Source organism: Miniopterus schreibersii (assembly GCF_964146895.1).
Source record: "Miniopterus schreibersii genome assembly, chromosome: 5".
In the NCBI taxonomy this organism is placed as follows: domain Eukaryota; kingdom Metazoa; phylum Chordata; class Mammalia; order Chiroptera; family Miniopteridae; genus Miniopterus; species Miniopterus schreibersii.
The window spans coordinates 62,865,266-62,937,354 of record NC_138106.1 but is presented as its reverse complement, the minus strand read 5'-3'; the positions used below and the strand labels follow the sequence as shown (position 1 = coordinate 62,937,354).

At 37.2% G+C, this 72,089-nt stretch overlaps 1 protein-coding gene across 1 annotated transcript; it reads left to right on the top strand.

The window, feature by feature from the left end:
- Positions 1–20,153: 20,153 nt before the first annotated feature.
- ZPLD1 (zona pellucida like domain containing 1) lies at positions 20,154–57,607 on the top strand (the record flags this gene model as incomplete). Its single annotated transcript, XM_081138517.1, has 10 exons — positions 20,154–20,289; positions 34,894–35,114; positions 38,015–38,196; positions 39,641–39,713; positions 43,904–44,001; positions 45,369–45,449; positions 49,868–50,039; positions 51,240–51,348; positions 56,856–56,885; positions 57,432–57,607. 10 exons carry the CDS (start codon positions 20,154–20,156, stop codon positions 57,605–57,607), a joined length of 1,278 nt encoding a protein of 425 aa, XP_080994643.1.
- Positions 57,608–72,089: the final 14,482 nt, after the last annotated feature.

Here is a 72,089-nt window from a genome sequence, read left to right as displayed (position 1 = left end):
TTATAACACAAGGCAACCTCCAGTGAAACTCTTCTGGTGGTGTATTTCCAGTGATGGGAAGGGTTGGGCTGGGAAATACCTTAAATATAGCAAAAGAAAGAGAAAAGCATCTTCCCATATTTAGGTGTAGAAAGGTAGAAACAAAATTTTATTTTGTAAACTGCAGTACTATGCCAAATACTTTGATTATATTAGGAGAAAGGACTGGCTCTTCTGGCAGCTTCTTCAATTTTGAGGTTAGAGCTTGAGGTGAAGAGTTGTGCAGGGTTTGTCACACCATTGTATTTCTGAATTAAGTCCCGTCCACAGTCCGCCACCAGTCAGCTCCAGCCCACAGATCTTCCATCAGTGGAAGCAAACAGACAGTTTATATTTGAGATTTCTTATCAGGGTTCCATCATACCAGAAACCCTAGCTGAATGTGTGCGGCATCATCTCTAATTACAAAGATGATGTGATCATTGAAAATAATGGTCTGATTTTCTTTTAAATGCAAATTATTTTAATGATTAACCTAGTATTGTTAGAAGTGACCTGGAATCTCACTTAATCTGGGAGAAGTCATCCCCGACTCAGGAAACATTGTGATTTCCATTTCTTGGGGGATCTCTAAGGCTCCTTCCATTCTAAGATTTCCCTTGATACAATCAGTTGTTTCGGATGTTAAGGAAGCGACCTCACTTCTTGGGCTCATGTATTTGATATAATACTATTTTTGGTTCTCAGGAGTATGACATTATTTATTTTGCTACTCTGAATTGGCCTCTTATAATTCATTTCAGAGGACAAAGAAAAAAATTCTAAACTGTCAGTTTAAATAAAATGGGTAGCAACAAAAAAAGGCTTGACTATCGTTAAAATCTAATATTTCTTTGAATACATGCTAGAAACTATTTATTATTTTATTTTGCAGTCACTAGCTTTATAGTATGAGACACATATCAGAACCATTATTTGAACCACTGCTTCTGGTTATACATTTTGAAAATCCCTAAGTGATTTTTGAGTTTTCTTCACTGACTATAGTAATACCTAGATAAATATAAAAATCTATACTTTCATTTTAGAGATTTTTAGAAACAGCCTGAAAATAAAATATAGTAATCATTATTGTTAGCAGCCACATAATATAGTAGCAAGATCATGCTAGATATCACGGCAAATTCTACATTCCTTTCAAGACATTTAAAGCTTACCCCCAACTGCTTCAAGAAGGCTTATAATAGTGAGGCAGAGGTAATAAACAATTGCATTTTCTCCTAGGAAATCTTATTTTAAAGGTAACTTTTGAAGCATGAGCAGATGCTCACACTATAATCTATTTAGTTATGGCATTATAAAGTGAATTACTGAAGATTTATGTTTTTGTAGCTTTTTCAATAGCTTGGCTGGCAATAGGTTCATTAGTAGAGAATTATAATCTTTTGTGTCATTTAAATACTTATTAGCAATGTTTGCTTGCAAGAAGTTCAATTTTTGGATAATTTACCAATTTTCCCTTTTTTTCTGTATTTTAGCTATAATGTAAACTGGGTCAAGACTATCAATTAAGCTTGCTTGATATTGTTTGCTGTATTTTTGTCTTTATTACAAAATGGTATAGCTTGGAAGCCAGGCCTAACAGCTTTACTAAGACTTGCTAAAGTAAACGTTAGGCTGTTTTACACATTCAGTCATTGCTGATTGTGATTAGATGTCCACGGTGATTTCAAGTGAGGAATTATAGGGATTCCAAACTCTCGAGATTTCAATGATGAGGTGAAGTGTACACCTCAGAAAAGTAAATGATTGATTAGGCCAGCTTACTAATACTTTTCCAATATTGAATGAACATCATGAAAAGTGTTTTATTGCTGCTGGGCAATGGCCTTTACCAAAGCTTACAGAAAAATATATTAATAAAAAAATGATAATGGCTGAAAGAAATCCTCCTAGAAATGTATTGTGTCCTGTCCCCCAGATGTCCGTGTTGTATGTGTATAGTCACACACTAGTTGTTTAAAGCAGGTTGGCAAATTTTCTATAAAGAGCCAGATAGTAAATATTTTAGTGTTTGTGGGTCTCTGTCATGACCACTCAAACTTGTCATTGTAGCTCAAAAGCAGCCATGGAAAATACACCCACAACTGAGCAGAGTTGTGTTCCAATAAGATTTTACTTATAGTCACTGAAATTTGAATTGCATATAATTTTTGCTTTTCACAAAATGTTATTCTTTTTTTGACTTTTTTCAACCATTTAAAAAATGTAAAAACTTCTGCTAATATTCTATATGAAAATAGGTGATGGGTAGAATTCAGTCTGTAGGCCATGGTTTACTGACCCCTGGATTAAAGTATTAATTTCCTAGAACTCACAAGAAGATATGACTAGCACTTCAAGAAACATAAAAAACCAAAATTACATACATGAATCTTTTTTGATTTTTTTTAAAGTGACATAAAGATTTAGAAAATATAGAACTAAACTTCAAAAAGAAAGTTGCTAATCTTCAAGAACAGCAAGTTAAAGTCAGATTAATATGACCATTTTGTTATTTCTATTGCTATATGTGTGAAAAATCCAAATAATAAATAAGAAAATATTTTTAGTTTGGTTAAAAGGTAATTGAGGCCAAATGAAAATGTCAGTTGCTTTATTTGTTTGTAAAGTTAAGATTATAAATTGAGATTAACTTGAAATGTTCAATTGCATTATAGTTATATTTTTAATTACTGTGTATGGAGACAAAAGTTGGACAGTGAAGAAGGTTGATAGGAAAAAAATTGGTTTGTATAAAATATGGTGTTGGATGAGGCCCCATGATTGCCTGGACTGCCAGAAAGGTGAACAAATGGGCCCTTGGGCAAATTAAGCCTGAAATATCGCTGGTGGCAAAAATGACAAAATTGAAGCTGTCCTACTTCAGGTACATCATAAGAAGGCAGGGTTCTTTGGAAAAGGCAATAATGTTGGGAAAAAATAGAAGGCAGCAGGAAAAAAAGGAAACCAAATATGAAATGGGTTGACACCATAAAAGAAGCCATAGGTGTGAGTCTATATAAAGGCTGAGCAGAGCTGTCGAGGACAGGACATTGTGGATGTCACTCATTCATAAGGCTGTCAGGAGTCAGAGCTGACTCAATGGCATACAATATGAAATTGCATCATTAGAGTAGGAAAGAATGAAGACAACTTATTGTCACATATTAGAATTTAAAGTATATTTGCTCAAATATGCTTATCTAATAAATAGCCAGAGTTCATATAACTGCACTGTCTCTCAGTTGAACACACCATCATTAAACCACTGAACAAATACTCTGTACATTGCATGAATTGTGCTTTCAAATGAAACCATTTTTCCTTAGATAAGATATATTGTGGTATTGAAATTCATGGCTGTTTTTCCTATCTATTTCAAATGTAATTTATAATTTGGATTTAAGAAGTTGAAATAATTGCATAATTTAAAAATACTAATCTTTTAGAGATTTTAAATCACTGTCTATATAGAATATACACATTTCAAAAGCTTAATCTGTATTTGTGTATTATGCATATTTGTGCTCATGTATTTGAATTCTGGCACAGCAATTATGTTTAGGAACTTATCTTGAATAAGCATTTAAAATTAAAGTAATTATTTTTGGTTTCTAAAATTTCTGGTTTTATCAATTTTATCTCAGAAATGTGTGCCATCAATGTTAGCAGAGTGAAAAGGAGACTTAACAAAGGATTGCATTATTTAAGTGTGATATTTTTTTAGTTTATAAAAATTTTAAAAACTGAAAATATTATTTACAGGGCATAAAAAGTACTCGCTGAACATTTTTTTTTTAAAGTTAAACAATTAATTAAAGCTATTTAGAGAACATAAAAATACTAGCTAAGCATGTTCTAAAAGACTTATGAATAAACTGACTACATTTAAGCAATTTTTAATCCAAGTTTTACATACGTACTTGTAATTTCAAATCAAGTTCTAGACCCCAGGTTCATTTTTTTATTTAAAACCATGTAAAAACCAGTGTAAATTATTTCTAGTGATGGGTGGGTTAATTTGAGGATTTTAATGCAATTGTCTAGATGAAATTGGGAATTTTAACTTCATTAATGATGTAATCTTTAAAAAGTGAAGCATTATCCTGTCCAGGACTAGGTGTTGATACACTTGATTTTCTACATTGGGACAGTATAGTACTATACATTTTGTGTCATGATAACAAATATATCTTGAGAATTTATAGTGGACCATCACTCTACTAGATCCTATATACAAAAGTGAATGTAATATTCTTGCCCTCGTGAAGCTTACAGGTTTATTAGGAGACAGCACAGATAAACATCTTAGTCAACTGTGGTGATTTTGACCCCAGGAGACTTTGACAGGGAGAGGAGGAGATATTTTTGGGAGTCATGACTTGAGGAAGAATGCTCCTGGCTTGCAGTGGGTAGAAACCAAGGATGCTATTTAAAATATTCTACAACAAAGAATTATCCAATCTAAAATATCAATAGTGCTTAATCTAAGTGTAAGGCATGTTTAGGACTGCTATTTTAGAATGAAGCACAAACTCTAATGGGAACACAGGGAGTAAGTGGTCAGTTTGACAATTCAACAAAGCAAGCAGAGTGGTCTTAGTAGAGGATTAGAGGATTAGTTTGCAAGAAAAACTATGTCTGAGTTGATTTTTGAAAGGCTGAATGGAGAGATGTTCCCGTAGAGGGGTGGCATGGGGAAGAGGAGCTTTCCAGAGGAAGCAGCAAAGTGAGCAAAGGCCTGGATATATAAAATAACTCCTGATCTTTGGGAACTATAAGGAATCTAGGGTGGGTAGGCTGCTTATGGGAGTCTAAGGTAGGTGGGTTGGGCAGGTAAGTAGGAATCTTATCTTGGGAGCTTTTTCTCCTGAAGGTGTTAAAAATGATAAAGGATTTTGAGCGGGGATGTATGGTCCATTTTTGGACCTCAAGAAGTAGAAGTAAAAAGTATCATGATTATTTAAGGAAACCAAAATCTTACATCATTTGATCAGAGAAGAGTGACAGGAGGAAAAAGTCTCCAGGGGGAAAGAAGAGTCCCTATTTCTTTTTCCATGAATGTTTTGCTTTTGATTCGATACCTTCACTTTGTCAGAACTATATCAAAGCAGTAAAAACTTCACCTTAATTCATTTTCTGTAGCTGCATAAATGCCTTCTATTGCTGACTGGCTGACTCTTATGGGCTTAAGCTGCTCCGTTGTGGCATCAGGTAGCACTGCTTGGCCTTGTTTTCTTGTTCTAGAATCATTTTTCAGATTCTTATTGTGGAGTCATGATGAAAAAAGGGAAAAAAGAATCTGCTTACCAATAAAAAAAGACACCTAGAAATGGAATCTCTATAGCAAAACTTTGTTCCTTTACATCAGTGGTTCTCAGCCCTGCATGCTCATTAAAATCACTGGGAGAAGAGATTTGGGTATCTATTTTTCAAAAACCCTAGATTAACTCAGGGAACTGTGCTACAGATACAAAATACTAACCTCACATTTTTATTTGGATTTTCAATGGTTTCTATTTTAAAATTTTCACCAGAAAATGCATTGTCTGATTTCTATGAAGAGTTAAACTGCATTTTCATTTTTTGAGCATACACCAACTTTCAAACGGTGGCTTTCTGACAGTGTTACAGACTAAGAGGGGACTAGTGTATGGTTTCTTACTTGTAAGTTTACATGTTAGATGAGTCTCACTCAGGTTGCAGAGAAATAAAGATTTGAACATGGAGTTTTGAACAGTGATGTTTGTACTTTGAGAAGGTCTGGTTTTGTACTGCCCAGCGCTGTGATTGGTAGGTTAATGTGGCTAGTAAGAATGGTGCAGTGGTGGAAAGCCTAGGAGTCTGATCTTCCTAAAGCCAATTCTCTGTTCTTTAGCTGTGGGTCATACGCTCATCCTAGACAGCTGCCTTGAAAATGTGGCCCTTTCTTCTTAATGTGCGACAGGAGATTGTATTGTGCTACTGTGATTGTATCAACACTAATTCATTCTTGTAAAAATTAACTAAAATTGTCAGCCCTAACCCTCTGTTTATTCAACAAATAGTTGTTATCTGTTTTGTGAAAGGGAATGAACTTTTTTTTCATCTATCAGGAAACAGGAAGGAGGTTCAGTCTTCATTCCTATGGGTTGTTTATAACTGTACCTAAAGTGAACAAAAGAGAAAACACTATTGTTATAAATTGTCTTTTCCTCAGCTTCTTGGATATTTTCATTTGCATTTCTCTTCTCTGCCATCAGTGTTCCCTTTGTGAAAAAAATTCCTTCTTAATTTTCTCCCTCAATTCACAAACTTCCTTAAACATGTATCTATTGCTTCTACTTCCTTAATATAAATTTATAACAAACATCCTCCCAAGGCATAAGTAAATAATCAATTCGACTGTAATGCAACTTTGAGTCATTGCTCAGAACATTAGAAATATATTTTCTCTCAACATTATTCTTGTAGGCAGTTCAGCGTGAGAATGCTATGTTCCTTTTACTTGCTTCCTCTGTGAGGCCAATCAAAACATGTTTGTGGGGCGAGCCCATGGATATCATGCTGCTCCCATGTTCTGAACCAAGTAGGTTTCACATTTTTCTACTACAACTCACAGTCTGATACTTCACATTGTGTTCCAGTATAGATATACCCATATATACATACACAGCATTTTTACATTTTACAAAAATATTCCATTCCATTCCAACCTATGATATACCAGCCTATTCTATTTCATGAGAAGTGTGATTCTTGACTTACTAAACTAATATCCTATCACAATAATTATTTAAAAAATTATTTTAAATAATTTTCATGATTTTCAGCAGGGCCTATGGGGTGTAGCATCTTCCTGAGGGGCTCAGTAAAACTCTCAAGGGTTTGCAGATAGTTTAAAAACAAAACTGTTCTTTATTCCATTGCTTTGATTTGTGTTTAGTAAAGAGAGTTCATTTATTTAGATTTTCAAATATCTTATATAGGAGGAAATGAGATTATTTTATGATTTTCAAGTCCCATTTATATTTTTTTCATGGAGTCATCCAAGGAATGAACCAGACTAAACACCCACTGAAATTCACTTAGCAGTTAATTATGTATTGCTGGGTAACACCTTTTGTGTAAGTCTTTGGGTTAGAGACTTTTTTTTTTTTTTTTTTTTGCTCATGATAAGCCTTGGTTTTATACTGTTCTTTCTAGTTTATTATTTTTTTACTTAAAAAATTAATGTTCTAATACTGCAGGTCTCCCCTTCCCCTTTGCCTACCTCCATTTACCCTTACTTCCCCTCCCTTGGTCTTCACCAAACTATTGTCTGTGTCCATAAGGTACGCATATGTGTTCTCTAGCTACTCTCTTCACCTTCTTTAACCAGTCACCCCCACACCCTTACCAAAATAAAATAAAATAAACTCTCCAGAAGAAGTGGGATTCCCCAGTGCCTATAAAGATTAATGTTAAAATTTTCCAAAGGCCCTGGTTGACTAGTTATGATATAGTGTTGTGTGCAATCTCACCCACAATAATATGTTCTACTCACCTCCTTCCCTGCTCACCCCCTTTCCTGTCATTTATCTTTGACTGAGATCCACTGTAAGGCAGCTTACCCTGCCTACTATGGCCCACAGTCATCTCTAGAGCTTGCCTGATGCTTTGGATCCCAGAGACTATTTGGTTTATGAGACAGGAGCTGAAAAGTTGTGTCTAGAGTTACATTTTATATTCTAAACTCTGGCTATTGCAGGGTTATGACTTTGTTAGAATTATGTTCATCTTACCCAAGCCATAAAAGCTCATAAGCTATCTTCTAAAAAGTGGTAACTTTCCTCCCCTTCATAACTCTCATTCTCCAATGTCTTGAACCATTGACTTTGATCCTATGAATAAGTCAGGCTAATTTCTGCCTCTGTTCCCTAACTTTACTAGACAAAGGATGAAATGTCCTTTAAAAAGTTTCTACAAGCAGGTTAATTTGTTACAGTTATTTAGTCACTTAGATCATTTAGGTTCTTACTTTATAGATAACAAGAGCATCTTAGAGAGGCAAAGTGAGTTATTTAAGATACTAGTTAGAATAAGTTACCTATAAGTCACTTGATTTTGAGATTTTATTATAATAAATTTCAATATTTTATACAAGAGATTAAAACAATAACATAATCTTTAATATTTTGCCATAGTTTCTACACACACATACATACACATACACACTTTTTTGATGAGTTATTTTAAAACAGAAATATTGCTGCTGTTTGAAAGTCAAGATTAATATTTAATTATTTTCTTTTAATTACTGATTTTCAGAGTAAGAATTCGATGTAATTGTCATCTCCAGTGATCTACGAATGGTCATTTTAACTCATAAAATAGAAGTAATAATTATAGTGTTTAACTAGAAGTATTTAAATTTTAGATTCCCCCTAATTTGAATATCAGTTTTTAAGTCATGCATTTATATTTATGCTACTTGACCTGACTGGCTAAAACTTTTGTGGAGCTGATTTCATCATGCCCAAAGTATTGTATTTTATGGATGCAATTTTGTTGTTAAACAACAGCTAAGATGGCAATATTAGAAATTATTATTTTAGGACCTGCTTTTAGTTGTCTTCTTAAGTATTATCTATAATAAGTTTGCACTGACTGGGAACATATTTAGTCACTTGGAATCAATTCCCACATCTAAAAGCAAAGATAGCTTTGTTGGTTTCAGTGTATCTCTCAGAGTGATGCCATGAAGGTTAATATAACATCCCCTAAACAGCTCAACAAATAATAAAAAATAATCATGAACATTAATGAAAACAGGGTTGAAAACGTATTTGAGGCAGAACAAAGTGCTGTTTTAAATTACCAGCAGCCTATTTTATTTTGTGATTATTGTTTCCCGAAGGCCTTTGAGACATTTGAGAAATAAACAAAAATGTAGATGCAAGGGGGGAAATGTATAAAACCAACAGCAACTTGCTTATGTTTCTTTCATGTAATTTTAATTTTGCCATTCTCGTATGTGCAAGGACAAAGCCATCCGAAAGTGGAAGGATTACAGCTTTCTTTAACACCACTGAGATTAGGCTGTAGGACCGCTTGCTGATTTTATTTCTTATTAAATGACAAGAGACGGATATGCGGGTGTTCCAGATGCACCATTTGCCAGCTCATCGGTTGTCAAGGATAGGGCAAGAAAACGGTAGAAGATCTCTAAAACCTGCTGATATAGTGAAGCTGAAAATCTGATATGGAGGTGATTTTAGAAAGAAGACCTCGGGGAATTTATCACTATTTTCCCCTGCAGTTATTAAAACGTCATGGTTTCATTGGCTCTTTATAGCTGGAAGTCATCTTAGTCATCTCCTAGTCAAACACTTCATTTCACACATGAGGTAACCGAGAGTAAGGCACATTGTGTGATTTCCCCAAGACCACTCAGGTAATTCATGATGGTAGGAGAACCAGAGCCCAAGCCTATGGTTTTATTTATTCAAGGATATACTAGTTTACATTGCATAAATGTCATGTTCTATGATTAATAGACATCATGAAAACAAAAATATCTCAGTGAGTCTCTAGGAAGGTGTTGGGAGGCCCAGCTTAAAGTTTATGATGATAAAGAAATATTTTTTTCCTGAGAAGCCTTTCGATACCCCAAGGTCATAAAGGTACTCCGATACACTAACTTCAAAAAGTTTTAATTTAGATCTAATGTAGTTATTATGAAGCTGTTAATGTAGTTATTATGAAGCTAAAGTGTTTCCCTTTTGATTAAAAACTCTTTAAAGACAGAAACTCATATTCAGAAATGCATATTCTGTGCACTTAGTGGAGTCACACCAAACTGACATTTATCATCAAAAATTCAACTGTATAATCTTGGGGGGTAAAGAGAAATGCAATTAATTAAATAATATGTCTGGTGTTCCTGCTATTCCAGTGAATGAATTTATTTATGTCTCTGTGTAAGTGTGAAATAGATCACATCAAACCAACATCCTTCAGTTGATCTTAGTTCCCCTATAACTTGCTGAGTGTGAGCATCTCAACCCATGGTAGGTGATTTTAGTGTTTACAGATGTGAATTTTATGACTAACTTCGCCTCTGAAGCATAACAACCATATATTTTGTGATTAATGTGAGCTTTTCTTGATGCTCTATATTGAATCATTGAAAAATACACTGTAAAGTTTTTAAGGATTAATATTCAATCAAAGCTGTAAACAACCAAAGGTAGCTATTCTTAAAGATCTTAAGTTTAAATTCTGACTTTTTGTCTGTAAGTCTAGTAAACTTCAACAATTATTTTTGGTGGGTCTTTGAATAATATTTGATTTTATATGCAAAAGTAGTTAATGTATTGAAAAGGAAATCAAATATAGTAAGTTTTTATTAAAGGAAGTTTAATATGTTCAAATGAATTTAATTTTCTGTTATAACAAGCCATCTCAAGTATTTAATGCTTACAAATGAAAAACAGATTTTAAATTAGTTTAATCTATATTTTTGTAAATGTCTCAATATTATATGTAATCTTGGTGGCATGTCAGTTTCTCAGATTCTGAGAATGTAACCCTGATACTATAGATCTCATCTCTGAAGATAGTAATGTATTCAACTGTGAAAAGAAAAACTAGCTATGAAGAGCTCATGGTTCACTGTGTGTCTCTGTGACACATAAAATTCATTTGTATCATGGATACATCCAAATGAAGTTTTTGCTATTTCTCATTAAGTGAATTCAAATTACACAAGAGACTGCTTTTTGCCCATGGCAGGAAACATCTAATCTTGCCATTTCAATATAATTCTGGTTTAGAATTTAGTTACTGCTTGTTTAAAATTTAATTTCTTTGGGGTTAACTATTTAGCCATAGTCAAAATTCACCTTTTCCCCCTTCTTCTAAGCGCCTCATGTTTCACTTGTGGAAAGGGAGTGTAGGGAGATAGTACAGTGCAGGTTTAAGAGCACAGACTCTGGAGCCAGGTTACCTGGGTTCAGATGTTATCTCTACCACTCAGTCGGTGAGTGGCATAGAGTGAGCTACTTAACCTTTCTGTGTTTCAATCTTCTCACCTGTGAAATAGGGACAATTACAGCACCTATCTCATAAGGTTGCAGTGATAATTAAAGGGTAATATTGTTAAATATTATTTAATGGTTATCAATAATACTTCCATGAATAATAAATTATAAAACGTATGCAAATAAAATAAATGGTACTAATTATAGTATACATTAGCTACTTAAAAAAATTGATTGTCCTGGCTTTGGTGTGGATATTTGGTTCATTTATCATATTGTGGTCCTAACTGGGCTTAATGGACAACTCTTGTCTATTTGGTCTTTAGGTATCACCATTGCCCTTGCGCTGTCTACTATGGCTGGCACAACTTATGATTTCTTTTCTAAAGATGATGAAGGCACAGGGGTTTATTTTCTCTCCTACCAGTGACTATACCTCTTCCTCTATGTAATCTCTCACTGCTGCTGTGGGACTCAGAGCTTCTGACACATTCCCCAGCTGTCCCTGGCTTTGGGCCATCCATCTCGCTGCTCTCCACAACCAACTGGCTTCCCAGCAAAACACAACACATCTTGATTTTTAATTATCTTCTCTATCTATCTGGAAGGGTTCTGAAAGCCTTTTTGGTATCTCCAAGCCAGCCTGGAGACTGTATGGGAAGCTATTTCAAGCCTTCTCTTTGTCTAGATCTGTTCCATCACCATAGCCACTCAATTCTGACTTTCTAATGTTGGCACAGACACTCTGACAGACACTTTCCACCAGATTGCAGACAAAAAGCCAGGCATGTGTTCCTTTTGCTTATAGATTCCATGAATCTGCCTGGATATTTTTATCTAAATTAGGGAGCAGAAAGAACACCCCATATCAGAATCTAAACACTGTTGCTTTCCCACTTCTCTCCAAGTGCCTTCCTGTGGATCCAAACATTTCATTTATTACATATCCTATCTCACATCTCCTCTGAGGGTTTTAGTGCAAACTCAGTGCTCAGATCTCCAAGCCTGGTTCTTCAAGTGAAAGCCCAGATATTGGAGAGCCAAAAATATCCTTTGTCTCTCACAGGCAAAAACCATGATTTTTTATGGCTATTTTCTCGACTTCAACTTTAAAATAAGGAGATTTGGAAGTCAGACTTAGGCAATATTTTCCTTTTCATATAAGTTCTGTTCTTGTCTTCCTCAAAGGGTGGGGGGGAACAGAAATGATCAGGGGGAAACTTACTGAAAACATTTTTCTATTACTCAGGAATCTTACATAAAGATAGGACAGTTAAGAAATTTGGGGGGTAATTTTGACTATATGAGGTAGCTATAGATCCTAATTACTCAATAAGATGCTATTCCTTGGACTGTGTTAGAAACATTCTTCTGTCAGTACATATTATATTTATATTTACCCTCCATGATAAGCAGCAGAGGCTTGCCCTTGCAACTTAAAACAAGATTGCTATACTGACTCTTGCTATGTGTTTCATCTTTTATAATATTTCACTTTCTGTACAGAAAAATTAGACCCCATTCCATTTGGCCCTAGTCCACTGATATCTTGGTTTCTTCTCAATCCTGCCCCATACCAGTAGGTACCTCCCCCCAATTTTTCCACCTCAGTATATGTACTGCTGTTTACCTGGCTGACCAAGACAACCTTGAGAGGCACCCTTGACTCCTTTCTCTTGCTCACTCTGGACTCAGAATTCAACACCAAGTCTCGTTATTTTCTATTAAATTATTAAATTTGTTTCCTTTACCTCACTCAGGACATTATAACCCTAGTCCTCAACTTAAAGTCCTCAATTTACTTCCCATTCCATTTAGGGAACGTGGTGCACATTGGCTTCCTTTCCTCCTTGTTTTGCATCATGGACCTTCTTTCAAACTTCACCAAAAAAATTAACTGTTTTTACATTTTGGGACCCATGGTTATGCAGTGAGCTCTACCTGGAGTGCTAATTTCCAGGTTTCATCTGACTCAAATTGATCCTTTAACTCTTGTCAACTGTGGCACTTCTCAGAAAGTCTTTCTTGACACCTCCCATCTAAATTAGGTTGTACGGTTTACTTTCTTGAAGCACTGTTTACTTTTCTTTCATAGCACTTAGCAACTATGTTTTGTAAGTATATTTTTATGTGTGCAATTACTAGTTTAATGACCATTTCCCTCTCTAGTTTGTAAACTCAGTAAGAGTAAGGATCATGTTTGTTTTGCTCACCACTGGATTCCCAGTGCCCTGAGTCTGACACATAGAAACTGCTCAGTAAAAATTATGGAATGAATAAATAATTGAATGAATTAACAAAAGAATATAAAAGAGTGGAGTATTAATAGATAGGTGCTCTTTTATTCTTAAGCAAGAGTCACCAAGACATGAACTTAAGTTTCCATTATCATTATTGGTACCCATACAAATACCCTTTATGTTTTGGAAAAAGGTTGATATCCAGCCAGAACAGATCAGCATGGTATCCCTTCTGATTGCCAATTCCTGTGCTGCGGTGGCTCATAAATATTTTGTATATCATCTCTATTGAGAAAGAAATATTTTCATTCTGAAATAATCATAGTAATAGTTAACTGTTAAATTAATGAAAAGGAAATGGGCATTTAAGATAAACAGTTAAATTATTAATTTGTTATTAATTTTTTATTGTATTTCAGGAAGTCAACATACTAACATCTTCAAAGCTGCTTCAGAAGGATGAAATATACATGTATCTTGAAAATGAACCTGGTGAATTATTATAAAAAAGCTTTCTGAGTGACTTAGTTCAATTTCTTAGTACCCCAAATGCTAAGGTGCTAGAATCAGTGTTCTACACTAAACACTGTCGATCATTTAAATGCTGTAGATTACCCAAGAAAACCCTGAACAGAAAGACAAGTGAGAAAGGCAGGCAAACGGAAATAAATGAACACTCACTTCGTGTCAGAGAAAATTGGAGTAGGCTTTTCTCTCAGGAGCAACCTTTAGCATTCATATTTCCTTTTGGCGTACGTCAGCATCTTTAGAGTTATAAAATTCCTGAATGTCTTCTTGATGTCTAAACAAATTTCCTTCTTTGTTTGAGGCAATATTCTGAAAAGTACAGGTATCTAGCAAGACAAGGACATGCTCTGTTAAAGGATGTATATGTACATAATAATGGATGTTTCTGCTGAAAGTTTTATGTTTTCATTTTCCTTTGAATATATATGTTGCCTCTAATGTTCAAGGGCAACAGGGACATAAAGAACATAGAGCTTCAGTGTAAATACCCCATCAGAAAACATGTTTCTTCATTAAACAGTCAGGGTTTGCAGCTCTTTAAAACTGGTGATTGTGGCCTGGCCAGAAGGGGCTCAGCCACTGAGCGTTGGCCCAGGATCCAGGAGGTTGAGGTTAGATTCCCAGGGCACATGCCTGGGTTGCAGGTTCAATCCCCAGTAGGGGGTGTGCAGGACGCAGCTGATCAATGACTCTCTCATCATTAATGTTTCTCTCTCCCTCTCCCTTCCTCTCTCTGAAATGAATAAAGATATATATTTTAAAAAATAAATAAATAAGTAAAACTCGTGATTGTGTAGGGTGAGCGAATATGTTTTTTTTTCTAGAGGCAAGACTGCAATACCATGAGACTTAACTAAGCAAGGCAGTTACCTACTAGTATAACACCGTTTTGCCTCAGATCTTACCTGGGCCCTGTTGGTTGTTTTGAAAGCTTGAGGACAGCTTTATTCCTTTAATGTAAACTTTGATCTCTGTTAAAATACACACATTTTTTCACCTTCCCTTCCCTGGGAACTTTTAAAACTACTTTTAGTCTTTTAAAGCCTAATGGACGTTTCTGATCTTTTCTGAGGACCAGGCTTGGGTGGGTGATACAGAAGCACCAGAAATGAGGTTATGCCCCTTGTAGGGCAAGCAAGGCTGTGTCAAGTAGCTAGCTGGTCAGTAAATGCAGAGAAAGGTTGAGAGTGAGGGGATTGGGGCCATCACCAATGCCAAACAGTCCATTTCATATTTTTGTGAATCTGCATGACAAAACAAGCAGATTTAGTTTAGTGGAAAAATGCATACCTCTTAGATTGATGATCAGACATTTGAAGAAATGCTGTTTGGGTTGAGTGTTCAATTTTTCTTCCCAACTAGAACAGTGTGATACAGTCTGGCCTATATGAAGCCAATAAAATTAAAGGAGTATGAAACTTTGATAAATTGTTGAGTCCATTTGTTTTTGCAAAAGTTATTTCTCAAGAGTAGATAAAGGCACTTTTGAACATGTTCACTTGTTTTTTCCTCAGGTCACAGGGGTGCTATTTAATGAATTACTTTTTTGGGACACTAAGAGCCACCCTTATTCATTTGAAAAGGTTAATGTAGCTGTTCAAAGTGTCCAAGATAGTTCTAGAGAATAATTTATGCACTAAAAGTCTATTTATTTGGGAAATGTCTAAATAGAAAAAAAGTGAAGTACAAATTAAGGACAAGTCAGTATGATAGTTCATAACTTGTTTTTTTCTCTCCTTGAGCTTAATTTATATGGATTGATTTATATCCCTGGCCATCTCATTTAAAATTTCAATATTTCCTCCCCTTTACCCCAGAACTTCCTATCATTCTTTTTAGTTTATTTTTCTCCATAGTTCTTAAATTAAATATACTCTGTATTTTACTTACAGAGTTTGTTTTCTTCTGACTTCCTTCACTAGAAGTCAAGTTCTATGCAGATAAACACTTTCTAATGGCTGTTTCTCAGCTTCCTTGGACAGTACCAGGCACATGTAAACATTTAATAATAATTGATAAATGTCCCTGGCACATAGCAGATCTCAATAAAAGGCAGGTTAAAAAATATCAAATATATAAAATCTAGAGAACCATATTTGTTACAGAACTATATCATTTTATGTACAATTGAGTAAGAATGAAAGTGAAATTATATTTATCTGGTTCCATGTTCAATCTTAAGCAAATAAATTATAAATTCATATTTTGGAAGAAGATATTTTAAAAAGAAAATTTAATATGAGAAATATTGACATATTTGACAGCAAATTACTTGATATTGCTAAGTATAAAACACAGAGCCTATTAGTACCAGTTTAAGAGATTCACATGCCTTTTTTTAAAACCAACACTTCTGAATCCCTCCACCCCTATCCTCATCAATTTAAATTTATGAAAGTACTAAGTTAAGAAATGTACAAACACTTCATGCACACATATCTTTAAGCTCATTATTATCCAGTGATCTATTATCTAATTATGTACTATTAATATTTTGTAATTTGGCTGTGTTAAGCAGTCCTGTACACCATCGTTACAAAGTAAGGGTGTTGGTCCCTGCACTTAGTTACGGTGGAAAAGTAGGAAATGCTTCTGCTCCAGTTCTCTAACCAGAGTTTGCCTGAACCACAAGGGGACAGCAGGCACCTCAGGTCACCCCACAGTGGACCACAGAAATCAGATTCTACCTTGTGATACGAAGCTCAGCTATGTTTTTTGAGCCAGATCAGGGCTGGATGACACATGTTTAAAACTGCACTCAGCCAGCAGCTAAGGAGTCCAAGCAAACAAGACATTACGCTTTGATGAATGTAAAGAGTCTCAATATAGTCTCCAAACCCCAAGTGATCTTATTTCAGAAAAGAACTTTAGGAACTGTGGCAAGGTAGCATCCCCAAGTTTGCTACTGTGAGTTGATGCTCAAATTTTCTATGTGCAGACAGGATTGGGAACAGGAAGCCTGCAAGTTAATAGTTCACCATTTTGTTTTAACTTGTAGATGGACTATAAAGAGCCTCCCAAAGTCTTAGAAATGCCATAAACAATGCCAATGTTATAAGGGACCCAAATGTGGACACTGCCTACACAAGATATGTGGGTGTCCTTTAAAAATGCCCTGTTTGATGTATCCTTTTATTTTTAATACTCACCCAAGGATATGCTTATTGATTTTAGAGAGAAGGGAAGGGAGAAAGAGAGAGAGGGAGGAAGAGAGAGGGAAACATCCATGTGAGAGAGAACAGCAATTGGTTTCCTTCAGTATGTGCCCCAGTTGGGGATCAAACCCGCAAGCTGGGTATGCGCCCTCACTGGGAATCGAACCCCAAACTTTTTTGGTGTATGAGACCACACTCTAACCAACTTAGTCACACTGGCCAGGGCTTAGTGTATTTTGATACTAAAACACAGACCAGTATGGAAAACATTATAAATATAATAATGTGATTAAACTAATGAGAACTGCCCCCAGTCCGTGGGACTCCTTTGTGTGTGGCGGTCTAGCCCCAGAGTGCGTGGCTTTGCCAAAGGAGCGCGGGCTCTGTCAGCATCTCTCTCCACTGGATGCCCTTGGCAGGGTACAGCTCGCACATCAGTGTGTGGTGGCCCTGAAACTAATATCCTAATACCTCCTGTATGTCCAGACTATGCTGTGTTCTGATCAGCATCTTGATCTTTAAATGACAAGTCTAGAGACTGACTGAAGGAGGATTTGAAGTCTTATGTGCTGATATAAAAATCATTGTATTTTCTGTTAAAGCAAACTGCCTTCTCCTGCTACCTTCTTTTCTTTAAAAATATTTATTAAGGGTTTTAATATCCATGGCAGCGCTGGAGGCCCTGTTCACAGTGTGAAGGGGAAGGGCAGAGGCATGCCTCTTTTGGACAACCTCTGATCGGATCTAAAGTGGTAAAGCTAAGACTTACTATTACTGTCGGTCGGTTCTTTCAGATAGCTTGAGTTTCTCATCCATTTTTGGTAAACACAGACGTGTCCAGTTTAGTCTACAGTGATAATTTTCACTCTTTTCACAATAAGGGCTTACCTTCCCTTTTAAAAAACATAATTTTCTCCCCCTTCTGTTAATATTATAAAATATATCTATTAAACATACTACATTTACTACATAAGAATTTGTTTATTCATTTTAGGTTGAAAAGATCTATTAAAGATTACATCATTAAAATATCTAAAGAAAACAACTGATGATAAATGGCAACCATAGAAAAAGCAACAACCCATTGAATTTATTTACTAAAAGATATATAGGTAATTTGTGTAGCAAACTGTTGTCAGAAAGACCTGAAGTTGAATTCTAGTTTCTCTATTTGTTTTTCATGTCACTTAAACTTCCTAAGACTTATTTTTCTTTCTCTGTACCTGGACTAATAATTCCAATATCATCCAATTATGATAAGGAATATGAAGGAGAGACTATAGGTAAATGGTCTGGCACACAGTGCCCTCTGTGCACAGTATGTTATTTTCCTGTTATGAGAGAATATAAAATCTAGAAAGCATTTTGGAATAATAAAATAACTCACCGTTGAAAATTCCTGACTGCATGAATCCCTAGGGGTGGGAGACATCTCTGGAGTGAAGGCAACAGTGTGGGTCTGGAGCCTCAGGGACACCCGCCATGAGAAGGGGGTGGCAGGGCTGAGACAGGTGTGCGTGAGGTGGAACGTGCCCTTGGGAGACAAGTTGCTCTTTTCCCCAGCAGTCTTCTAAAGGCTCTGAAAGAGCAGGGCTGACTTTACCTGAAGTGTCTTGAGGGGCTAGACAGTGAAGGTGTAGGTGCGGCCCAGGGAGCCCAGGCTGGGGTCAGCCCTTTGCGTGAGCCTTTTGTTTACGCTCTGTCCTGGGGGAGCAGAACTAACCTGACATGTGGTTTTTCTCACCAAAGTCATAAGGTTTGTGCCTGAGCAGTATGTTATAATGCTGAAGAAAGGAGGCTCCTATTGAGTTAATATTTTTTCATACTATTTTTGAGCATAAAGTCATGCCTTCCTTTCCCACATCCTCACCAAGTGACGTCGTTCACCATGAACTTGTTATACTGAAATGATTCAAAAGCAAGATGTATTTCCTTCCTTTTGCTAAAGACGATTCATCATCCGAGGGCAGATCTTTAAGGACATCTAAAACATCATTTTCTTCCCCAAACCTCAAGCTTTTAAAGTGCACTAAATTATTTGAGCCAATCATTTATAATTGTATTTTATTTTTGCTTTTTATGCATAAACCAAAACCACCAACCCAAAAGATTTTTTTTTTTTTTTTTTTAGTGAACAGACTATACTTTAAGAATAAGTTGGACACTCCTAGAAGATACTTTAACTTTATCAGGCCAGTAAAAAGGCATTGAGGGGGGAAAAAATTGAACACCAGACTGACTGGTGTTTAAGTATTCAAGTGAATTTATATTTGTTTATTCAACCCACATTGACAACTTAAAAAATCACCTTCCATTACTTTTTTCTAAGAATTCAAGGTTTTCCTATGTCTATAGCAGGCCTGTTACCCACCAATGAGCAGTCGCTGGAGGGACATGGTGTGTTCCTCACACGGTGCTTTCCTGCTCCCCCTTTCGCTTTAGTCCTGTTCACGACAAAGTGATATGCAAACCACTGGTTTGGAGAAATAGTCTGGAATTTCTTTGTTGGGGGGAAATTTTCCTGACATTATTTGGTAATCAAGAGCATTAGAATTCTCTGAGAATCAAGTCCTGAGTGTTAAATTCCTCCGCCTTGATGTTTATTGGTATTTTTGAGTGCAGAGTTGTCCAAATTGGTCAGTCTGCCTAACTCTGCTTCTCTAATCTGCCAAATACCTGGTTTCAGTTCTTCCTATTTGTAATAAAGAATTTTTCTTTACAAATCTTATAACTCATACCTTAGTTCTTCCGCTACAAAAGCCTGGCTTTGTCACCCTTAGCAAAATAAAGCCAAAGAATGAAAATAATTTTTTAAAATAAATCTCTTTATTGATTTCAGAGAGAGGAAAGGAGAGGGAGAGAGAGATAGAAACATCAATGATGACAGAGAGTCATTGATCGGCTGCCCCCTGCACGCCTCTTACTGGGGATAGAGCCAGCAACCCGGGCATGTGCCCTGACCAGGAATCGAACCATGATCTTCTGGTTCTTAGGTCAATGCTCAACCGCTGAGCCACGCCTGCCAGGCAGGAGTGAAAATAATTTTGAAGTATTGTAACCAAAATCTCTGCCTCTTTGCTAATAACTTTTTCTGATAATCCTTGGGCCTTTAATGAGTTTTGACTGCATGAACGTAGACTGCTTGCCTATCCAACTGTGAGCCTCAGTCTTCCCAGAGAGTAAGAGTGAAGGCTGGTGATGTTCACATGATAAGTAACTCTTTTCTAGGTTTTGCAATGGAACGGATATGGTTGCTGTTGCTTCTAACAATTAGAGTGCTTCCCGGGGCTGCTCAGTTCAATGGCTACAACTGTGATGCCAACCTCCACAGTAGATTTCCTGGTAAGTCTGAGCCTAATCTTTCTCTAATTATATCTGGAAAGAGTGATTATGTTTGAAAAGTAAGTCATTTAAATACATATGAAAAATGAGGTGAGTACCCCTCTGTATTAAGTGGATATTAACAAATGGCAAATGACAAAAGACAATTTTTTCTGGAGCTGTAAATTATAACCACATTAACATACAAAGTGTTCATCATAGTTAATATCATTATAATGGCTGTTCACAGATGTGAAAAATATTGGGAGAGGCTAACTTCATTCAAAATTTGCCTAATTTATGCCTTTTCCCCCTCATAACTTAACTCAGACTCTCAAAAATGCTCACATATGCTAATTGACTTATTAGGAACAACACTTAAGAAAATGATTGTGAAATATTATGCAATACTCAAAAAATACTATTTCAATAAAATGTTGGTCACCACTAAAGTACAAGGCCAGCTTCAGAGTACATTTTTTAGCAACCCATCAGTATGGTGACAGATATGATATTTTGACCATATTAATAGACGTGTCTTTCAGGTTCCTAAAATCTGCACTCAAAGACAAGTAAATCCAACAATTCATTTAGGTATTCATCATTTCATGTCAGATAAAGTTATAGAACCACAGTTCAACATTTTCAAAATAAAAGTTAGACAATCTGAAACTACTTTTTCAAGTCTTCCCTGCAAACTGAAATACCTTCTGTCACATTTTACATTCTCTAAACCTGCCAGTACTCTTATGTCTGGAGCAGGCCAAGGCGACACACTTGCACAGAGCAATCAGTAGGTTGTTAAGTAGTTGATGAGAGATTTCTAGTTTATCTGCAGAGAGGTAATCTGGCTTGTTCCAGAGTAAAGACCAAAGTGTGTAGGAATGTCTGCATGAGCCCAGACCGAGGATGCAGGTGCTCCGCAGGCCAAGTAAAATATGGAGGTCAGGAGAGGGACTGACTAAAGGTAATTCCAGAAAGTTATGCAAAGGCAGGTTGTCAAAGGTTTTGAATACCAGGAATGATGGTGTTTTGGGCTAGTGTCTTATATTTTTTTTATTATGGAAAATTTCAAACCTATACAAAAGTAGAGAGTAATAAAAAGAGTACTTATATTGATTATCAGTTTCATCAATTATCAAAATTTATAAATTTTGTTTTATCTTTCTTGTTCTTATTACCACCCCATCTCTGGAATATTTTAAAATAAATTCATATGGAATATTTTACAATAAATTCATAATCATGCATATATATATTATATATATATATATATATAATATATATAATGAAAAAAATTAAAAATCATTACCTTCATGTGCACATCTAATAAACAATTCCTTAATATCATTTAATATTCAGCCATTTTGCTTCTAAAACACCCACATTTGTTAATATGCGTCTTAAGTCTATTTTAATTTATAACAGTTCCTCTCTGTCCTTTGGTTTTCTAAAACGCTATCTATCTCTTTAAGTAATCTGGTCATTTGTTTTGTAGAACTCTGACACTCTGATCTGGTTGACTGCGACTCTGACATATCATTTAACATTCTCCTGTAAACTAATTAGAGCTAGAGGTTTGAGTAAATTTGGGTTCAATTGTTTGGACAAGAATACTTGGTGCTATTTGTGTAATAAAAAGCGTTTTGTCTTTATTTTATAAGCAATAAAGAGCCACTGAGTCTTTTTAAACGTACCCTTTTGAGGGTTTGGCCAGGTGACGTTTTGTTTTAGAAAGCAGGCAGCGGGAAAAGTAGAGAATGGCATCCGGAGGGACTAGCTGCAGAGAGAAACATCAGGAGTCGGTGGCGGGGCAAGAGCAGGGGGAGCTGTTCTGAGAAACAACGCGGTGGGCTCTCCAGCGCCTGAGGACTCATGCGATTTGGGAGGTGAGAGAAAGAGAGGACTGGAGGATGTTTTGAACTTGGACAACTGGGTGTTGATACTGTTAATGGACAGCAAAAGTATAGGGCACTTGCATATTTTGGAAAGAAAGTTGGGTTTGGAAAAAATGAATCTGAGGTGCTTATAGAACTTAGGGTGGCAACCTCTGTCCAGTGGTAGGAAATATGCACTGGGCCTGAGGACAGAGGTTGAAACTGAGAATCCCTGTGTGAGAGCTGAATCCCTGTGCAGTAAGCGAGCAAGAAATGGAGGGACAGGAAAATGAAAGGTATGAAAATAGACTACTAGCCAGATAACTTTGGTGGGAAAGGAAAGGAAGGAGCAACCTGACTCAGCTATTTAAATGAAAAGGAAGAATTTTAGGATTAGAGGTCTAGAGACAACTGAGTATACAGGAGTAAAGGGGAAGTATTCAGAGATTTGGAATGCTAATAATGAAATAATTGAGGTAATGAGGAAGTAAAATATGGAAGAGATTTAAGGTATACTTGGAGGAGTTAACTTTGAAAAAGCGATAGCTGTTTCTTTGATTTAGGAAAGAACGAAAAATAAAAGACACAGGCAGAGAAGCTGAGAGATGCTAATTGTCTTTATCTCTGCAGTGAGGCGGGAGGCAGAGGCTCTCCTGAGAGTGAGGGGCCCGAGCCTTGAGAAGGGTGGCCCAGTCCTACTCTGTTATGGATGGGAAAGGAAGCCCAAATGTAAACAGACTGCTTAGCAGAGAGGATCTAGTTGCTGCTGCAGTTATATATTTGTAAAGGTAAATAAAATATGTACATGAACCAGGGAGGGATTAGCAAAAGAATTTTTCATAAGGTAAATTTAAAAACTTATGTTAAAATATCTAATTACAGTGGTGCCCACTGACCACTTCCATCAAAACCACCTGGGCTAGTTGTTAAGATGTGAACTCTACTACTTCACCCCAACTATATAGTGGCAGAATCTCAGAGTATGGTTCTGGGAATCTGTTTTAAATCCTCCAGATGAGTCAAATATACACTTATGGTTAAGAACAACTGGCAGAGTATATTCTATTATTCTCTTGAGTCCATTATTCCTGATAAAAGCTCCGTCATGGTTGGGGAAACGATTAAAAACAAAATCTCTCAATCCAGAAATCCTCTCCACAAAGACAGTAGAGATGAAAACACTTTTATCATTCAATAAGCATTAAACCAGAATGCGGTGCTCATCACAGGCAATCCACTAAGAGGTTGCAAAGACAGAAAAGAAATCTCCCCCTTTTATATAGCCAAGCAGATGCAAACCATTATGGATATGTTTTCAAGATAAACAATAACTAGTCTTGAAGTAAGAGAACTTGACAGCACCATTTGTCACATAGAGTTTATCCTAAAATTACTTGGTAATTGTGTTAGCCTATTGGCTTTATCCAGAGGAAAAATAAAATTCTCATATCTTTATGAAAGGAGGTACTTTTGCAATCGGCAGCAAGGATCCTGCTGAAGCTGGGCTCCCACCCTCCCAGCCTCCCACTGGGGTGCTTTCTTCCTTGATGTTTACATTTCCAAGAGATGCTTCCCAGGTTGTTGAAAAAGACATTTCTAGGTCATAGAGCTGACAAAAGACCTGTCTAATTGTCTACAAGATAAATACACATTTCAAGGAGAGAAGAAAGGACTTACAGTTACAAATTTTCTGATGTAAATGATCTAAAAAAGGGAGGGAGAAGTCATTTCTTTTTTTTCAACAGAGAGAACTAAGCCTCTTATTTTGAATTTGTATTTGTCTTTATATAACTTAGCACTTTTAGTACTATCCAGCTTAGACAACAAATGTCCAACTTTTCTAAACTTACACACACACACACACACACACACATATTGTAATTTAAAATTTATATTTAAAAAATATGAAATCCAGATAAATCAGAAGTTCCATGAGAGGCTTTAAGTTTACATGGGTATTATTTTTAATTAAATCTACTTTTGTAGGTAGCTTGCAAAAGACCAGAGTGAGCAAACCAAGCCTAGAGGTTAATTGCTCACTCCCCTAGTGACTCACTCTCCTCTTCCATATCAGGGTCACCCTTGATGTCATCAGGAGCTTCACAAGCTGCTCATCTGCTGAGCAGTGGGCTAGAATGAGATCAGTCTGGCAAAGGAGAGGGGCTATCTAAATGCAAAGTAATGTTAATAATGATGAGAGTAATCATCTCACCCTATCTGACCTTTGTGTTTCATGATATTAGAACTATTTTCTTTAATTTCCATGGCATTTATCCTCGAGCCAAGGGAAACACTACGGTCTAATTTATTTCAAATTTTAAGAGATACCATTTAATTTTAAGGTGGTTAACTCTTGACTTTCCAAGCTAATAGCAGGGAATAGACACATGCCGCACTAACATTATGGTTGTGTTCTTCCTAGAATAAAACTCAAACCACAGTTGACTTTGAGGGTACCAAGGAATTATCTGGCCAGAGTGAAACATATAGATACACGCATTTGACCTCTGTGACTGATGGGTACCTCCTGGAACTAGCACCGTTTGGGGGGAAAATGATAGTTTCTAGGGTTAACCTAAACTTTCAGACCTCAAATAAGCCTTTAATGATAAATGCACAATCAAGGAGAGATTAGGTTTATGGCACCAGAACTTTTGTGACACTGTTTTATGGTGACTAACCAGTCATGGGAAACTGAATGTAAGTCAGTGTTATATAACTTATCATTAGCAGGAAGAAAGCAATAGGTTCTACATGCTGAATCACAGGAAAACAAAATCATTTTTAATTCTTATTTTATGATGAGAGAATTGAAGAACAGAATTTATCTAATACAACAAAGTTAGCAGTTGACAGATTAAAACAAACAAATAAACAAAAAACCAAAAAAGCTAGGACTCTTTCCATCAAACCACAATGCCTAAAAGTGAATTTTGAATACTAAGTTTAAACAATTATATATATAAACAACCAAATAATCCAATTAAAAATTGGCCAAAAACCTGAATAGATAATTTTTTCCCCCAAAGAAGACATACAGATGGTGAACAGGTATGTGAAAATATGTTGAACATCACTAATCATCAAGGAAATGCAAATCAAAACCACAATGAAATATCATTTTACAATTGTTAGTATGGTTATCACCAAAAAGACAAGAGATAGCAAATGCTGACAAGGATGTAGAGGAAAGAGAACCCTTGGGCACTGTTGGTGGGAATGTAAATTGGTGCAGCTGCTATGGAAAACAGTATAGAGTTCCTCAAAAAATTAAAAATAGAACCACCATATTGTGTAGCAATTCTGCTCCTGGGTATATATTTGAAAGAAACAAAATCACTATGTGAAAGAGATATCTGCACCCCAAGTTCACTGCAGCATTATTTAAAATAACCAAGACATGGAAACAACCTAAGTGAGCATCAACAGATGATGAATGGACAAAGAAGTCTAGAGATGTATGAAATACTATTCAGCTATAAAAAAGAAGAAAATCCTGCCATTTGTGACAACATGGATGAACCTTGAGGGCATTGTGCTAAGTGAAATAAGTCAGACAGAGAAAGACAAACAGAAAAATACTATACGATTTCACTTATGTCTGGAATCTTAAAACCAAACAAACAAGCAAGCAAAAAAATAAAACAAAAAACCCAATCTCATAGAAAAAGAGACCAGATTTGTGGTTATGAGAGGTGGGAGTGGAGGTTGAGAGAATTAGATGAAAGTGATGAAAAGGTACAAACTTCCAGTTATACAATAAATAAGTAGTGGGGATGTAATGTACAACGTGGTGATGTAGGTAAGAACTGTCGAGAGTAAATCCTAAAAGTTCTCATCACAAGGAAAAAAACATTTAAATGAACACTAGTGTTCCACAGGAAATAAAATAGAGAATCACCTATATAATCAATATAATTCATGGGTTGGTCAAGCAAAATGAACGGTCTGATTTTGTGTTAGGCTTTGCTTAACTTTTGCATTGTTCTGTGCCCAAAGACAAAGGGCGGATAATGGAATAATTACCCTCGGGACTATGTTCTGGCCCTCTGTGTAGACAAGGCCAGCTCTCCTGCCTTCCCCCTTCTGGTAGTGTTTTGGTCTCTGGTTGAGGAGAGGATGCCTGCTTCCCGCTTTGCAGCTGTGACTGCAATTACCGCACCTGATGAGGCAGAAGAACTGATCCAGGCAGCGATTGCTGATCACATCCTGATTAATCTACAGTGATAAAGTGCAGTGGAGAGAAGAGCAATTAGTCAGCAAGTTCAGTGACTGAATAATTCAGAGTCCCTACCCTTCTTTACTTCAATAACAAAGTTCTTTACTGAATGAACTTTTCACTTCCTCTGCTCCTAGAAATAAAACCCATGCGCTTTTCCCTTCCTGAAAAAAGATGACCGAACTCCTCTGGTTTGGAGCAGCCAGTGTGAGTATAAGTCTGCAGAGCTTGCCTCAGTGTTGCTACAGCACCGAAAACAACAGCTTGCATTTGCTAACAAGACACAGATGTGGGAAACTAAGGTGGCAAGAAACCTGTTCCACATAGAGAGGAAACTTGAATTTCGAATCCACTTTAAATTCTTCATCTGCGGCTGGCATTTCCTGTAGATGAAATATAAGTACCCCTTCAGGACTTCTCCCTCGTTTAGCAACAAAATCTCAATCTGTATACAAACTTAAGAGGAATAGTAACTTTGAAAAATGAGTAAAAGTAGCAGATACAGCAGTTGTTCTCTAAGCAATTCTGTTTCCGTAATGCCAAATATTACTGCTCCCCCTTTACAGAGAGAGAAACGGAAATGGTATATAAATTACTCTTATAATCTGCTTAAATGGTATAAATTAGTTTTGGAATATCTACCAGGAAGTAAATGATTTCCAGGTGAGGTTTCTATGGCAATAGGAAGCAATGCACTCCTCAGCATACAGAAAAGCCCCCTCCTATTATAGTGAAGGGATTTTGGTTCGTACTGTCGATTTTAAACCATTGCTACCCTGAAGGTATGAACCATGGACACAGGTGCAGCCACAGTCATGGGGACACCTTATGTGAAGGGCCCAGAGCCTCCATTTATTCACAGCAGACTCACCCCTCCTTCCCCCTTGTCTCTTTCCACAGTCGCAGCGAGTGCCCGGGGGCAGCTGCCATCTGAGGCCGACCGACCGTCTTGTTCCTTCGGCTATTAAACTGCCGTGGTTTGTGGAATGGGGTCGGGGTGGGGTAGGAGAAGATGAATCCTATTCCCAATTTAGTTTCACACATTGCCCCCTGAGCACTAGAATAGACTTATTTGGGCTCAGTCTCAGAAAGCTTTCCAAATTCGCTGAGATTTAAACCAGTTCGTTCCTCAGACCAGGGAGGAAGTCAGATGACACACATCCGTCTGCTCGGTGATTCTCTCTCTCCCGCCCTGTCCCGTATTCATACAAATTTGTCCTTGTGAGCACGTGAATCATACAAGCAGATATTTGGTGGGAGTGTTTAATCCCACCAGACAGAATCTACCTAAGGCTTAGCTTCTGCCCAGTCAAAATATATAGCTGTGCTTAAGGAACTCAGCTGGTTAAGTGAGAGACTCGCAGCACTGGCATCCCTGGGAGCCCACGAGGGATGCACCGTCGAGGGCCCACGCAGAGCTACTGAGTCAGGATCTGCATTTTCACCAGGCTCTCTGGTAACACATACGCACAGTAACGTATAAACAGTGCTGGTTGGACATAGTACTCCTGATGATTTGCTGGCTCTGTGTTACTGCACAGCCACAGTGCTTCTGCCAACCTCGGCGGCTGTCACGCACTTGCTTGCTATTAATTAATGACAATAGGGATTAGCAAATCTATCACTATTAAGGATAAATGCTTTTTTAAAAAAAAACTCATTAATAATGAGGGAAGATAATTAGTCTCTAAGACGAATGCATTAAAAAAGGTTAAGTACCCAAACAAATAGTGAAAATCCATTATATTCATATTATTTAATGGGTTGAATTTTCTTAATTAGAAGTCAGAAAATACCTGACATTAAGGATTTGAATTTTCGTCTAAAACTTTGAAAACAGGAATCATCTCAGGAAGTTGGCAGGGTACAGATAGGAAATACGAGTTCTGGATGAACAGCCCAGACAAATTCCTATTAATTGTGCACATAATTTTTTTGTCTGTGAATCTTGGGACTTAATATTAAAAAGTTAGAAACCATGCATGCTGTTTGCGAAAGAATTGAATCAAGTATATTTTAATAAACATTTGCTGAGTATTTCTTAGGCACTCTGGGAAAACCTGGAGCTTTCAATGAGTTCATAATTTAGTGGGAAAATAAATATCCATCCCAGATATAATGTAAGCAATATAGTAGACTCACAGCTAAAGTGAGGTGGAGAGTTATTATATTCCATCAGGGAAATGAGGGAGAGCCTCATTAAAGGACAGTGTAGATATTATTTTTTTGTTCTTAGCCTATTTCTTTTCTTATCTGAATGCTCTCAGGGGTAGTTCATCTATTATTATTGCTTATGATTGGCATGTTGAGTATTTGGTGATTCTTAATTTTATATTTTTTACTCTTTTCTATCTTCCAAATATTAATCTCATATTTCCTACTACCTGCTGTATATTTCTGCTTGAATGTCCCATATGTACCCCAGCCTCTCAAAAACTGAGCTTATCTTTTTCCTTTCTTACTTCTTATTTCAGGGAATAATTCATTGGGTCATGAAAGCTAGAAACCTGAGTATCAGTGTGACATCTCTTTCTCTTCATGCCAGTCCTTACTCAATTTCTTAAAAAATTTAGCCAGTTAGAACTATTTTTTTCCTTAACAATTCTTTCCAAATGCCTCTGCCCTACCAAGACATGGTTATATATAACATGGTATAGAGACCTCTGTTATAGCATTATGAGGCTGCATTATAATTGTCTGGTTTTCTTTTGTCTCCTCTACTGAACCATAAGTTCCTTGAAGCAAAGGAGTCCTGTTCATGTCTATCTTCAGAGTCTAGCACAGAGACTGATTATCACTCTATTGTGATAATATGTACGCAATACACACTTTGCTTGAATTTGTTGTTGACATGAAGCAGGATATAGTTTAGATTTTGAAATAAATAAATAGCTTCTAGCTTGTATGAAAGTGATGGCATTGATTTTATGTTTTCAACTCCTGTTCCTGTGCACCCCATGTTTTGTTTTTTTGCATTATACACTGACCCCCAGAATTGCTTTTCATACAGATTTTTACTTTTTATATCATTGGTGAAGGGACATTTTGAACACTGCTTTGCAGTGCTAAGTAAAGCTGACAGCCCGGTTTGGGGGTGTCGCCCTGCTTGTTTGTATAGCACAATATGGCTGTGCAAATTATTTGAATAACTGCATTGATCTGGGCCCTTATTATTCCAAGCAACACTAAAAAATATTAAAATAAGTATTCTGACACTAGTGAAAGGAAATGTTCTTAAACTTAACAGTATTAATATGAGATGAAAATCACTGGGTCACCAGCTAGGAATACTTACCATCATCTAGATGCTGTTAGTTTTATCCAGTTGAATATGCAATTGTTGAGAAAAAGAACAAAGTTAGACATAAATTTGTTGGATATGTTAATAATATGCTGCCAATGTATTGTCAGTAATTATGTCTAAAAGGACAAGTGTAATTAGGTGTCTAGGAATGGAACTTTATTGTGGGTAAAGAAGCAGAGTGATATTTTTAAGAATTAGAAGGCCTGGGGCAGGGTAGAAGGGGTCAAGGGAGAGAAAAGGGGACATCTGTAATGCTTTCAACAATAAAGATAAATTTTAAAAAAGAACTGGATCCACCCCCTCTTGACTCCCAGCATTTACATGGTAACCATATCTTAGGAACCCTAAATCACAACACAATTTTATACATAGATGGTAGACAGTATGACAGGATATTTAAAATTTGATAATTTTAGAAAATCTGAGACAAACTCATTGCTCAAATGATAGGTGAGAGGAGTGCAGAGCATTTCTTTATTTTAACCTGAATTCTATTGAATACTGTAATTTTTAAATTTCTATGAAAGGGTTGGCTTGGTTAAATATCAAGGGAAAAATTGTCATTTTGGCAACCTAATGGCACATCACCTCTAAACAGGACTGAGATCTTAAACATAATATTTTTAAACACAAACACTAAACATGCAACATCTAAAGGCATTTACTTGTTGGTTTTTGTTGTTGTTATGTATTGGGTTGCTTAATATTTGAGTATAGTCCCAAGGGATATTACAATTCAGGCAGGGATTGAAGTCTCAAAACACTTAGTTATTAAGAGCAACTGTTATTCAGTATCTCTAAAAAAAATTTAAAAATTCTACCTTTGTCAGAAATTGCCCATTGGCAACTTGAAGCAACATTCCCCCCCCTCAGAGCCTCACAAATGGAAAAATTGTGCTGAATGGATGTCTTTAGTATCTACAACCAGGAAAAAATGTGTTCCTTGAAAGGGACAGTGAGAAGTCTTTAGAAAACTAGGTTAGGATGGATTTGAACAGATCTCTTTTCTTACACTGCAAAAAACCTTTAGTTTGTTGTCATATCTCCAAGGGGGATCAGCCTGTAGCAAATTCAGTTCCATTGCAGGGGTTACAAGTCTTCAGTGATAAAGCAGAAAGGAGAAGGGAGCTCTCCATCTGGACAAAGCAATCAGCGCCGTTTGTAAAGCTGTTGTAAACACCAGCGAGCTCCTCTCAGACAGAACTGAGGAAGCTGGAGTCCCCGGTGGGTCCAGGTTAAGAATGGTGTTTCTTTTTTGTAACATATTTAATGGGGTATATTCACTTCGATATATTTATGACATGCCAAAGAGAGTTCTTTTTTTTTTTTTTTAAATATATCTTTATTGATTTCAGAGGGAGGAAGTGAGAGGGAGAGAGAGAGATAGAAACATCAATGATGAGAGAGTCATTGATCGAGCCCTCAACCCAGGCATGTGCCCTGACCGGGAATCAAACCCCGATCGCCTGGATCCTAGGTCGACGCTCAACCACTGAGCAACCCCGGCCGGGCCCAGAGAGAGTTCTTAGTGAGCTCTCCAGTAGCTGAGAATTGGACGCCTACACGCAGGTAGGCATTTTGTCACTTTACAGAGACCGTTTCATTCATAAAGTTTCCCTGTGACCTTGCCTCTGTCCTTGCCACTTGCTTTCATTCCCTGCCATTTCTTCCTTTGCATTTTAAATCCTAATGAAAACTGAACTGTCCAGCTCCCAGCCAGCCTGAGCATATTTCACACTGGGGTCATTCTTGACGCTGTCCCCTCCATGTTATACATTTTTCGCTGTAGCTAACTCCTATCGATACGTCAGAATTCAGCTCAAAGCCATCTTCTGTAGGAAGCTGTTCCTAAGCAGCGGGTCTGGGCGAGGCTCACTTCCTACGCCCCCATATCCCTGCCCAATCCTCCTGCTACTGGGGGCCACCTCTCCCCTCATGGACAGCGATCTGCTTGACAACAAAGACCACTACGTTGGGAATCCTCAGTGTATGTGATTAATTAATTAATTAAGCGCCCACCGGAGTGTATTGATGACTATCAAAACTGCCTGCTTTCCAGGGCTTTCAGTTTAATGAAAAGACGACTATACAAAAACATAGATAATCCTAAGGCAGTATGACAGCTTGTGACAGAATGGCCTAATTTGGATTGGAAATCATGGAAGTCTCTGGGGAAAGGACAATGAAATCTGAGACCTGCAGGAAGATCAGGAGTTTCTCGGACAAAGCCTGGGTGGAAGAGAATCCCGAGCAGAGGGAAGGGCGCTGACTGAAGACCTGGGTGCGAAACCTGCAGTAGGCTTTTAAAAGGCTCGCTGTAGTGTACGGAGGAGTACTTTACACACTTTGCGATGCGACGCAGCAGTGTTCAGGGCACATCTTGAGATTGTAACACACACATCCACTCATGAAATCGCTACACAGACCTAGATAGAGAACAGTTTTATCACCCCTTAAATTTTTCCTGTTTCTTCTGTTCTGGACAGTTCCACCCCAGGAGACACCCGCTATTATGGCTTCTATGAGGGTGACGGCTTTTAAAGAACAGAAAGAAGTTCAGTGAAACAAGTGTAGGGAGCAAGGGGGTAGGACAGAGAGAGGAGATGCAGAGGCAGGCAGGCGGCAGATCACAGAGAGGCCTGGGGAGCAGGTTCAAGATTTGGACTTTTGGCCCAAGTGCGTAGCTATTAAAGATCTGAGCAAAGAGGTGACATGATTAGATTTATGTATTAATGGCTCTGCTAATGAGAGGGGTTAAGAGGAGAAGTAAAGAAACCCATTAGGGAATTAATGTAATATTCCAGGGGAAAAGGTAATGGTACCATGGGCCAAGGAATAGCACCAGGAGAGAGAAAAATCAATAGATTTAAGAAGCATTTTGAGATTGGTAGGCACTCAATAAACCTTTGTTAAAATGAACTCTGTTCTTTTAGGAAAGAGCATCATTTAAAAGTCTTAGTTGCATTTAAACAGTTAACGTTGCTGAAGACGGGTAGATGCTCTCTCAGCTGACAGTGGTATTTATTATTTTCTATATTAGTAAAGTGTACTTCATAATGAATTCATTTTATTGTTCTACCTACAAGGGGAATATTGCTTGGACTTTTCCATAATAACTAGCCCAGCCCTGGCCAGTTTGGCTCCGTGGTTAGAGCATCAGCCTGCGAACTGAAGGGTCCCAGGTTCAATTCCATCCAAGGGCACATACCTCAGTTGCAGGCTCTGATCAGGTTGTGTGCGGGAGGTAACCAAATGATGTGTCTCTCTCACATCAGTGTCTCTCTCTGTCTTCCTCTTTTTCCCTTCCACTATGTCTGAAAAGCAATGGAAAAAATATCCTTGGTGAGGATTAAAAAGAAATAAATTTAAAAAAATAGCCTAATATTGCCTTTTGGCCATGAAAAAGTTTTCTTTGTTTTGTAATGAGTTTAAAATCATAATCAAACATAGAAGTTTCCATACTGACTTATTCAGATACTCAAAATATGATTCACTTTGCCAGCAACACCCCCCCAAAAAACCCCCAAAAACAAAAACAAAAAACTGTGCAGAGAACAAATAGTCCAAAGAAATATGCTATTGAACACCTCTATCCTTAGAAAATTAATTATATGCCAAAAAGCCCTGAATAACATTTACATTTACTTAGGTGAATATCCTATTATTTACCAAAAATATGTTTTATTTTTCCTCCCTCCCTCCCTCCCTCCCTCCCTCCCTCCCTCCCTCCCTCCCTCCCTCCCTCCCTCCTTTCCCTTCCTTCCCTTCCTTCTTTCTTTCTTACTTTTTAAACAATCAAGTGCATTTTTCCAAATAGCCTATTCAAATTTTGTTTGTGTCCACAGTCCAAAAAGCTCATGCATGTTTTGGATTCTTTATCAAAGTGGTGAAACAGAGTGTTAAAAAGTGGCAAGGTTACTGCATTAATTTCCTAGGGCTGCCATCATGAAGTGCCACAAGTGAGGTAATTTTAATCATTGACAATTTATTGTCTCACAATTCTGGAAGTCAGAAGTCCAAAATCAAGGCATTAGCCAGCTATGCTATGCTCCCTCTGGGTAAATCCCTCCTCGCCTCTCCCAGCTTTGCTGGCAATCTTTGGCTCTCCTTGGGTTATAGATGCCTCACTCCAATTCTCTGTCTTCACTGGGCTTTCTCTCTGTGTTTCTCTCTTCACATGGCATTCCTTAGGGCACCAGTCATATTGGATTAGAGACCCACCCTACTCCAGTACGACCTCAGCTAAACTAATTACATCTGAATTGCTGGGTTTCCAAATAAAGTCACAACCTGAGGTCCTGGCACTTTGTACATCATTGCTCCTTATTTTTTTCTTGGAGGGAGGGCACAATTCAACTTTTAACAGGTACCAATAAAAGTAAATGCTTTTGCCTCTGGTGAATTAGCTGGTAGGCAACCTCTCTATTTTCTACACATATTTTCTTCATTACATGTAAAAAAATAACTAACTAGAGATATGAAAAGTGTGTGTGTGTGTGTATGTGTGTGCGCTTACCTCTACAGGCCTAGAATGGACCCCATCACTATTAACTTACAGTCATGGCAAACCATGCTGTGTTTAGCCTTTCCATACCTAGCTCCTTTTACTGAGGCATAGTGACTGGCAAACTTTTCTTAGAGTAGGCTATGCAATTTTTTTGCCATATCAGCACACTATTTTTCATTTTCTTTCTCTAGGGTGATTTAATATAGGTAAAAATAAAATAGAATTCTAATGGATGGCTTTTGTTTCTATGTCCTGGATAAGATAAGTTACAAAATAGCAAAGTGCTCAACAATTTTGGCTTAGGGTGGATTTTAACTATTTCTTCCTTACACTGGGAACAGGCATCATTTGTGGTGAGCCTCACGACTCCAGACAGGAGATCTGAATAATTCAGTTACTTCAGTTCTGAATTTCCTCAGTAACCTGATTTTTTTCTGCTCAATTCTCTAACCGTTTGATAATACTCGACCAACATGTAATGCACATCTACTATATAGGGAAACAGAGATGGACTCTAATTTCTATACCTAAAGATCACTCCCTAAGTAACTAAACTGAAGACTGTTTTTTCTAGCTACTTTTCTTAATACCTTTCACATCGGATCGTGGTGTATTCAAATACAGGAACGAGCTCAACAGATTGAGAGGGCAAATGAATGTATCTTCCACTGTGCTTTTGTGACTTATATTTGTTTGTTTTTATGTATTTTTACTTCAGCTGAAAGAGATATCAGCGTCTACTGTGGGGTGCAGGCCATTACGATGAAGATTAATTTTTGCACAGTACTTTTCTCCGGTTATTCTGAAACAGATCTTGCCCTGAACGGAAGGCATGGGGATTCCCACTGCAGGGGGTTCATCAATAACAACACCTTCCCCGCGGTGGTGATTTTCATCATCAATCTCAGCACCTTGGAGGGCTGCGGCAATAACTTGGTGGTAAGATTCCTGTGAAATAGTGTGCTGGGCTTGAGGTCATAACTAAAAAAAACCTCCCCATTTCATGAAATAATCAGAAGTTCAATCTATCTTTCAAGAAAAAAATTCCAATAAAACTGAACAAATCACTTTCCTTTGCCTGCTAGAGGCTTCTGCTCCCAAACATACAATTTTATTTTTCCAAAAATGGTTTTCTTTATTGTAGCTGGGCAGTTGAGGGGCCTGAGATGGGCCTTGCTACACTAGGCAACATTATTTTGTGTGAGCGACATTGATGAATATTTCTCTACAGTTTGTCATTAGCTACGTTCCTCACGCTTTTTATGGAAGCATCTTATCATACAGAAATTGTTTGTTCCAGTGAGTTTGGCAATGAATCACTTGGCCTATTGCTTCTTAGTGACCTCATTCAGAAAGAAAGATGAAATATAGAAGGGGAAACTTAGAACTGTCTAGGTTTTATGTTTAACATTGAATAATTCACACCAGTGTTTTGTAAAAGAGGGCTGTCAGCATATCTGGTGTGAAATTCTTCATTGTGTGGGACTGTCCTTTGAATTTCAAAATGCTTATCATTCCCAATCTTACCCATGAAATTCCAGCAGCACTCTCTCTAGTCATTGAGAATATCAAAACATCACTTCAAATATCTCCTCTTGAAATGAGAACTACAAATCTACGCTATTCATTTACTTATTCATGCATTGAACACCAAAAGTAGAATTGAATAAGCCATTGACTCTCCTGGGAATTACATTTAATTGAAGTAAAAATGTTATGATCTGGGAGTGTTGCACTGAAATTCATTTAGTACTATTTTTCATTTTGCTTGTTTAAATAAAATCTTGTTGATAAATCCTAGCAAAGACAAAACGGAGCTGCAGTGAGCATGACCACTTAGCCTAGTGAAGGAAGAGAAATTGGCTTTTCCTCTTCATAAATTATTGTTTGGATTAAGGGGAAGGCTTGCTTATTCTAAGGGCAGAGATTTTAAGACTTGGTGAGAAAGGGGCAACAGAAAAAAGACATTTCTTTATCTCTTCCTAGGGGTCAGTTAGAATATTGTGTCCGTGACCTTCCCAAGCCTGCAGCTTGAGCATTGCTGACTCTCTATTATAAATGTTTATTCATCTCTCGGAGTTGTGTGCAGAGAAGTTATGAAGTAGCCTCAGGGGTAGTGATGCAGACTGATTATTACATGTTTGTTCCCTGGTGGGGGGAGTCCCTGTGGTATGTGGCAGCCTTTCCTCTCCTCCCACCATACCCCAAGGACTTTCATTCACTAAGCTTTTGTCTCTGGATTTAATTAAGTTTTGCCCTGCTGCCTACAAAACGATTCAGGTAGAATGCCCAGCAAGTGTGTGTGTGTGTGTATGTGTGTGTGTTTCACAGACAGAACTGGTGTGTTTAGCTAGCAGCCAGGTCAGTGGTGAGAGGAGAGAAAGATCTATTTTCTGTTTTTGTCTTAGATGTCACCAGCGTTGGAATCTGTTCCAAGGACAATCCTACATGGGAAAAATTAAGTAGACTACTAAATTACTTGAATTTGAATCAAAATGTTTTCATTCATAATGATTCTGGCTCTGTTCATGAATTAGCTGGATAATTGCATTAGCTTTGCCCATGTGCTCCTAGGTTCATGCATAAAGTTTATTCTGTTGTACAAAATTAAGCATTACAAGTCCCTGTAATATATGCTGAAAATATTTATTAGGTGTTCTATGCATATTTGACACAGTGAAAGAGGCTGTATTCCTCTATGGTATTATGAAGTCAAGAACATTATTGATTATTCCTAAAATGGTCGTTCTTAAATTTTAGTGGGATTAGAAAATATAGTGAAAGCTCATCAGTCCCAGGAAAATACACACATGGACAATACTTTTTTTATAACTTCTGAGAGTTCATGATCCCCCTGAAACCCACATATGAACTGTTGCCCTGGAAGGAAATGGGAATCTCCATGTACCACAGAGGAAGACCTGGCTGAGAAGATCGACTCTCAGAAAATGTGTGACCTTAAATCATTTCTCCAGAATTATCTTGGGGGCCCCAAGATGCTGGCCTCACTGTGCTCTGCTGAAGATGCAATGAACAAGGGAAGGGGGTCTGACTATGGCTGAGGGGCCTGCTGAGTCAGGAGGCTGCTCATGCCCTTGGCCACTGCTGTGACGGAGACAGGCACTGCGTGGGGGGGCGGGGGGTCAGAATTTCCTAGGGAAATGAGACCCAGGGGAGGAGTAGGATATGTCTTGGTGAAGTGGGGAAAGGGGAGGCAGAAGGAGTCTGCACAAAGTCCAGACCAATAAAGGCCTTGGGGCTGGAACATCAATAACCAACAGTGGGAGCCTGGAGATATGAAGCTGAAGCGGAAAACAAAAATGTATTAACAGAGGTTTTTATAAACCGTGGACAGAGACAACAGGAAGGCCTGGGGGTGGGGTGGGCAGATTCAGGGTGGAGGGCATCAGTGGGGGGGAAAAGGAGGACATCTGTGATACTTGCAACAATAAAGAGAAATTTAAAAAATTAAAAACAGGAAAAATAAGTGGATTAGAGTTACAAAAGAAAAAAAAAAAAGAATAGGGGTCTTTTAAACCATGCCACAAAATTTGGAATTGTCATGAACATTTTCAGTTACTTGTTATAGCACTCCGAATATATATTTCTCCTTTTTTATTTATGAACTGTCTTTGGCAAATATAAAGTTTCATTTAGTTACTTAAAGTAATTACACATATAATTACTTAAATATAGCATTATGTTTGTTTAATCTTGAAATCATGATATGTTATAGCTGAAGCAGACCCTAGAAATGATCTGGTCTAATGTTTTATTTTGCATATGAAACGCAGTGATTTATATAAAGCTATTTAACCACTGATCTACCATTCCGACAGGTATCCACAGTGCCTGGAGTCAGCGCTTATGGAAACGCAACGTCAGTACAAATAGGAAACATTTCAGGATATATTGATACTCCCGATCCACCAACAATCATCAGCTATCTACCTGGGCTTCTTTACAAATTTAGTTGTAGTTATCCTTTGGAATATCTGGTTAATAATACACAGCTTGCTTCGTAAGTTCAACATTTCCTTCCTGCTGTCTTGTATTGTCTTTATGTTTGAGTCATTTTTTATCCTTAGAGGCCTTAAAAAGATGTATAGGGATTTATTTAGGAGCATTTATTGAGAGTAGCCAAACCAATGTAATGGAAACCCGATTAAGTCTTATCTATCTATCTATCATCTACCTAAATTGTTATGACTCATATAAATAGCTCAAAAGATATAATAGGTATTATGTTTTTTATATATTTATTATATATATTTTCCTCCAAAATTAAACCTGACTCAAAGTAATCAGGTGTCTGCCTTGGCTTCTCCTCACAACCCTTCGGAACTGCCCAGGGACCCAAGAACTCTGGGTGCTGGTGCCGTCCAGAAGGGCCTGTCGCGGTTACAGTGTGTAGAACACGCAGGCGCTGCATTGCTGGGGCCTGCTGGGCTTCCGTCTCTCCCGTAGGCTGCTGCAGAATCTGGGGTCTCTATGCCTCCTGCTGAGGTGTTACCTGCCCAGGTGGCATCACCCAGAGCCAAAGAGCTCCAGACATAGACAGGTCATAATCTTTGGTAACAGTTATATTCATTCATTATTCCCAAAGCACATATTCCAAGACAGGGTTGTATCCACATCACAACATAAACATCGGGATTTCTCAAATATTTTTGACAAAATGGGCTGATCTAGAGAAACTTTCCCTTTCCAATTCCAAGGTTTGCTGTCACAAAGGTGTAGTTGTTGTTTAATCTTATTTACAAGGGAATGTGAAGAACACATTTTGCTTTAGATAAAAATATTCATAGCTGATTTAAATGGCACAATGATGATAAACATGTTCGTCAAAAGCACATTTTTAATGTAGAAAACAAGACAAGAAAGGCCTTGAGTCTAAGAGGTACAGGTGTAGAGGAAAGCAGGTCATTAGGCTGTGACAGTCTCTTACTCTGTCCACCCCTTGTCTCCCCACTAAATACATACCTGAGCTCCACTGTGCATGGATATTCATTCAATCATTGAATAAATATTTATTACACACCTATATATATGATGCAATGTTCAAGTAGTGCACAAAGTAAAACAAAATCCCTGATCTCATGAAACTTCTACTCTAATAGAATTGATGAAAACAAATTTATTGAGAGTAGCCAAACTAATGTATCAGATTCAAATTCTTTCAGAATGACGTTTTTCTGCAAAAAGTCTCACATAGGTAACACAAAATGGGAGGTAAAGATGCTTTTATATGTAAAATCATAAAGCACAGTTTGTCTTTACTTGGCTGCTCTTGTTTTTTCTGCCTGCAGTGATTTAAACCCATGCCCACTCCAGCCAGGCTTACTTAAAAGTATGTCAGGCTTATTTACAAATTTTAGTGCCTTAAATCTAACATTGAGGTAGAGCTGAAACTTTTAGTTTGAAATCTCATCTGTGCTTTTTATTTTTTCCTAACTTTGTTCTAGGTCCTCAGCTGCTATTTCTGTGAGAGAAAACAACGGTACATTTGTCAGCACCTTGAACCTGCTCCTTTACAACGTAAGCTGATGGGTGAAGGATGTTATTTTCTCTCTCACGATTCCGAGGGGCCATTTATGCCGATGGCTTTTATATAAAAACCTACTGAAAGCCACGTTAACCTTGATATACTTCAGTAACATCCATCTTTCCTACCATTTTCATATTTCTTAGTGATAAAGGTGTAATAAAAACTTTATTATTTCCCAAAAGCTGATAAATGACTTAAATTTATTTCATAAATGTGATTCTGCACAGTTATCCCAAGTGTCTATCTACTTTGAAATGTATATGTTTATTTGTGTGTGTGTGTGTGTGTGTGTGTGTGTGGCCATAAGGTCAAGATTTGGGGAATAATAATTTTGTGATATAAAAATAGGAAACGTCCAAACTGCTTCTCTTGAAGGCATGCTTGGTGATGAATGTGTTAATACCTTTAATATGGCTTCTGATTGATGTCAGTTCTGTCACATTTAAAATAATTTGCGTTGACTACATAGTACTGTCTAAACTTTCATCATGTAAATATCAACAGTGGCAGCAAAATGTGAAAAATACATGGACTTCTATTTATAACTCTAACATTAATCCTCTAAATGATATTTTCATGTTGATTAAAAATTTTTATTCATACATTTTAAATGCCTGATTTAAATATCAATTTTTCAATCTATCAACCAACATTTTTGTAAATTATGAATCTGATTTTTACATTATTATTCATGTCATCATCGCACTGAGTTATAATTCACGCAGCTGATTTAAAAGTCAGTGCTTTATACTTTGAATATAATGAGCTATAAATATTGTAGTGGGACATTTTCCAAAGGCATTTAAAAAAATCATGTTTATAAGTTTGTCATCTGACACCGCAGAGTTCTAAACAACAAATTAAAATGTGTTGGAATGAAGATTGTTTTTGTTGGTATGATTTTCTGTCATTTCTAAACTTTCTTACGTAAGAAGTTGCCAAGTTACTTGGTTCTACAACCTCAGCAAATATGCGCCAGTATCCACTCCCAATACGACCAGGTGTTTATTATTGTTGTAAACAATATTTTTAAATTGAAAAATTTCTGTTTGTTGATTTACCTATGTAAGCTCCTTCAGTCAAGGTGACTGGTGTGCATTCACTATTATTTACTATAATTGAGTGAAACAAGAATGACAATTCCTGATCTTAAAAAAAGTGAAATATATACCCACATGGCATTTAATGATATAATTATTTTCTGTGAAATTAAACTATTCTCTCACTGGAAAAGCAGAATATCAAAATTTAGAAACGAGAATTTGAGGAGAACTTTGCTGTTAAGGTCTTTCCTTTATTATTAGAAATAATGTAATAGTCTTGTTGCTTACTAGACATAATTCTTCCAAGAGTTTCTGGAATCTTAATGCTAAACAAAAGCCTATAATTTAATGATAATCTTAAGATTTTAATGGTAAAAGGTAACTGGTTGTTGGATATTGAACTATCAATGAAATAAGTAGTGCCAAAATACTTCTACTTTTTAATCAGTTTGCAATAAAAGTATTACTAATGGTTGAATGAAAATTAAATTGAATTTTAAAACTCATTTGCTAACCAGTTATTTCATAGAATTCAACCATTTCCCCACAAACTATTTTTTTTTAAATGAATAGACTTTATTTTTAGAGCAGTTTTAGGTTTACAGAAAAAGCGATCTACAAGTACAGAGACTTCCCAATTTCTGCCTTAACCCAATTTCTTCTATTATTATCATCTGTAAACTTGTTACAGATGATAAACCGATATTGATATATTATTAACTGAAGTCCTTCGTTTACATTTAGGTTCACTCTTAACGTTCTAAATTCTGCGGATTTTGACAAATGTCTATTACAGAAGAGTTTCACTGCCCCAAACTATTTTTTTAAACAGTTTTCCTTTAAAAAAATTTTTTTTAAAAAATATGTTTTGATTGATTTCAGAGAGAGGAAGGGAGAGGAAGGGAGAGAAAGAGGGAGAGAGAAGCATCAATGATGAGAGTCATTGATCGGCTGCCTCCTGCACGCCCCCTACTGGGGATCGAGCCCGCAGCCCTGGCAGGGAATGTGCCCTGACCGGGAATTGAACCGTGACCTCCTGGTTCATAGATCAACACTCAACCACTGAACCGAGCTGGCCAGGGGCCCAAACTATTTTTTTAAACATGCTACAGTCATAGTATTTCGCCATGTTACAAGGCATTACAAAGGTAGTAATTTATAACAGGAAAAAATTGTAGTATACTTTCACTAATTGACCCAAAATCATATTTGTTTGAAACACTAACATTTAGCTACCCAAATGTAATTTTATTGTGGTATTTCAAATTAAATATTATTTTACAACCATAAGGGGCCATGCAGCTTCTGATTTCTAACCTTTAAGAATAATGAAAGTTATATTACATACCTACTACTCCTATTCTCTGGTTAGTCATTTGGAGAGGAAAGTTGTACCTGTACAATTTGGATTCAGTGCAATTGTTTATTTCTATGTCTTATGAGATTTAGTAAATGTACTTAGGAAAATTTATTTATAAGAAGTAATGTCTGTATAGACTATGCTATTTCCATATGTGTGGCTTACTTTGAGTAGGACTCTGGTCTTATTTCTGTGAAATATACATATATCAGTTTTCTGCTCTGCAGAAAAGGAAAGTGAGGATGACCTTGTGAATTTAAATTGTACCTAAATACCAACGTCTTCTGAACAGATATAAAAACGGTAAATCTGAAATAAGGTTATGATAATTATGAATGTTTTTAAAAGTTGAAGAAAAATATAAAATAAGTGTAGTTTATTTTAGAGACAATATTGTACTAAAAAGAGTAAAGGAAACTACTAAAAGTCAGAGAATTACCTTTTAGAAACAATTTTAGGACAAATTTGATGAGTCTTGGTTAAACAACAGCTGAGTCACATCATTTGCAAATGACTCAGCAGTATGATACTTGTAAGGGAGGAAGTTTCTTCTGCACAATATCAATGCAAGTATAAGAGGAAAGTGCTGTATAGTTAATGAAGTGCAGTTTCCTTGAAGAAGTTGGAAAAGGGAGCCAGAAAGATAATTAAATAAGAATACTACCTGTCAGAAATGGCTAGAGGAACTATTATTATTTATCACAGAAATAAAGGAAATAAGTACAGCATATAACCCCTCATTTATCTGGCTTATTGAGAACAAAATATTCCACATGACTGCATCTTTTTCAAAAGTGAAGCATACAAACTATTTTGTTTTAATTTTCAAAATTCAAAATCTGTTGCCTTCTTTCCAGCCTTCTGAAACATATGCTCTGTATTTTGCCTCACTTGATGACTTTGAGACTTCATAACAAACATTAAAAATGTTCCTTTGCTGAATATCTTCAGAGTTACTGAATTTTGGGGAAACAATCTGCCTCCAGACTAAATGATTTGACAGCTTACATTTTTAGGAGATTTTTTTTTTTTTTTTTGCATTCCACAATGTTTTTTCCTTTTTTCCCTTTATTAACAAGTTAAAGAGATAACTTCTCAATTGTTAATCTGCTACTTTAATTTACGGTACATTGGGGAGTGATAGATAAGCTCTCTAGGATTAGTCTCAAATAAGGGTAAAAAAGTAGAATCAAGTCCTGAGGTGTCCATCTGTAAGCAACCACCAAGGAATTTGGTTCAGGAACTCCATGGCATGCATTTTGGCAACTTGGAGAACATGTTGGTCTCTTTTTTGGTTTTCTATTAAATTTGGTAATTTCAAATTGCCAGAGAAGTGATTTGGGGTAAATATTTTCAAGTGTATTAAAGACATTCAACTCCTGAGGCAAAGGGCCTAAACTAAAGCAGATATAATTTAGATAAACTTTCTAAATAAACGGACTATTAATTTAAGTAAGCTGAATATTGACAATTTAATATTAAACAAACAAAATATTAACCATTGACTATTCACAGTTGAGTATAATTTAAATGCACTGATCATTTACCATCAGATTTGGTAAACTGGGGGAAAAAGATTTATGTGTGGAAATGAATTTGTTTCTTGGATGGTTTAGGGCACTTTCGACAAGAACTGGAAGATTAACTGGTCCTTTTTGGAGTTGGTTTGGTAGGTTTACGCTGATTTGTCCCTCTGTTTTATGGCATTGCTGTTTTAAGTGATAAGGATGCTGTTGTTGGGAAGGCAATGATGCATTCTTTCTTTTTTCATTACCAGGATTCAACCTACAGTCAGCAGTTAATCATCCCGAGTATAGGATTACCTTTAAAAACCAAAGTATTTGCAGCTGTCCAAGCCACTAATCTGGATGGCAGGTACTTTCAAACTCTTCTGTTTCGTTAAAACCTTGTGGCTGCCTAGAGTCTCATGAATCAGAAAGTTAGCTCATTCATTTTTAATTTCAAAAATACTGCCATTGCCACAGCATTTAATCATGCTAATAAACAGAAATAACAAATTACAAAGATTAAGGGGTGACACTCATTTCAGGTCATTAATTGGAAAATAATTATATAAATCTTCCGATAAAGACTTACAAAGAAGGAGGAGTAGTGACTGGAAGAGGGCATGGGAAATCTTCTGGGATGCCAGAAAGTTCTGTTTTTTCTTCGGAAAGATGACTAATCAGTCATTTTGTGAACACTTATGATTTGTGCGCTTTTCTATCTGTAGGTTGCTGTTCAATAAAAAGTTTATTTAAAAAACAAAGAACTCTATACATAAAAACCTGGGCAAAATTAATATAAAACAATCCCCAGAAACATCTGCAAAAAACCAAAATCATTCCATTTTTATATGATACTTAGAAAATTCAGAATGATCAGAATAGAAAAGGAATTCAATAGCTAAAGATTCAAGCCAGACCTATAAAAAAATTATAACATGTAAATGGCTTATTTTGAGTTTCTCACATATTATCACTTAAACTTTGTATCCTGAAGAGATTATAATACTCTAGAAATTTGGTTCTACTTTAGCTTCTCCCTCTCTGTCTTCTTGGTAGTTCTATTCTTGGATATATGTGATTTTTAAAAACAGTCTCACTAAATTCAGGGTGTTTTTCCCCCATTTTATTGGCATTCAATTCCCATGCACTAGTAATTTTTATAATACCAGAGTTGGAATGAAGTAATGTATAAATGTAGGCACTATGTGGCCTGTGGAGGAAGCCTGTGTCTCTGCCTCCTGGCTTTCTTCTACCTAACAATGTCTATATGAACTCCCACCTCCACTGATTCTGGCAGAATTTAGAGTGTGTATTTTATACAACAAACTCCTTTGCCGCATGTGTTATTTTAATATCCTTTGTCATCTGTTAGAGGCAGTAACTTCTGGAAACAGAAGGCCATTGTTCACAGTGAACCTAGAAGCATCTATGCAGCTCACTTTTGGGTTTTGTTTCCTCAGGCTTTGACCATTCATTTGCCTTGCACGCAATTTGTGTGTCTGTATGGTATTGTATTAGCCTTAACCCCATTTGATGTAGGATGGCAATTTATTGCAGATTTTAAAACGCCTTTGAGTTTAGGAGAATGTTTTAATCAATAAGAATCCTCTGCAAATAACTAATAAAAATTATATTCCATGGGGTAAGACATTGGTCAATATTTACTTGCCTTAGATTAGTAACTAATACCCAAAAGGAGTTCTGACTCTAGATTATGCTTGCCTCTTCCTGCAGATGGAATGTCTTAATGGATTATTGTTACACGACCCCATCAGGGAACCCAAATGATGATATTCGGTATGATCTCTTCCTTAGGTAGGTGTCTAAATCCTGAATTAAGAGCTAAGATTGAATTGCAGATAATTGAATTGGAAAATATAAGCCAGAGAAACAAATTATAGGGTACTTTTATAGTTTTTATATGTAAAGTTTTACATTTTGAACTTTTCATCCTTTTATAAAGCTGTAAGTATAAGAGCTGAGAACAGTTTTCAACACCAAATGCTGATAAGGCTATTGTTGAGTGAGAGTTGCAAGTAGGTTAGGTTCATCAAAGATGTTTTATTCATGTTTAGGACATATGAGAATATTTCACTGTCTTAGCAAAAGCATGGCTAGTCTATTATTGTCAATAAGAGAAAGGCAGTGGGAGGGTAGTATTTATCCACAGCTCAACGGACTCATCGCAAGTCAAAAGGACAGTAAAATTAAAGTAATGGTCTAGATAATTTAGACCCCAAAATGCTTTTCTTCATTTATCAGTATTTAATATGAAAGTATAAAATAGCCTACCACTCCTTTTTTATTAGAGCCAATAACTTCAACTTCATTCCCCCGCAGACAGTGATGGAGTGGATGTAATCTACATTTGAGGAAAGGGGACATTGATCACAAAAACATTCAATCATCTCAGTTCCCTTTCAGCATTTTTATCCGACAGCAGAACAGACTTGAGAGCCAAGCAATGGCTTCTAATCATGCTTATAAAATGCAGTTGGCTCAGATCACCTCTGTTTATTGACACATGATGAGAGTAAAATGATGGGAAACCTAAAGAATATGTTTTATTGGCTAATCAAGGTTAAGATGATGTTCAGAGGGTCTGGTCAAAATGATATTCATATCATATGGCTGGAAGTGTTAATTTGGGCAACATTTTTGAGAACATCTATCCAAAGCCTTAAAATATTTCATTCTCTTTGATTGTATGTTTATAAATTAGGAAGCATATTCTAAAATATTTATAATCTTTTGGCCTGTCAGTGCTATTTCAAATAGTAAAACATGGGAACAAACTGGATATTCAGCAATAAGGAAATGGCTAGGGGAATTATGGAGAACCAGTAAATTGAGACCTCACACAGGCACTGCAATCATGTAATTATTTATAAAATAGGGAAAAAAAAGTTTGGTTCTATTTTATTTTCTCCCTTTCTGTCTTCTCAGTGTTTCTATACTTAAAAATATGTAGTTCTTAAATTTCAAATGTATTAAATGTGAGGTGAAATAATCAGCATATATAATTTCATGTACAATTGAACTCATTTATGTTGTATATGATAGAAAAGAATGTAAGGAAATACATATAAAGGTTCACAGCAGTTATTTATGCATGATGAAATTGTGGATACCTTTGTTTTGACATTTTTTCTTTTCCCAAAATGTCTATAATAATCACAGATTGATAAGGTGGAATACAATTATCAGACTTCTGTCTGGTATGATTGTGGCTTCAGCTTAGTTCTTAATCTTTTCAGTTTTTTTGTTGGAAACTCTAGAAGAGTGAAATGCATAACTAAAAGAAGTCCCTCGAATGCCATTTTCAGTAAAAATAGGAGGAAAGAAAGCCCATAGAAAGTCCAAAATATGTGTAGTGTTGATAAAAGCAGTTAAGATTGAGAGAAAATGGTGGAACAGGCTTGTGAATAAACCTGAGAAGCACAGGACTGACACCCTCGAGAGTATAAACTTAGAGAGGCGGAGAAGACTCAGCTGAACAATGACATCATTTTCAAAGAAAATGCCTGTCTCTGGAAAACATGAGGGAGCCCAGGAATTGAGGACACCCTTGAGGAAGGTCGTTAACATTCCTCATTGCCCTAGGAGGCCCTGGAAAAACAGGCCTAGGGAGATGCAGCTCTTTCAGATGGTCAACGAATGAGGCCATTTCTGTCCGTGTTCTTATGCACTACAAGAAAAATGTGAAAAATGGTAGGAAAAAATGTTTAAAGATGAATTAAACTCGCTGGGAAAATGTTGCCGTGGAACAGGAACAGATAGATTTGTAATTAAACACTCGGACAATGATTTTGTTTTACAATTTAAAAAGTAATTATAGTTATGAAGATACAATTATAAGAACTCAGGTAGGAAAGGGCAGTAAAGGTTAAGGCCCTGAGAATGTGAAAAGGGAATTGGAAGAATTTTAGATGAAGTAGAAAACAACAAATTATTACAGAATGGTGGACATAATTGAAGATGTACCAGGGAAAACAGACACAGCAGCAAGCAGTGTGGGACGGGGGGTGAAGATAAGAAATGCAATTAAAGAGAAACAGATATAATGGGGAAGATAAAAATAATTAGAGTAGAAACAATAGAAATAAAAGGTGACAGAAGGAATCGAATACATGTATAATATGCATAATCAGGGTGCCCCAAAAGGAACCAAAATAGTAGAATATAACAAATATTTAAAAACATAATCCGGAACACTCTCCTAAATTAAAAGAAATTTATACCAGTTTAATGAAAAGATACCTTGGGTAATATCGAAGCTTTCATAAAGAGGGGAACTATAAAAAGACATAGAAATATAATAAAAATGAAAGACTAATTACCCTCTCTCAGGAAACTTAGGTCTGGTGGCCAACAATTAAGTAAGGATATAGAAGGTCTAAGAGATAATAAATAAGCTATATATTGATAGCTAGCAATTTAAAACAATACCAGGAAACAGAAAGTCGCCACCACTTGGAAGTTTAAAACTCTTAAACAACACTTGGATCAGAAATTGAAATATGACTCAACATTTTGCAAAAAATAAAGATCAAGTAATTTCTTTGAAAAAACATAAAATAGAGACGTGTAAGCTACTCAAATCAAGAATAAAGGGATAAAGGACAATTCCATAAAAACAATAACAAAACATGGAAATGAGGAAGGGATGGCCGTACCAGTACTATAGTTAATAAAAGCTCTAAAATGAGTAAATAAATGTGATATGTAAGACTAGACACATAGACAAAAATTTAGATTAGTAAACTGAGAAACAGATACAAAACATGTGGGAATTTATTTATGTGGTAGACTGTGATATCACAGGTCAGTGGGATAAACAGATATGTCTTTAAATAGTGCCGGATAATGGATTATAAGAAAATATAGCACTGGATCCATACTTCAGTCAATACATCATAATAAACTTTACACAGATTATTATTAAGTGTAAAAACTACAGCTTTAAAAGTGGTAGAAGAAAGCATATTAACATAAGAAATATTTTTAAAACTTTGGAGTAAAGAAAATCTGTCTTCAGCCCAAATACTAGACACCATAAAATAAAATATTGAAAACATAACATAAAAATAAAATTATGTGTATGTGAGCACACGCGCGCATACACACACACACACACACACACACACACACACACACACACACACACACTGTGAAGGACGTCCAAATCCAAACAACAAAGTAAAACAATATGCGACTTGTATAAAAAGCAAGGATCCCCTCTTGTAGGAATCAGAAAGGAAAGGCCAACAATAGAAATTTGGGTGAAGGACATAACAGTTTTCAAATTAAGAAACATCAAGTGGCTCAAATGTATATGAAAAACGTAAAATAATTAGACGGTGATATTTTATTTTTCTGTCAAATAGGGAGCAATCCAGACATTTTCCCATAGGTGTAGTTGATGTAGCTCTGGGGGAAAACAAAGATTTTTTTCACATATTTGCTGAGGAAGTACAAAAATTAACAGTATTTATAGAGGGCAATGTTGGAAGCTTTATCAAAAGATCTCACAGATATATATTGTATAGATACCCTGCGCATGTTCAAAATGCGGTATCATAAAGCTATCTATTATTTACTTTATTTGTAAAAAGCAAAATATTCAAGGACACATAATTAGGGAACTAAATAAACTCTGGGCCATGTGCCCAATGGAGTCCTCTACAGCTGTGGATAAAGAATGAAGAGGCTCGCTTGGTATTGATATGGAAAGATCGCTACGATACACTGCTAAATTTGCAAAAGGCAAGGTACAAAAAATCCAGAATGTGCTGTGGTTTGCTTAAGGAGGAGGGAGCAGTAAGAATATGTTGCTTGGGCTTCTGTTTGCACACCCCCTGCGGGTGCTGGGCAGGGAGAGGCCTCTGGCAGGTCTGGGTGTGCGTGTGGGACGGCGTGGACAGGGTCAAAGGTGCGACGAGGCTTCACTATATATACTTACACTTTTTGGATTTTTACCATGTGAAATAACCTCTAAAATTTGAAAGTGATATTGTAATCAGGAACTGATCTACTTATGTTTTATGATCTAGGTTGTTCTTGTCATATCCGTAGAGTTAATTTATTGTTTTATCAAATGTCTGTAACAGGGCATGATTTTGTTAGCTTTTAATGTAGTGGGGTTCTCTTAATGCCGCAGGAATTTATTTACAGTTCCCAGTGAGCTGGTAATTTTCGGTGTTTACCCTGTCTTCCCATTCCCTCAACTACAGCTGTGACAAGGACCCTCAGACCACCGTCATCGAAAACGGCCGGAGCCAGCAGGGCCGGTTCTCCTTCGAAGTGTTCCGCTTTGTGAAGCACAAGAATCAGAAAATGTCCACGGTCTTCCTGCACTGCGTCACCAAGCTCTGCAGGGCTGATGACTGCCCCTTCCTCATGCCAGTATGTTTCCGAGCCTTTACCCTGAAGGGTCATATCTAAGCTCAAGGCTATCGAGGGCTAGGCTCTAATTTTTATTGCAAGAGTGGATGTGCGTCAGGCCAAACTGCTTGAAGTCGGATTTATTCGTTCACCCAGTAGAGAGCTATGGAAGGCCTGCTTTGTGCCAAGCGTGGCACGGGGAGGGTAGAGATGCACGCGTGGATTCTGACTTCAAGGAACTTACCCTTTCGGGCAGGAAACTCATGGAAACTCAATATTAACCAGACAAAATGTTAGGGCACAAATGCAAACACAGATATGGGCTGTAGTGAGAGGCAGTGCTGATCATTGTGGAGAGATGAACCTTAAGCTGTGCCTGAAGATGGATGTACCCCAAAGGGACAAAATCAGGAGTGTGAGAGACACTCCATGCCAAAGGACGGTCAGAGTCACAGAGGCTTAAACAGAGCAACCAGGGAACCTCCAGTCCTTCAGTAAGGCCATGGAGCAGAGTGGAAGATAGTGGAAAACCCGAGGAGGAGGCAGGGCTGGCACTAGAGAAGGAGGTTGGGGTCAGATGGCCTGGGAATTCTTTGGATAAAAAATTAAAAGCTATAAAAGATGTGACTCTGAAGTGCTTGAAGCCATCATATAAAATATAGAACCATTTATTAGTGAGTAAAAAAATTATATCTCCGACAGACCTTCTAGGGTCACATCAATATTAACCTGAGCAAAATGCAGGCACATTTTATAATTTGAAATGGCTTTAGTATGTTTATATTTATGTTCAAATTCATGCATTTCTTTATAGTTATTGACTAGTTTAGTTCTAACTGGCTATATCAGATGGGGTTAAAAGGAGAGTCCACATTACCTTGGCTCTGTGCTGACCAACATTTCAGGGTAAGATTTATTAAAGGCTTGAGAGAAATAAAAGGAGAAGTTTGATAAACACAGCTCTTTTTCAGGAGAGCCACTGAGCTATGTAAATTTATGAGGCAATGCACTATTATAACGGGAAGAAATAAGAAATGGGGCCCAAGCCAGGATAAGAAACACTGTAGTGGTTATATGTAAGGTAATTAAATAAATGCACGGAAGTAAATGAATAAAATTAAACATGTGGTATCTCTTCCAAAAGAATCTGCTTTCCAAATGGCCATAAAGAAACAATTTTGTGCTGGTGTGGAATTTCATTTGTTTTCATTAACTCCTCAGATTTGCAGCCATAGAGAAAGGAGAGATGCGGGGAGAAGGACCACGTGGAGCCCCCAGAGCACTTCTGGAAATGCCATCCTCTCTGCGGGGCCCATCATTACGCGGAGTGGTAAGAGTGCCCCTCCTTTGGTGTGTAGTAACAGACAGTTCCAAAACGGCTTGTTACTTGGCTTCTAAGGAGAACACAAAGTAGTTCCTAAAGAGCACTAATTAACTGTGAGACAAGATAAACTGCTGAACAACTTTCATTTCACAGTAGTTTCCTGTTTACTCAACTTACACAAAGGGCAATATTGTCTTTACCATATTTCCCTTTTTACACACACACACACACACACACACACACACACACACACACACACACACACAAGGATACAGCCCTGGACAGTTTCATTTGCCCCTCCCGACCCACTCTACCTTTCTTTCCCTCCCCTGCTCTCCGCCCCTGAAGACTGGCCTTTGTGAACTTGGCCCACAGGCGGCCTGGCCGGCTAGCCTCGGGCTGGGCTTGGCCGATAGGTGGCGCTGTGAGAGACTGGCAGCGAAGTCCGCACGCTTCTGCCAGGCAGCTCTCCGCAGAGCTGGGCTCTCGGTCCTGCAGACCCTCTCCTTCACCAGGTAACTTTATTTTCTCTTGTGAATTCCCTGCATCTTTCTTTTCTTTTCTTTTTATTTTTTGTTCTCACTCAAGGAGTGAAGATATTTTTTCCATTGATTTTTAGAGAGAGTGGGAAGGAGTGGGGGGAGAGGGAGAGAGAGAGAGAGAGAGAGACATCAAAGTGGCCCACATGGATTGGTTGCCTCCTGCTCACACCCTGAGTGGGGGTGGGGAATGAATCTGCAACCCAGGTACATACCCTTGACCAGGAATCAAACCTGAGACCCTCAGGTGCACAAGTAGGTGCTCCAACCACTGAGCAACTGAGCCAGGGCCCTACATTTCTATTAATAGTTCTATTAAACTTCCCTTAAATTGTCCAGTTTGAGTACCATTTGTTTTCTCCCAGGATCCTGAATATTACATATTCCCATCTAGTGTACTCATTCATACTCATGAACCTAATGGACACAACGTACACATATATTCTTAAGTATACAAATACAGCATTTGTGCATGCATGTTCTCTCTCTCTTTCTCTCAAGCGATATTGCTTTATATCAGCATGAAACCAGAGGCATTCAGAATAGAACAGACATGCAGTGTAAACAACATAAATTAAATTTTAAAAAACTGGGCAGTTTCAGCTTTTGTCCTAACAAGCTCTGTGACTAGATTTTACTTCACTTCTCTGGGCAAAAGTTTCTTCATTTTTAAAATAAAGGTTTTGATTCTTTCTAACCCTATAATTCTAAATTTGTCTTAAAAAGCAGAATTCTGATTTGAATTATAGTCCAAAATTTTTTTCTCTACTTTATATTAGCCACAAGTCTGTTGTTGTGTTTCAATTAGATTGTCTTTACCTTTTCTTTTATGACTTACATCCCACAGTGAAAAGTTTTGACTGAAATAGGTAATTAAACAAAAAAGTGGTTTAGCCTGAAAAACCCAGACAATTGTTTTAATTATTCACTCCTCTGTGTTTGTATAGACACAGCATTATATAAAAACAAACTAATTGGCCTTTTAAGTAATACAGAAATTTATTAAATATAAAATTTTAAACTTAGTTCACTCCCTGAGGGTTTGGTATGTGTTTTGAATGGTTAGAAAATGACTGGTTTGTGGTTTGTAAGAGGCTTGGATCTTATCACTATCTAGCTGTCTGAAATAGCTTATCAAGTCACAATGCATGGAAACTCAGCTCCTGTTGCCAGTTATTAGGAATGCTTTGGGGTAGGCACAATAAAAATATTTTGATTTCTATGGAGCATGTCTAGCATCAGTTTGCTGTAAAAAAAAAAAAAAAGCAAAAAAAAAAAGCACCTTGAAAGGGACATCTCTCTATTCATGTTGAGTAGATTTCTTTTCCTCTTTACTAACTTCCTTGCCTCCTTTTTTACCTGGACCAAATTGAATATATTTATTTTTTATTTTTTTATTTTTGAATTTAAATATTACATATTTTAAATAATTTGCTAGTGTAAGATAATTTTTAAAAGGACCAAAATGTCTTAGACCCCACCCCCCAAATCCTAATAAAGACTACCAAGTAGAAGTTTCTAAATAGCTAACCAGCTCTCCAGGTCTGCAGGTTTCACCCACATCATATCTAGTTGCCCAAAATATCTGTTAAAGGCTCAAGGAGCTAATGCATTTATTATTTTATTTTTTTATTTTATTTTATTTTATTATTTTTTTATTCCTCACCTGAGGATATTTTTTCCAGTGCTTTTCAGAGAGAGTGGAAGGAAGGGATGGGGGGAGGGGGGGAGAAACATTGATGTGAGAGAAACACATTGATTGTTTGCCTCCTGTATTCTCCTCAGCTGGGGATGGAAAGCCAGTCCACAACCTAGTTATGTGCCCTTGATGGGGAATCGAACCTGTGACCCTTCAGTGCGTGGACCACACTCTTTCCACTGAGCCACACTGACCATGGCACAGTGCTAATACCTTTAATCATGATTCCAATGATGTCATGCTGGATTTCTTCCTTTCCAAAGGTGACATTTATTTCCTAACACACTGAGGTTGTCTCTTAGTCACCTCAGTCTCTCCACTGGCAAAGCTCTCAAAGGATCATGTTCAAGGACTGCAGATCCCCTTCCTTCCTCTCTCACTCTCTGTGGATTTATTTTTCATAATTTAGATAAATAGCAGTGGGGTGATTCTCTTTTTTTGCTGATCACTGTGGCCTCACTGTGTAAAGGACCATATATAACAATGTCTACTAAATAATATGATAATTTACTAAATATTTAAAATTCCACATAAACATAGAACTCGGAAATCAAGCCGTATCCATCCACAGGCAAATCCAATATAAACTTAATGTCCTGCTTAATGACCAAGGCTACTTTCTCTCCTTAGTTTCACTCTATTTTTACCTTAGGTCAGCTAGAATTTATCTCTCCAGGTCCTATGGCTATTTTATAGGGAGAAGTCCAATTTCAGGCTTGATTTGCTCTGGTCAAACCTTTCTGCTACTTGGAATTTTTGCTTTGTTTACTCATTGAACCACTCCTTTCCCCTAGACATCTGGTTTAGGTCAAGTTTATTAAGATGTTAAACCTCAGAACTTCTGTTTTGTTTTATGTTTTAACGAGATCAAATCCATCCTGGTTATTTTTACCCAGCATTGTTAAATGATTTTGTTAGTTGATTTAAGAAAACATTCACTTCCTCAAAACCCATAAAATTCCTGAAGTGTTCTTCTTTTAAGCTCCCAAATACTAAAACTATTTGGTAGGGAAATGTTTATCATAGGGTACAGTTCTAGAAATTTAAAGGTATCATCACTGAAAAACAATAGTAACTAATTGTTTTCATATTTCAATGGAGAAGTCCAAGCCAAACTCTTCTACTACTAACATTGAGTTTTATGTATAGTTAATTCATGCGAGCATATTTATTTAGCCCCGATGAGGGACAGGCACTCTGGTAGGAACTTGGAATACAATAGAGAACAGGCCACAGTCTTTGCCCTCAGGGCTCTCAGAGTTCAAAGGTAGAGATAGACTATGAACAAACAGCAGGGTGGAAAGCTTGGAGTCTGAACTTGAAATATGTGCTACATTTTACAACATAGGTAACTGAAGATTTTTAAAAAATATATAGTTAGTGTGTGCTAAGAAAGAAAAAATATCCATCAAATACAATTCCAAACAATATTCAAGTATTACTATGCTTTGATTTCAGCCATATGTTAGAGGTAGGAAGCTTTCAGTTTCAGAGTCCTGGAAGCTGGAGCTGGTGCGGCTCATTGGCATTTTGTCCCCATAGGAAGATTTGTTCACAGCCAAGTCCCCTTGGGTGACACCTGGTGGTATTGCTCTTACAGGAGTGTTGGAGACCGTTTGGGGGAGGAGGGGATATTCTGGCTTCTCTTACTAACCTCAGGATGCAGAAAATAGTGGGGCACCTTTGCCTAATTTGGGACGCAGAGGAGGTCAGAGCTTTCTGTTCTTTAATAGAAACATGTCTTAGAGTCAATGGGTGTGACATCTAAACAAAGAATAACCGTCAGGAAAGAATTTTAGAGCGTTATATGCTCTCCTCCACGTTGCAGTGAGGCTGCTTGCCTTAGGAAAGGGTCACGCGGATCTTTCGGATGAATTAATCACAGCCCCTTCATTGCATCTCTTTCCATGAGAAGAACGTGTGTGTGAAATGGTGTTGGCCGGAGGTCAGGATTTTCCTAAGGGTGCCTTATAAGGAAAATGGGAGCTGTTTTTCTTTGTGTCCTATAGCCACACACCGTGCCTCTCTAAAGATCCCCGTGGCTGCGCGCCCCATTAATTCGGGGCATTGCACTGCAGGGACCCAGGGCGGGACCATCATTTCTGCCCAGGCTCCCATGTCTGAAAAGAAATGGCATCGGATGTCTTATAAATATCTCACCGAGGCCTCCCATCAATGGTTTCAAATGCTAATCCTGGTGCTTGGAGCTTGAGATATTTATCTCTATGACTAAGTATTTTTCATACTTGGTTAGTTTATATTATTTTAGAAATAGGGTGCTGAAACTGAGCTTGTGCTTCAACACATGTTTTACTCTATCACAGAGGCTGTCACGGGAGCTTCTTCATCTGTAAAGTGGGGGTAGCAATCGTATCTAAACCATAGGGCTATCGTGAGGATTAAAAGTGATAACATATGAAACAGCACTTGGTAAACTGGATGGCACTACATATGTATTAATTGTCATAATATTTATACTCCGAAAGCAGTCAACTGCACTCATTTCATGGTTCAAATAACAAACACAGATGCATCCACATTCACATATTTAAACAAGCTATGAAGTTCACCCGTTGTATAAGCTCAAGGGTTAATTGCTATATGATTACTAAGTGGGTGACAAAAATCGTGAAGCCAAGTGAATGTGTTCATTGCATCTATTATTATGTTTGCCAGGAAAAATTAAAAAATCAACAGCTTCATTCTTTTACTTCCCAGATGCAAATAAAACTACAAGTCAAGCTCAGACATCATGTTTCCCTTATATTTAGTTATTAAGTGTGAATTTATCTTCTTGGAACTTAAAATGATGTTTTTGCTGATTATGATAGGCAAATTGGCAGCACTTAAAATGGAGCGGCACTAAATAATGAATATTTCTCTCTAACAGAAGAACAAATGGCAGGGTATAGTGCTATAAAAAATGTAATAGCTGTTAACAATTACTGCCCCCACTAACATGACTAAAGAGATAATGATGAAGCAGAGCTGGCAGAAGAAAATACAGCACAGTATATTTTGTGATTATATTTTTATGCCCAGGGCAGTGGCAGGGTCTGGGCTTGGGGAACAGATGATGAAATCTCCCAGACGTGGGATGGAAAATGGGAAAGCAGAATGGTTGAGGAGGATTTTTATTATTGCCTTCCCCATGGAGCTTGTGGGTGAAGGTGAGGAGACATGTTGGTAAAAAGTAATTATAGAGCTATAATAAACATAGATAAATATTTGGAGACACGACATTGCTTTACTTTTTTTCTTTTCCCCCCTTCCAGATGAGACTCCAACCAACAATTCACAGCTGGGTAAGAAAACTGACATATATTGAAACTAATAGTATGATTTTTTTAAATTTTAAGGATTTTTTTGGTCATCAGTTGCAAATCTGATACATTGAGCTCTGCTTTTACAATTTTGCTATATTTTAAGTAACAGTTCACTGAGGATTTCTGAACTCATATGTGACCTGTTGGTCAGTTTTCATAGAATTTTATAGATGACTATTTTTTTTTTTGGCTGCCCAGGGGATACAAGGTCTCTAAACCATATAATCCTTTCTTTGGTTATTGGACTATAATATAGTCAAATAGATTGTTGCATGATTTAGTGTCATGATGTTATTCTATAAGATACTGGTGACAGATGTTTTGCATGTATACAAGGTGGGGCAAAAGTAGGTTTACAGTTGTTCATATGGAAAATAATACCATAATTAATAAGTAATAATACAAGAATAAACTCTGTTTCGCGTACTCACAACTGTAAGCCTTCTTTTGCCCACCCCTGTATATTAGGATAGATAAGATAAATACGGTATTGGACCTTTCCACTGTTTGTTTTATCACTTGCAGGTTCTCCAAACGAACCTCCTTTCCAGCTGAATGCCGTTACCAGCGCACTGATATCAGGAATTGTCATTCTAGGTGTTCTGAGCTTTTCCCTTCTCCTGTGCTCGCTGGCCCTTCTACATAGGAAGGCCCCCACTAGCCTGGTGTTAAGTGGCATAAGGAACCCAGCCTTCGACTGACTGTGACAGGCCCCTGCTCCGGAGAGAAGGCTCCCTGACTGTACCATGTGTGACTGCTGTCAGTGTCCCATCTGACTTGAATGTGAGCCAGCACTTGATATTTGTAGGTTTGGTAGGTGTCACAGTGTAGCCCTTCAGCAGGATGCCAGTTTTGAAAGAATTTTGATAATATTGCTGTTGTCTCTTATGTATGTGGTCAGGCATGTTTGTATGGTACCAAGATTATACTGACAATAAGCAAACAATATTCAGGACTTAGATCTCACAGGATAAGTCATATTTTATTTTATTTAAATTTTCTTTTGATTATTGGTTATAGAAATAAAAAACAGGAATAGAAAAAAATGGAGTTTGTTACATTTCCCCCCATAAGCATTAAAACCTAATCTAATGGCATTTAGATTGGCAGTCCTAAAATGAAAGTTGCTTTCTGTTTTATTCCAGATAATTTCAGCTTGGGGATATGCTTTAATTGGATTGAGCAATTTAGACACCTGAGGTGTAACTACTCTTTCTATTACCTTCTGTATTTTGGGCTGAGTTCCATGTCTGACGACGACATTCATTTTTTAGAAAAACTCTTGGGAAATGTATCTTTTAAAATTTTTTTCTATTGCATTTATTGGGGTGACATTGGTTAATAAAATTATATAGGTTTCAGGTGTACAATTCTATAATACATCATCTGTATATTGTATTGTGTTCACCACTCCAAGTCAAGTCTCTTTCCATAAGCATAGTGTTCCTATGTGGGGTTTTAACAATCTAGGTTCCTTTTTTATTTTCTAGAGCAAAGAGGAAACAGATTTAGTGTGTTTTGCACTAAATCTTTGTTGGAGTCTCCATGAAATAAAGTGTTTCTTTCCTACAAATTTCTGATGTCAGCAAAACAAATAGTGGGGAGGAGGCTTTCTTTTTAAGGTGTCTTCTTGAAGGTGTCATAATTGCCAGAGAATAAACAGTATTTTCCTATAATAATAAGCTGCAAGAAGCATTTGATCCTTTATCAATTTTGTAAATTTTTTTTTTAAAAGCCAAGTTTTAAGCAGACTGCTCTCACAAAAAACAAAAACCAAAACCAACCTTCCCTTTGTTCAAGCTAGCCACACAATTGAGCAAATACAATTCAGTGACAAATACCAAAACCTACAAGTGCTGTATTAACTATAAAAATTGCTGTAGAAACTAATTTCTATTTAACATTTGTGACCCATTACTTAGTACTTAATTTACTGTACTATATGCAAGTCACTATGCAATTTTAGATTTGGTTCTAATGAAGTATCTATATTCTTTTTTATTGGGTTTTTGACTAAAAATTTTTATGTTGACATTGCAGGTGTCCCCCTCTGTTCCCCCTTTGTCCCCTCCCCCTCCTTTAACCTTCATCAAACAACTGTCCTTGTCCTCGGGGTTTGCATATATGCTCTTTAGCTAATCCCTCACCTTCTTTATCCAGTCACCCCCACCCCCTCCCTTTGGGTACCAGCCAGTCTGTAAGTATCTATACTCTTAAGTTAATAATTAAATCAGTCATCAAATCAAAAAGTACCCTTTCTCCAACTTGCCTGAATAGATCAGAAGAAAGCGTTTATGGTACAATATTTAGCTAGCTAATTGCCTCAACTTTCTCTTTCAAGGTGTAGACACAGTCAGAGTGACATGGGATCTGGAAAGTCTCTGGGTAATTTCTTCAGTTTAAAAAGGTCTACCACTTAAAAAGCAAATCTCAAATGATGTGACTATTGTGAACCTTATCTGTGTTAACAAATGTATTTTCTAATTTAAAGGGAAAATGCTACAAAAAGAAGAATATGAATCACGCTACTTATGCGACCTTAAATATATGTAGATTGTATTGAAATATTTTGGAAAATCTATTTCAGATACTTTAAGTGAATTGCCATTGATGGGAGGGTTAAATCCTATGAATAGGACATAATATCACTGAAACCAGTTTGTCAGTTTGATTTTTGTGCCTTTGGGATGGCTCCTGTTTCAGCTATTGACCTTTCAACTTATACCTACCATATAGTAAAACTGAATAACAGGCATATTGTTTTGCAAGCAACTTAAATCTCATATTATTTTTTGCCACCCTTTCAGCATAAGTGGGAGAATCAGAGCTGTAATGAGATAAAGCAGATTTGTTTTACATGCCTTTGTTCTTACAAACCTGCAGTTGTATGTAGTATTTAGCTATGTAGAATATTCTGGTTACTATAGTGTGAAAACCTTACAAAATATGTGCAAATGTTTCTTCAGTTTTAATACCTCAGACTGTTTTTTGCACTTCAGGGGTAAGGTCTGATGACATGTAAAAGATGATTGTTTAAATGATTGTTTAATAAAATAATTGTAAATAAATATTATTAAAGTAGTGACTTTTAAAAAAAAGATATTTCTCCTTTCTACTCTTTCGCAAATCTTAAGGAAGATTCCATTTAAAATAAGCTGCCTGATGCTACAGGGAAGGGCAGTGATCTCTGAGTGAGCTGGGTGAAGCTCATCTTCTCTACTGAGGTTCTTGGCCACGGCCGTGTGCTGGGAGACATATCTGTGAGCGGAGCGGAGGGCAGAGACCATAGTACACTTCACCTTGAGTTTGAGCTCTCACTGAGACTGAGGCTACACGTTTTTGAAACTTCGAGAGGAAACTCAAAGCTGAATAGATAAGGCACTTAGCCTCTGCCCAGAGTTGCATAGTCACTCAGGACAGTTTCATCAGGGTTGAGCTGTCACCCTTGGCTCGGGATGTGACACCGAGTTGAGGAGAAATCCTTTTCCTACCTCGGCAGGATGCAATCTTCCAGAAGTCAGTACTACCCTGGGTCCTTAAGGGTTGGCAATTAGCTTTGGGAACATCATAGACACGGTGGTTCGTGAAGGGGCATTGTCAGCTACGGAAAATGTAAGGCAGTAAACTTCTAGAAGTGAGAAGTGAGCAGGAGAGGAAGGCCAGGGAGACACTCGTTTGTGAGCGGGTGTGAGGCATAGTTTGAGGGATTCCCAGAGCACTTGGCAGCAGAGATTTGGAACGAGATGGAGAGCCTTCTATCAGGACAGTGGGGACTGTTAGGCTGACACACGTTTGCTTTCACTCTATATTTATAAAGAAAAAGGCAAGCTGCTCATCGATCAATTGCTTTTGAAAATGAGCTTCCTCAATTACTTACTAGTGGGGAGACATTTAATATAAAACAATCCAAATTTGTAACTTAGAAAAAAATATACTGCGGTAGAAAACAAAACAAATAGCAGAGTTAGCTGGTGTATTAGGATTTTCCAGAGAAGAAGAACCAACAGGATGTATACGAAGAGATTTATTTTAAGGAATTGGCTTGCATGAGTACAGAGACTGACAAGTCTCCTGTTCTGCAGTCATCAGGACCCAGGAGAGCTGCTGGTGTATTTCCAGATAGAAAGCCAGCAGGTTCAAGACCCAAAAAGAGCCATTGTTTCTATTTGAGTCCAATATAGGAATAAACTTGTATCTCAGCCTGAGAGGCAGTCAGGCAAGAGGAATTTCTTCTTGGTCATGGGAGGGCCTGCCTTTTTGTTCTGTTCAGGCTTTCAACTGATTAAATGGGGTCCACCCGCATTAGAGAGGGCAGTCTGCTTTACTCATTAATTCAAATGTTAGTTTCATCCAGAAAAATCCTATAGACACACCCAGAATAATGTTTGACCAAATGTTTGGGCAATCCATGGCCCAAACTGACGCAAAATGAACCATCATAGCTGCTACACTTGTAAACGCATCATTAAGATGTGTCACACTGCTGAAAACCAAGTCCTAATTAACCTGGTAATAGTAAAGGAAAGAATAAATTAAAATGTTAAATGTTATAAAGTTTGACAGTCTACAATTAAAATGATTTTGAAATATTTAATGTCTGGACGTAGATAAGGGCTTATGAGCAGAGGGTCCTCTTTTATATTAGCCTACAATACGGATCAAATAGGGAACAGTCAGGGGCATACGTCAATGTGCAGGGATGAGCTCCAAAGTCACACCAATCGTTACACATCATCAGGAGAAACAGGGCTGGAGACCTGGCGTCCAAGTGCTGATGGCCCTGCATCCTGCAGGGTAGTCATTGGAACAGAGTGAGTGACGACATCAGCAGTAACAGGCCAGAAGCAGTAAAGAACATAAAACAGCAAAGCAGATAATAGGGGACAAATGGAAAAAGGGACGTGCTGGACACTGGGAGGACAGTCACCTTCTCATTGGGAACAAGTTCACTGGTAGGAGACAAAAGTAGACTCTTTGGCAGCTGTTGATATTTCTCATGATGGTGCCCAGTCTCCTCCAGAGGCTCAACAGAATTGTAAACTGGATAAACATCAGGTATATTTTCATGTTTGTGAGAATATCTTGCCTGATAGCTTATTGGTAAATAGCACCAGTCTCTGAAAATTTGGGTAAAACAGGAGACCTCAAGTAGCTTTGATTAATACCACTTTTTACTGAAATAGCAAGGAGAGAATTGGTTAGGAGGTTTTCTACTCATGGGTACTAGGCATAATATTTGGAAATCTCTGCTCAGGAAACTTCATTTGTAAAATGTTTTGTATTCTTGGGCAAAGTGAAATGAGAGCTCAGATTGTTATCTGCATGGTTCAAACCTCCAATTCCTTTTTGCCTCAGTATCTGGGTACTGTCTGTTTTACTAAAATTGCCAATATAATTACCTCAAATTTTCCTTTCATTTTCAATGTTGAAAAGAGAAGTGCCATCATTATATGGAGGTTTAATCAAGGGCAATGTGGCTGAAATGTTGAGGGTTTTTTTCATCTGGAGCATAGCTGTGTTAGCATTGCCCAGAGAAGAATCCATTCCTGAATAATCCTCTAACACTGGAAAAAAGATCCTGGGAGTGTTGTGGTTTGAGAATTTCACACAATTCTGCCTCAAAGTTATACAGGTCCTGAAGCTATTTCTCCTCTTGTATGTAGTTTGTAACTTTTTTTTTTTACAGTAGTGAACATTGACTAAAATGAAAAATTACCCTAGGGAAAATACAGTACTTTTTAGAGATTATTTACTACTTGGGAATTGCACTGATTTGTTCTTTTTAAAGCTATTGTTTTGCTAACATTTAATTTATTGCTAAAATAAGATGGCAGAGAATGATGCAGAGTGCCCATTGAGAGAGAAATTGAACCCAGGAATCTTTCTTAAATCCTATGAAGATAAATCATATATATTTTTTTTGCATAGGCCTCACTGTCAAAATACAAATGGAACAAAGGTGATTCACTTTCATTAAAAGGTATATTGAAATTTTAATGCTTTCTTTCCAGTTTGTCAATAGATGCATAATGAGAATTTCTATTCCACACTCCACCATCCCTGGACTGTAGCCTTGTCCTATGGTCCAAAATGGAGCAAGTTCCAAAAATAGAGGCAAAGAGCCTATGCCACTAATAGTCTAAGGAACTCTCCTGGAAGCGGCCATAGGACACTTTGTCTCATATTCCACTAGCAAAATCTTAGTCACATAGTCACACTACCAGCAAGCGTGTCTGGAAAATATCATTTTTGTTGTGGGTGTTCATGTGGCCAGAGATCACCAGAGGATTTCACTTACACCCCTGTCACTCAAGTAGTGTCATCATTTACTCATAGCCTTAAAATGTTAGGTACATTCATGTACAAGGATGTTTGTCATTGTATTATTTTCTGTTTAAAAAGTATTAGATGCCACTTAAATGTTCCCAAATGCAGCCCTGGCCAGTTTGGCTCAATAGTTAGAGCATCAGCCTCGGACTGAAGAGTCTCGGGTTCAATTTCTGGTCAAGGACATGTACCTGGGTTGCAGGTTCGGTACATGTGGGAGGCAACCAATAGATGTGTTTCTCTCACATTGGTGTTTCTCTCTCTTTGTCTTTCCCTTCCTTCCTTCCCTTCCACTTTCTAAAAATCAATGGAAAAAATATCCTTGGAGGATTAACAACAACAACAAAAATGCAGAATTCTTCAATGTATTATGGTATTTTTCTGTGAAATAATAACATGTAGACACTGCAAATCAGTTATTAAAAAAACCTTTACCAAATGAGAAAATGGTTATGCTATAATATGAAAAGAAAGAAGCAAGGTATAGAACTGAATATGTAATATGAGTTCACACAGAAAAAAAGATAAGAGGAAAATTGATAGAAATGATAGCTTTGGTCAGTAAGAAAAAATAATTGGTTTTAATATTAGTCTTCTTATGCTACTGCCCAGCATGTTCTCCTTTTTAAAGGAAATATCCAGATAATTTAAATCAGAAAGCAATTTTAGTTGTCTGGTAATGTAGAAGTTGAAGAAAGGGTTATATCTATATTATTGAGATAATTGCATCAATTCTCAACTTTATGTAATTTCATCCACTGAAAAAATTCCTTTGTACCTAATCTAATAAGCATATACACAAAGAAAACAAAAGTCCAAACTTTTCTGAGAAATAGTGAAGATGCAACTGCTTTGTTTATTCCTAAATAATTCTTGCATTTTACTCAACATGCTAATGGCCTGCAGCACACTCAGATTATACAACTGCAGATACTCGGCAGAGTTTTGCAAACTCTGGCTTCTGTTGGCGGCAATGAATGAGCGACCTGACCCATTGTTCTTCATCTGAGCATTTGCTTTTCTCACATCACTAGCATTTGTTAGGTCACACAGCCAGGCTCGCACTGAAAATGAATTTACGCTCTGGGAAATGGTTAAAAAGCATCATCATCTTCGTTATGCCAAAAATGAAAATTGTATTTGCCCATGCTCTCTGGAGTTGATGGCTGGAATGTTTGAAAACAATATCCCGGCTTTTTTTTTTCTCACCCGAGGAAGAAAAATATCCATGCCAGCGTTACTTTTTTATTTTACAAATAATCTGTTTTTCTCTTGCCCTTTAGAGCTCAGAAAAGCTGCATGTAATGAATGCTATTTGTACATAAAGGCAATTTCCAGAATGAGTATTGTGCCACTGCCTGTCGTGGACTCTTGAGAGAAATGGCATATAAAAAATACAGAAATTGTCCAGATTCCCCCTTTAGTCCAACACTTCCCGTATTTTGAAGTAAACCAGTAACTATTTTCTAAGCATTTTTCCTCACCCCATCTCCCCATCAGAGCAATAATAATGGCGTTGTTGACTTTTGTTCTTGCCATTTCCTATCAAGGGGCACCTTATTAAGTGTCCCTTAGCATGGGTGGCCAGGACTCCATGTAAATGAAACCGTAAGGTGGAAACTCCTCAGATCTGAGGGGGAAGGCCCCAGCAGCTTTCTTCCATTAACTCACTGACTTTTTAAGTTGAATTTTTCCTCAAAATTGAATCTTTTCTCAAAATGGCAACCAGTGAAGACGGCTGTATACAAACCCAGAGGGTTTGAAATCATGCCTTGGAAGGTGCGTGGTTTTTCCTAAATTGTCAGCTGTATGGTTCAAAAGCAATCACACTGGGCCTCAGCTTAAAAATCACCATTTTTTCTTTCTCCACATTGGATCAAGGGAGTAACAAAGCTAAGGAAAGAACATGAGTGTGTACCTTTTGGGCTTCAGTTTACATCCCCCCCCCCCCCAGTATCTCGACCCTGTGCTAACTCTGAGTGGAAGTGAAGAGGCAAAGAGTAATGTGCTGTTTTAAATGTAGATGGAAGATAGGATATTGAGACTAAATTTTACAAACCACACCAAGATATATTCATTCCACTCTCACATTTAAATAATGCGCACATTAAATAACTGTTCCAAAGGAACTGTCAAAATGAAAGTCTGTCATAACTTTCTTCAGCTGAGCTCTGACAACTGTGAGTCGAAGGCTTGCAGTGAAGCTATGAGAATTATTTTTTTAAATCATTTGCAAAACGAGCAAAACCTTATTTCTATCTGATTATTGCTATTTCTATCTGAGCAGAAAAGTGAACAAGTCCTACATTATTGATTAGGTGAATCTTTCTAGATTACATAGATTATGCAGGGCTACCCTGAGGAATCGAAACCATGCAGGACAAAATTGAGTTTTGAGGACCTGTGCATAAATCGAAAGGTATAGGCAGATTGTTTTTAACTTTTCTTAGTTTCCATCTATGTCTATGCTTTCTATGCTCAGAGAAAATCTGGAACTCACTATGAAATGTATAAACTCTGCAAATCAGTACCTAGAGCTTCCTGGGGCCTTAGAGTCAAGGAACTGAGCACTTTTCTTAAACAGCAGATGGCTTATTCTTGAGAGCTGGATTCAAACTATAACCAACATTGGTCTGGAGTAAAGAAAAGAAGCTGGAAACTTGCAATAATCTAGAAATTTAGTCCTCAAAGTATTATCGGTGGGGTGCCCTCTGTGTCCACACCTGTTACCTCTGAAAGTGTTCTTGGGGTGCCACTGGGGAAAGAACTTCCTGAGGTCCCCATGGGAGGATTAGGTATCATGGTGAGCTTTATTGATGATGTAACATTAAGGGGGTTCCCTTCCAAGGTCTCGTTGCCTTCTGTCTCACCATGGAAAATGTCCAGCCTTGTCTCCAGCAGAGCTACAATTAAAGCCACTGCCCAGAGTTTCTGGTCCATCCCAAAGAACAGTCCAGTCCAGCATCTGGCTAGCTTAGCTAGTGTTCCCAGCTGCAGTCCATTGCATGTGGGATCTGTGTGGTCACGGGCCATGCAGCTGCTAAGGCAACGTGGTGGGCTAGCTCATGGGCGAGTGCCAGTCACAGAGCAAGAGAGAGAGAATTTTTTGCCTGGGGATTATGTGTTTCCAAATTTTCACGGGCTTGCCATGAAGTCCACCCTCCTAGTCAAAGATCTTTGTTTCCAGGTTGAACTCACAGACAGGCACCTTCCCTACATCACCCTGACTTCACTGCACAGGTGCCCATCTTCCCCTTTGTCAAACTTCTTCCCCCAGTGATCTGTAGGGAATGGACCAGTGTTTCCCCAGGCAGTGTAAAGTTGCAGCTTCCTGGGGAAGCTGCCCAGATGACCATGCTTATAATGTCTGGCCTCCCCTTTGCTCTCTTCTTATTGCAATATTTCCTAGCTAATGATGATGATAACAAACGTATAGGCCCCCTGACCAGCACTCCCAGTCTTACCTGTTAGAAATGAAATTTCTCAGAAGTCAATCCAGATCTATTCAATCAGAAACTCTGGGGGAGGGAGCATATTTTCTATTTATCAAGCCTTATGGTTTATTCTGCTGCCTATTAAAGTTTGAGAACCACTTACTTGGAATAAGCTTTAAGACAATTCCAGAAAGCTGAAAAGAGATCCCGATAGATATGTGTCAACATTGCTATATCCCAAAATAGAAAGGAAGAGCCAGACTACCTAGTGTCCAGAACAGGACGTGCGCCTCCATTATGAAATCCATCTGTGCAATGCTTAACCTGATTGATTACACTTTCACTTATTGATCACCAGAGCTGATTCAGCCTACCTGCCTGGGTAGGTGTGTCTTTTCTCTGTCAAGGCTCCTTATTTATTCTCTGGAGCAGTAGCAATAATTTATATACTTAGTTAAAGGGGGTGAACTTTTCAGATGGAGACTGTTATTTGGTCAAGACATACATGTACCAGAATTCCTCTGCTCTTCTGTATTACATTCCTTAGGAACTGAGACTGAGACTGAGCCTGAGCCTGCACATGGGAAATTCCTATCATCCAGATTGTATAGATTTGGTCTCTGGCAATACTGTATAACACAAAAACCGCATGTGCTGGGAAGTCAGACAGACCTGATTTGAATCATAGTCCTGTCATTTGTTAGCTGTATGATCTGGGGGAAGTCAGTTAGCTTCTTTGAACTTCATTCCCTTATTTTTGAAGTGAAGATTCTCATAACAGCAGTTCAGGTTAATTTGAGGACTAGGGATAACCTGTGTAAAGGCCTGGAAGTCAGTAAATATTAGATCCTCTACCTGCCTATTTCCCCCTTACTAATGCACCTGCTCCTTGCCATTGTTATGGCTTCTGGCTTCTTAATTTGTTTTTATATAGAATGGTGGGAAGATTGAGATTATGGGTTCTGGTGTCAGCCTATCTGGGTCTGAATCCCAGCGCTGAAATGCATTCTGTGGTTTCCTCATGTGTACAGTGTGAAAAGTAATTCCACCTACTGTCACAAGTTGTTCCAGGAATAAGAGTATAAGAAACTTATCCAATGACTGACATATACTAAGCATGCAATTAATGTTAGACATTACTATCATCCTCAATCCTCAACATCCCTGTTGTCACTTTACTTTTCTTCCTTGTGCCTTAAACATAGTATTTTGGTGCAGAAAATCATCTCTTAATTCATTCATTTAGCAAATACTTTTGAGAATCTACTATGTGAAAGAAATTGAGCACAGATCCTGCCTGAAGGTTTTAAAGCATAGATTTGTAATTACCACTTACTACCCCTCCACATTAGTGTCCTAATCTCTAAAACAAGGAAAATAATTCCCTATGTATATATGTTAGAATATTTTAAATAAAATGAAATAATCAATGAAACTCCAGAAACTGAAATGAAAAGCTTTAAGGCTATATACATATAATCACACTGTAAACACCTCCCCAGATAGCATGGCCTCAAGGCAGAGCAGTACAGCTCCTCCTTTCCAAACACACCCCCCAGCCCCTTACCTGTATTTTCTCTGGCAGCCTTAGTGCTTTTAGGAGAATGAGACGAGGGAGAAAAGCAAACAATTTAACAAGTAAGAAATTAATAAACACCAAATGCATAAGCTTTTCGACTTCTGCAGAAGTTTAAACTAAAGCTCTAGATACTGCTTTAAATATGTTTTGTATTATCAAGGTTATTTGTTTGAAGGAATGTTTATCTACCACCACGACTAAACTCTAGGAACAAGGACTTGATTTTTAAGCACTGACTGACATTTGAGTGCCTGGTGTTGGGGGTCACTGAATGACAGTTGAGTATCTGGGCTGGGGAAGTGCAGGTCCCGGCCTGCTCTAGGCTGTAGAACTGCAGGTTACTGAGGATCCAGTTTGGAACTCGGAATAGAATCCAGCAGCGTTAGGAGCTTCCACCAGGGGTGATGATAGGGTCTTAAGTTTGTCTTGCTACTTCTAAGACCCAAGGCCATTGGGTCTCGGAAATTGTCTAGATATCTATGTGTCCATCAGGTTATACTCTTGCTTGTTGTTTGTCACCTCTCATGACTGGAAGTCAGTTTTAATTACTGACTTGTCCCCTTTTCTGACAGCCTGCATAGCCCTTTTCTCTGCCTCTATTCTTATCAGTTGCTACCCAGATCCTGTTCTATTATAAACCAGAATCTTGAGTTGCTGCTGGGAGATTCCTCTTTTGGGCCTCCTCTGTCACTTTCCCCCATGGACTTTTATACCACAGCAGATCATGTCTATCTGAGGTTTCCTTTTCAATTTGAGATGGTTGGCCACCCCCAGGGGACCTGGTGCATGTGGTTCTCATCCATGCTTATTCTCAGCTTACTTCTCTTACGTTATATTCTGCTGAGCAGTCCCAGCATCTCACAGTTTGGATCATTAGGTTAAGATGTAATCTCTTGAAGAGAAAAGTCATTTCAAAACTTCCCTAGACAGAAATGTGAGATCCAGGCCATTTATATCACAAAGTTTCTAAGAAGGCAAGCAAATATATTGTTAAATAAATATTTATTGTTATAGCTAACATATTAATTTTAAATAATTTTAATTTATAGTATAGCACAATCTTATTTATGGGTGGCACGTGTACTTTATAGCATAGGGTGCTCTCTTGGATAATCAATGTGTACAGGATATTTATACTCATTTTATTTGATTCAGCATAATTTTACTATTAAATATATGGAAAAATTTTATGCTTGTCTTTGTGGCACCATTGGCCTAATCTAGGTTTACTTTTATATCAAGTCTCTTGTCAAGAACACACCTTTCTATTTCTATGGGAAATATTGCTTCTAGGAGAAAAACAAATAAACTATCTTTCTTGAACATCTGCTTGTCTATGATTTTAATAAAGCTAATAGAAAGAAACTGAATTTTGTGGTTTTTTTTTTTTATTGCTATTGGAACTTTTTTCCTACCTGTGTTTCCATTTTGGGATAATTATTTCTCTTGAGGTTATGTGGTTGTGTTATGTGGTGGTTAAGTCTTTTATTATAAATGAAGCACAAGGAGCTAAAGTTCTTAAAAAGTGCATGTATGTGTGTGGTGGTGGGAAAGGCTGTATGTATAAATGTATTACAACCAAAACAGTCGTTAATTAGAAAACAATTTCAATTTAAAAGAACACTATTGAAATAGAAAGTAAAAATTGATTTTACCCATATCTGTCTTTTATTAGTAGCACTTTATTCTTTCAGTGTATTACAATACATGGCCTTGTTCAGAAACTTAGATTTTATTTGACCAATGAGGCCTGAAAATCCTCTTCGGTCATGTGGAACCAGATGGAGTTGGACAGATGCAGAGGTGGAGCATCAACAACCCAGGACATCTGGTGGTTGGCAGTAAAAAGTAAGTTGTACCCAGGGCCTTAGGTAACCTCCAAAGTAGTGGGAATTACTGTCCACTGGGAACGTTGAGCAAGAAGGTGGAAACCTTCGTTCACTTCTGTGAGTCATCATCTCTCTAAACTTCCATTAGATTCCTTATTGTGCTCTATTCATTTCCTGTAAGAAAAGCAAACAGCACTTCTTCTACTTCATGTGTCAAACTACTTTAACATATTAACATTTTAATAAAAATAGTATAGTTACATATGAAAACATGCATTGTAACTTTACCTTTTTCAGACTTGGAGAGAGAATACCTGTTGAGCCTAACCATGCAGCCTTGGGTTAAGTCAGCAATAAATGTAATTTGCTCATTCAGAACTCCCATCTTCAGACTTGGTATAATAGACTATACATGCTAGAATAATAAGAGCTCACAAACAGCAGACGCCTAATCATCTTTTGTTTGCTATTGAAAGCTTTTAATTTTATGCCAGTTGTTCTCTGTCGTTACATATTGTAAGATGCGATCCTCACAACCATCTTTTTATACAAATGAAAAGTCATATAAATTTAGAAACTATTTCATGTCATCCATGCAATGTTCATTTCAATTTAGAGTAAGCAAATATTTCACATGCACACAGTGAATCTCTTATAGTCCCATTTTAAGGTTGTCAAGTATTCTGATTTCAATCCTATTTGACCAATTTAAATTGCAATTTAAATGGTTAGATTCTACCATTAGATTTTAATTACCTTCAATTCTATCAGAGTGGGTTCCAACCCTTTGTAGCAAATTCATTTCCTGCTTAACCAAAGAGACAATACCCTTTAAATAGGCTCCCCCCACCCCCACCATTTGCACTTTTTCTGGAAAGAAATAGTTTTAACCCAGACTGTTGTTTATTTCCTCTCTTATTCCACAACACATTTATGAATAAAATGAGTAACACACCAATACAAGGGAAAGGTGAGAGAGAAACATAATAATATTTCCTTTGTGAAAAAAGATACTCAGTATTTCTTTAATATTTGTGACTGAGTGACTTTATCATTTTAACTAGGAACCCTAAATGTTCAGGACAGTATGACTCTGCACCTTTAAGCCTTTCTTTGCATAGGTGATTTTAAATAGAACCTTTGTCTAGAGAATATAATTGTGTAATTAAAGAAGTACGTAGAAAAAAAGAGATCCTCACTAGGTGGCTTGTGATTTTAAGCACAGCACCTGTAAACACCATTTTAAAAATCTATCAGAAGTGTACACATTTACACATATAAAATATGTTGTACAAGATTTACCATTAGAAAGCCTCAATCTTGTTTTTGATTTAAGCTATTAAGAGGCATTTCTGGACAAGTCATTAATTGGTTCATACTACCAAGGGCCCACTTAGTGCATTGAAGCAATAACTTTCCAAGTGGTCCCACTGGACAGAAGGATTTAAGTTAGGTTGCAGGAGAAACCCACAGTAGTTTATATAAGTGTGCCAAAAATCAGCATGTTGGAAATGACTCTGTGATTGCATGTGAAAATTTTGGGAATGTAAATATTGTCACATATGACAAGGGAGTAAAAGGAAAATGATTTTTTTTTTCACTTGAGGCTTGAGGACTTTTTATGTAACCAGTGTCTAGGAGTGAAGGTGACTCTATCATGATGCTACGGTATCTTGGCAGAAAAGTTTCCCATTATTGGTACACCCTTTTAATCAAATTCTAGTGAGGCAAGAGATTGCCAAATTTCTTTAACTGGGATATGTTGCCATTATAATAAAATCTGACAGGCCCCTGGCTCCTACTTTAAAAGCAAGTATTGTTTATCCTTGAATCAAATAATGATTAACCTAAAAAAGGCTAATTAAATTTCTTATAAGATTTGCATATCTTACATAAAACATGCAGATATAAACAAAGAACTTGCTTCTATGTCGGTCAGTAACCAATATAAAGGAAGGTACTACATGCTAATGTTGGTTGACAGCTTCAGATTCAAACAAGTCTTGGCTCTGTC